At 36.4% G+C, this 72089-nt stretch overlaps 1 protein-coding gene, 1 non-coding gene and 1 pseudogene across 2 annotated transcripts; all 3 read left to right on the top strand.

The window, feature by feature from the left end:
- The first annotated feature begins 40560 nt into the window (after window positions 1-40560).
- TRNAD-GUC (transfer RNA aspartic acid (anticodon GUC)) lies at window positions 40561-40632 on the top strand. The gene has a single exon. It is a non-coding gene; the product is annotated as a tRNA-Asp (tRNA).
- A 43-nt stretch (window positions 40633-40675) lies between these two features.
- On the top strand, window positions 40676-42294 carry LOC127132694 (autophagy-related protein 18a). The gene is made up of 3 exons (XM_051061660.1): window positions 40676-41568; window positions 41775-41988; window positions 42149-42294. The coding sequence occupies exons 1-3, from the start codon at window positions 40759-40761 to the stop codon at window positions 42292-42294; spliced, it is 1170 nt and encodes a 389-aa protein (XP_050917617.1). The 5' UTR covers window positions 40676-40758.
- A 17090-nt stretch (window positions 42295-59384) lies between these two features.
- On the top strand, window positions 59385-71652 carry LOC127129762 (autophagy-related protein 18a-like; annotated as a pseudogene).
- The last annotated feature ends 437 nt before the right edge of the window (window positions 71653-72089 follow it).

Genomic DNA, 72089 nt, shown 5'->3' with positions numbered 1-72089 from the left:
TTTCCCGTTCAGGGGAACTACGTCGCCCTGATCCTCATACCAGATGAGGTACGTAGGCAGGAGACCGTGCAAGGTCTCTCCGGGCACTTTTTTCCTTTTTGTGTGTGTTTTCTTGTTAACCCTTTTGTGTGTCAGGATATGGATGTAAGCCCAGCGATTGGCTGTCCGTATCCTGATTGTGTTTGTTTGGTTCGGAAGCCGATGTAAGTCCAGCGATTGGCGTTCGGGTTCCAAGTTTGCCCGTGTTTGTGTGTGTCTTGTTTGGCGTGCGTGAGCCGAACTACGACAGCTCTGATTCTCGTTCCAGACGAGATACGTAGGCATAGGATGCGATATCCTAGCGAGACCTCTCCTCTTTTCCCCCACCTGCGTTGTCTTCGGTGTGTGTGTGTGATGTTTGTTTAGCAACCTTTTCTTTCTTTTAGAGCGTGGATCCCGTCGAGTACGACGGACGTGAGGGGTGCTAATACCTTCCCCTTGCGTAAACGACTCCCTTACCCTTTCTCTTTGGTCGCGAGACCATGCTTTTTCCAGGTTTACTCTGAGCGTTTCCTTTCCCTCTTTTGGGATAAATAACGCACGGTGGCGACTCTGTGTTGTTTTGTTTTAGCCCGCCGGTTGTTTTTAGCGGATGCGACAGTAGGTCCATTGACGATGTGATGAACTCACTTGAGTGATTGCATTTGAGACTTACCTTGTGCATAACTGTTGGATATTCCTCTATTGTCTGTTTTGGTTTTCTGAATGTAAATATTAACTGTTTAAGCTTTTGTACAGGTACATTAATTGCTAGCTAGCTCTTGCTTAGCCTTTGCTTTGGAGTGTGGTTGATACACCACTGAGGTAGCTTAGCCCTCTTTCTCCATGTAGTCTGGAAGTCGTGTCGCCTTTTTGGCAGGCATTTGGCTGAAGTCCTCCTTAAGAGGCAATGATTGTGATTGTTTACATTTGTGTCAAAGACCTCCAAGTGAGGCATGTTACTTGTTAAGTCCTCCTAAGTGAAGAGGCGATTGACAGATAGAAGGGATTTGCAATCAATCCCCTGTTAATCGTTGAGTCGTTCATTATGCTCGCACTACGTGCTGATGCTCTTGAACCTAACCCAAGATCTTTGTATAGAGTCAGTCAAGTGGAATAGGATCCCACATTCTGGATCCCCACACTTTCTTTGTCTTAAGCTCACCCAGGACAGGGTTAAGAGCATGAGGTCACATCCTCATTTCCTATTCATCAGCTTCACCCTAACTCTCAATGTTAGTGGTAAAGAGCTCAGAGATATCCTTACAGTTTTGGCTTGTTTGTCGAGGTTGATATGACCCCTCTTGACTAAAGCCTAACCATTTGTATGAGCCTCTTGTTTGTATATAGAGTGTGATGCTTGATTGTTTGTTTGCTTACTTGTGCATCTTTCATATGTTGCTTTCATGCATGATTTGTTTGTTTGAGGAGTCAGATGTAAGACCATTGATTGGCTATCTGTTTCCTGTTTCTTTTGAGGAGTTAGATGTAAGACCATTGATTGGCTATCTATTTCCTGTTTCTTTTGTGGAGTTAGATGTAAGACCATTGATTGGCTATCTGTTTCCTGTTTTGCTCTTGGAGTTGGATGTAAGACCATTGATTGGCATTCTGTTTCCAATTGTTCTCTTATGAGATCTTGCTTATTGCTTTTAACCTTGTGTTGCTTGATTCCAAAGGAACTTACTTGGATCATCTCTATGATCCTGAGAAAGCAACTCCTATTGTGGATTTATCCTTTAACCCACATCTTGCATGCTTAACCTTGATCCACATTTTCTCATCCCTAACCCAAAACCAGAAAACCTTTTGTGCAAACATTTGACTTGTTTTCAAAATTAGAAACCTAGGCCTTATGCCTTTGATTTTCAAACTTTCTTTTCATAATACTCATTGTAAATGAACTCTAATTCATACTTTGACTACCTTTGTGAATACTTCTAATTGGTTAATTCAACCCACTCAATTGCTTTTGTGGCCCTTGTCCACTTCTTAATCAAGTTTTCATGCATTAGCCATAGATCTGAATTATCTTAGTGGTTGATGTGAATCTCACCTTTGTCCTTAGTGATTGAATTGTAAGACTTCCATGCTTATTATAGGGCATAATCCCTCACTAGCATTGCATAGCCTCAAGGATCTTTGAGCATCTTGCTTTCCTCTCCCTGTGAGTGGTTTTGGATCACCAGGCATTGCTTGCATTGAATATAATTGCTTTTCTTGTTTAATCACTAACCAAAAGCACCAAAAATATGTCATGTAACATTTGTCTTGCAGTTTAAGCAGTTATCAAGTCAGGCAATTCAAGGGTTCCTTGGTACAAGAGCAGATGGTATTTTCTTGGTATGAGGACCACATGGTATTATCTTGAGCTTATATGAGCTAGAGGTTCATTTTGGAGCCAATTCCCCAAGAGGTTGAAGCTCAAATTCATCAGGCATTGCCAAGGTCATCTGAGGACCATATAATCGATTGTATAGTCAATTGAAGGCTTTGAGGTGTGGGAAATGATCTGAGACATCCCATTTATGTTCAAACAAGGCCTATTCATTATGTCAAACATCAATCTTGAAGATTTTGAAGTCAAATCAAAAGTTTCCCAAAATGGAAAGTGACCTGTAATTTCAAGTTTCCAAAAATGGCAAGTTTTTGGTCCACATTCAACTTGACTTTCCTACATCAAAGAAGTTTCAAATGAATTTTTGGTCAACGTGAAAGTTGAAGATATCTCTCTCCCATTTCCAAAAAGTCCAAGATCATGATCATCTGATGAATGGTTAAGGAGTTATGAACAAATGATTGCAAAGTGTGCATGGAACTTCAAAATGCCATAACTTTTGCTACAAAACTCCAAATTGAGTCCCTCTTTTTGCATTATGCTTCTCATGACCAATATTTTCCAAATCCATCATTGCATTGCATGAAAATCATTCACATGACCATTTGTACATTCAAGTGCATTTTAGAGGGAAAATGCATAATTCAAATTTGGTGCATCATACATACAAAATACCAATGCCATTATGATCATGAGACGATTTTAAGTGATTTTGAATCCTCACATGGCACTGTTCACGTGTGCCTTGCCATGCATAGGTGTTTTTACTAATTTTGCCATGCACCTTACATTTCATTAATCCCAATTAACCAATACAAATTTTGATTAGCAAGGTGATTAAGACATGGTATAAAAGCTTAAGCATAACAGAATTTTCACAACAATCACATTCTAGATCCAAAATTTCACTTCCCTCCAAAATTTTCTCTCAATTGAAACTTCAAAATTCTTCACATAACACATCAATTTGCTTGCATATTCTGGTTTATTGAGCATTATTGATGAAGAATCAAGGCTTGGATTGAAGGTTTTGACTAAGATTCGTGCACATCAAGCAGATGAACATGAACATGGAAACTTCCATTTGAGCTAGATCCAGTACAATTCAAGTGCCAATTTCTACATCAAGCTTCATAACAAGAGTAAAGGAGAAGATCTGGACACTTTTGAGAGCTCAAATCCACGATTTCATCATTCTGTTCTTCAAGAGGTTAAAATTCGATCATCACCTTTCTTCATTTTATTGCCATGTTTAAATAGATCCTTTGATGCTGATAATCCTAATGCTTTTAGATTTCGAAATGGATGAATATTGAGCGGGTTATGCTGAGTTGAAGTTTTGATGTGCATTATGTTTCTGTTCGATTCGCACGATTCTTTGAGATTTAGGCTTAGCAAATATTAGATTCATGTTCTACGTGTTGAGAGCTTTCGATTGATGTATAATATGCTGGATTCTAGAAAAAAATTGATGAAGGTTACTGTAGCGCCGCCGTCTCATTGAGGAAGACGGTGGAAACCACCGTCCTCCACCGCACATGAACAGTACCTAGGGCTTTCTGGTTCGCGCGCGTGATGTACACTGTAGAAGCGCCTTTCACTCACATGTCCCGGGTTCGATACCATGCGTGAACGTTTTAAAATCCATTTGATTTAATTGTACCTTAGCCAAACGCTGTGTTTCAGTGTTGAACGCTCTTGGTAACCGCACACACGCCTGTTCGATCCTTGCCTCTGTTATTTTGGATTATTCCATTTTGTTTTCTGAGCGCATACTTGGACCTCATGTACATGAGTTCGATCCCTGGCCTTAGCATTTTTTTTTCATTTTATTTCCAGCGCATTTGTAACTTGCATGTCTTGTGTTCGAACCATGATGGATGTTGTTTTCATTTTCTAGTCACATTAACATTTTTCATATGATTTCCATTATTTTCATTATTTTCATCAAATTCAAAAAATCACTAAAAATAGAAAATGATTCCAAATAAATCCAATTTTATTCCTACATGTTCATTTGAATGTCTTTTATTTTGTGATGTGAATTTCTTGATTTGTTCCTTGCTGGAATTTTGAATATGATTGGTTATTTGAACATGATGCAAATATGACATGTTGTGCTATTTGTTTTGTGAAATGCTCATTGTTAGTCCAATTGCCTTGAAATTTGACATGCTTATTCATGACACATGACATGATCTTTTGGATTTTGTTTGGAATTTTTACCATTCACCATCACTGTTTTAGACACATGGACATATGTTGCAACATTTGGTGTCACATTCTTGACCTAATACTTGTGCATTTTCATTTACATGTCATATTAGCTCTTATGGACTTAATTTTTGGCATGGTGCTTGTTCATAACATGTTTTATGCACATAAAAAATTTCATGATCATTTGATTCTTTTCTGTTTTGTTTTGATTTTTCTCATGTGAATATCCAATTGTGTGCATTTGGTTTGCCTCTACATGACTTGAATCATTTGATGTCTTTCCTTCATGAGTTGAACTTGGTCCTTTTAAGAACATATTCTTGATGGTTTAAATGTGCATTATGCAAAAGATCAATTACTGTTTTGACTATTTGACTTGCCTTTGACCCTAGTCTTTGCACTAGTGGTTTGTACTCACCAATTGTGCTTCATGTTTCAGGTTTGAGCATTTGGTTTTGAAGATTGGTGTGGCCTCATTATTTGAGATGCCATTTGCTTTGATCACTAACTCTTGTTGTGTTGTAGGTCCATTGACGATGTGATGAACTCACTTGAGTGATTGCATTTGAGACTTACCTTGTGCATAACTGTTGGATATTCCTCTGTTGTCTGTTTTGGTTTTCTGAATGTAAATATTAACTGTTTAAGCTTTTGTACAGGTACATTAATTGCTAGCTAGCTCTTGCTTAGCCTTTGCTTTGGAGTGTGGTTGATACACCACTGAGGTAGCTTAGCCCTTTTTCTCCATGTAGTCTGGAAGTCGTGTCGCCTTTTTGGCAGGCATTTGGCTGAAGTCCTCCTTAAGAGGCAATGATTGTGATTGTTTACATTTGTGTCAAAGACCTCCAAGTGAGGCATGTTACTTGTTAAGTCCTCCTAAGTGAAGAGGCGATTGACAGATAGAAGGGATTTGCAATCAATCCCCTGTTAATCGTTGAGTCGTTCATTATGCTCGTACTACGTGTTGATGCTCTTAAACCTAACCCAAGATCTTTGTATAGAGTCAGTCAAGTGGAATAGGATCCCACATTCTGGATCCCCACACTTTCTTTGTCTTAAGCTCACCCAGGACAGGGTTAAGAGCATGAGGTCACATCCTCATTTCCTATTCATCAGCTTCACCCTAACTCTCAATGTTAGTGGTAAAGAGCTCAGAGATACCCTTACAGTTTTGGCTTGTTTGTCGAGGTTGATATGACCCCTCTTGACTAAAGCCTAACCATTTGTATGAGCCTCTTGTTTGTATATAGAGTGTGATGCTTGATTGTTTGTTTGCTTACTTGTGCATCTTTCATATGTTGCTTTCATGCATGATTTGTTTGTTTGAGGAGTCAGATGTAAGACCATTGATTGGCTATCTGTTTCCTGTTTCTTTTGAGGAGTTAGATGTAAGACCATTGATTGGCTATCTATTTCCTGTTTCTTTTGTGGAGTTAGATGTAAGACCATTGATTGGCTATCTGTTTCCTGTTTTGCTCTTGGAGTTGGATGTAAGACCATTGATTGGCATTCTGTTTCCAGTTGTTCTCTTATGAGATCTTGCTTATTGCTTTTAACCTTGTGTTGCCTGATTCCAAAGGAACTTACTTGGATCATCTCTATGATCCTGAGAAAGCAACTCCTATTGTGGCTTTATCCCTTAACCCACATCTTGTATGCTTAACCTTGATCCACATTTTCTCATCCCTAACCCAAAACCAGAAAACCTTTTGTGCAAACATTTGACTTGTTTTCAAAATTAGAAACTTAGGCCTTATGCCTTTGATTTTCAAACTTTCTTTTCATAATACTCATTGTAAATGAACTCTAATTCATACTTTGACTACCTTTGTGAATACTTCTAATTGGTTAATTCAACCCACTCAATTGCTTTTGTGGCCCTTGTCCACTTCTTAATCAAGTTTTCATGCATTAGCCATAGATCTGAATTATCTTAGTGGTTGATGTGAATCTCACCTTTGTCCTTAGTGATTGAATTGTAAGACTTCCATGCTTATTATAGGGCATAATCCCTCACTAGCATGTCGAAGCTGTTCTCACATGGTGGACTTGTGGTTGCTCAGGTCGAGTTTTCTCCCTTTGATAATGAAAGACCTTAAGGCTTTTATTTAAAATCAATTCACTCATTGTTTTGAAATCTTTTACCCGAACTACGGGGTTTTGATCCTTATCTTTTATGAAAGGTACGTAGGCAATGGGTTCATCCATCCAAACACAAAAATAACTAATTTGTACATTCTTTTCTCATCTTTTCAATCATGTTTGCACAAAATACTTTCATAAACAATAACAATACAACAAGTTGTGAATAGGGCTCCCTAGGAGTACCTAGGACGCATTGGGTGCCTAACACCTTCCCTTTGCATAACCAACCCCCTTACCCAGATCTCTGACCCCCTTTTACTAGTTTTGTTTGTAAAACTTTATAGGCTTTTGTTCACTTTCTAGCCATTCCTTTGGATAAATAGAAGTGCGGTGGCGACTCGACTTTGTATGATTTACCTTGGATCTAGTTAATATTTTCAATGGTGACGAATACACCGCTACACAACCATTACGACATGCATGTATTTTGACATAGTCCAAACCCATTATACATAATATCTTATTAGTCTCATAACTACAGTTCATCAATGTGTTACCTTCGGGAGGGATTTCTTTCAACAATTCAAGCAATTCAGTGAAACTTTAATCTGTCCATCCACCTCTATCCTTAAGATTAAATAGTCTTAACACAACTGACATTCTTGTAAAACTTTTGCATCCTGGATACAATGAATTTTCCATGTCTCTTTGCAAAGTATCTACCATATTAACTTTCTTGAAAGCATCTACTCCAATATCACGAATCATATCTTTATAGTATCATTCATAAATTCATCATCTTTAACTCTATGTGACAAATATATTTTTTTCACTTCACCATGCCATACCCATTTTGTGTAATTTTGAATAATTCCATCACAATCACAATGGTTGAATATAACATCCATTGGATGGTTTTTCGTATTAAATCGCTTTTTCAAAGGACGCCAAAAATCTCATTATTTATAGGAAGGTTTTTTTCAGTGAAATCAAGAAATTGTATCAACCGATTCTCATACTCTTTACTTAATATATTAGTTTTCATCTAACTACGATCCATAATCACATAAAGCTTCTGAAAATAAAATAAAAATAGTACATATTGGTAAACAACAAGAAGAAGAACAACAACGACGACAGCAACAATACAAATGTCAAAATAATAATAATAACAATAACATTAGTAAAGGAGAACTTGTACATACAAGAAATATGATGAAACTTGTAAAGAAAACGGTTGGTTCGAGCTTCTTCCTACTTGGAGAAGAATGGTGTTCTTTCATTCGCTAGGGCTCAAAAAGTGAATGAGCTAGACTTAACATTAACTCCAAAGGAATAAAAAATTTCGAGAGTATTTATCTCGGTTTTACTAAAAATCGAGGTAACATATCCGACGTAAAATCTATAAAAAATAAACACATTTTTTGGTTCCAACAAAGTTGCGTTAACCCGACTCCTAAGATATTTTCTAATCATCTATATTGGTATAAATTTCATGTATCATCTTTCACAATTTAAATAAACCAGTGATCCATTCACTATACATCACAACATTTCAATAATGACGTTGATTTCAAAACTTGCATAAGCTTTGCATTAAAATTACCATTTTTGAATAAACAATTTTATCTGTAATTCAGCGCTTAGCATCAAGGAAGTTCCAACAATGAACAATCAATGAGGAATTAAATCATTCATATAGGACCCAAGCTGGGGCGAACCATCTAAGGACCCTATTGACCAAGGGCAAGTAGTCAAAAGACATTGTGGTCAGGGAAAATCCCTCAAAAGATCAGTCAGCCTGGGGCAAATCATTTCAAGATTCAGTCAATCTAGGGAAACCACTTCAAGGCTCGATAAATCTTAAAGAATCGGTTAATCAGGGGCATCATGCTTCGAGGTTCTAAACATTGGGGCAAGCTATCTTAGAATTATATTACGGTAAGACTACTTCCAAATGTCCTCTCAAGGAAAATTTCTTCAAAGATCCAACAGACTGGGGCAAGGTAGGCTACAAACAGGATGAGAAAGAGAAAGTGTGAATGAGAAAGTGCTAGGTAGGCTACAAGCCATCTTATAATAACAAGTTACTTATTAGTTCTGCTAGCACCAAAAATTAATTAATTAAATTTTCTTCCATCTCTTTCTTATGGTGTGAATGAGAAAATGCTAGAAACTGCATTAAAGAGAGGATAAGCTTTTGTAGCTTTTAACGAATTTCATATCCCTTATGGATGGTGTATGATTTGCAACATACATTTGATGAAATCACCTACGTTAGTATCAAGTCGGGCCACTTGTATGAGATCTTGGAAAAATCTCTAGAGCACTCATCAGAAAAGCCAGACACGCGCACAACCTAATAGCGCACCACAACGTTAACAACAAGAATTGTGGGGGCTGATGTGAATGCTAGGCCCCTAACATATACTAAGTGTCTTTGGTTCATATAGCTTGCTACACTAATGTCACTGTATGTTATGTTTTATCATTCTAGGACTGGTTCATATAACTTGCTACACTAGTTTGATGCATTACAATCTAAAATGTTAATCCAGAGAAATTTTAAAAAAATTCTTAATTTTTCTAAAATAATTTTTTATATATGTGGGGGATTGTTGTAGTTATTATTTATTTAAAAAATAATTATTATTATAAGTTAAAATATCTTGACAAATAAATTATAATCTATTTATTTATTTTAAAATTGTATTAACTAATCATAATCAAAATATTGTTTTCACTAATATTCAACAAAATTTAAGTTTCATTTATTCTGCTAATAATTCTTAATGACGATTTAAAATTCAAATGAATTACTCCCTCTGTTTTTTATTATAAGTCGTTTTTTATTTTTCACGCGTATTAAGAAATGTAAAAATTGTGGTATAAAAATAAGAAATTATGAAAAGTTTTACAAAATTGTCCTTCATTAATGGTATTGAAAAGACAAATTGATATAATTGAAAGAAGAGAGAATAATAAATATTTACGGGTATAATAGGAAACATAACATTAATGATTCATTGGTATTATAAAACGACTTATATTATGGTACAAAATATTTTTTCAAAACGACTTATAATAAAAAATGGAGGTAGTATTTTGACTAACTTATTTTGTTTTTATTGTGTATGTTATTGAATGCAGCCGTTGAAAACTTCGAAGCAATAATGAGAAATTAATTGAATGAATGTAATAAATTATTAGTTTTTATTTTATTATGTTACAATGTTAAAATTGATGATTATTATATAAGAGACCGTGGGAAAAAGTTGAGGGACACTGAAACATAAAAATAAAAAGCACGTACAGTAAAGGAGAGAAAAGAAGAAAGGGGTCAATTTACATTATACATTTTCACAAAAAAAATTATGAACCAAAAACAAAATATTAATCCTGTAAGTTTTGTATCCTCGACATGAATCTATTAAATCCTAGAGGATTAACATCTTATGCAGAAAATCTTTGAGGACAACGCGTCTCAGATTATCTAATCGGTTCTTATTTTGCAGGTCTTCATAGCGAATTCAACAACAAGTACAACTCTATGTGTTGGAATGAAAACTAGCCTAACTTTATTTCTAGCAATTATTCTATTCTCATCTAGTTTGTTTCTAAACATTCGTCTAGTTCCAATGAAGGTTTTATCATATGGATGCGAGACAAGATCTCGATTGTCATTACATTTAAATTGAAAGAGTTCTTATTGCATAACAAGTCAACGTCCCTCGTAAAGTAAGACATCAGATATAATCTTAGGTTCAATATAAGATATGAAAGTAGAATACTTACAGAACTATTAACATGTGATATTGTACTTACATTTCCTAATGATGCCTAGTACTTGCTATAATGTATGATCTTTTGCAACTATCTAGTCTAGAGGCAGCTAATGTGAGGTCTTTTATTTATCTCCCTTTTTTTCCTCCCTCTTTGTCTTTACTAATGTCCTCTTCTGTTATTTTTTGAAGAGGTCATCTTTGTCATCAATCAAGTTTTCCGTTATAACACGTAAAAAATCAGAACAAATACCATTCCCCGTATTTTGGGTTAAGGACTCATCAAAAGCAACATGAATAGATTCTTCAACATAATACCTTATATGATTGTAAGCTCTATTTGCTTTACTCGAAGATGAGTACCCTAGAAATATTCCTTCATCAGACTTAGCATCAAATTTAAGATTGTCCTTTCTGTTTTTCGCGTCGCGAAAAAAATCACCCAGGCGCGTCGCACGCCCGGAGTAACAACCGATATTTATTTGTTCCAAAGGAACAATAAAACATCGAATAAAACCCTCTGAATCTCAGGGAAATGGTCATCACAACCAGATCGAGTTCGGGAGTCGGTTATGCGAGAGCAAAGAGAAAGAAAGAGATTAAACCTAAGTTTTTATTATTGTGCTCCCCAAGATTTCAGAATCTTGTGCCTATGTATTCTCATGGTGTAATGAGAAAATCAGTTTGTAGTTCATGTAAAAAAGAATTGCTTCTTGGTTTCTTTTAAGGAGTGTGGCTTAGATCGCATTTTAGCGGTTAAACCTTTACTTGTTGTTCGCTTTTGGAGGTTGAAGTCTTTGTTTGTTTCGCATCGAAATGGATAAAGCACACACTCATTTTTGAAAAGGTTTTTAAATTTGAGCAAGGGCAAAAAATAAGAAGTTTGATGAGTTAAGTTTGATTTTATATGGAAGAAAGAAGCCTAAGCCCAATCACTTTCTTTTTCATTCCAGTTTATTATGAAAGCGATTTTGAAAATGGCTGACTTAATGTTGGATCAAGTGCTTGAAGTTGTTTATGAAAAAATGTTTAAATGAAGCAGAAAAGGTACTTTACATCATATCAAACACTCACATTGGTGAAAATGGTTTGACATGGGAAATTACTCAAAGTTGTATCGAGTGTTTATTTTTGTTCTTGGATTAAAAATTAACTAATGTAATCAAAACAAAAATAAAGGAAAATGGTAAATTAATTACACGTCATGGAAATGGGGGTATATTTTGTCGAATGAGAATATAATAAAACGATTAAAAAGCAAGTCCATTAAACAAGTAAATGCAAATACACACGAAAATGAGCTCATTGTAAGCCGAAATCAAAAGTAACTGAATCTATGTGTCTAAATGGTTTTTGAAATCTAAATTGAATTTAAAATCCGAACTCGTAACACAATAATAAACCAAACAACAACCAAATATATTATTATTATTATTACATTAGTGTTACAATTTTTATATAAACCTATAGTAATTAAAACAAAAAACTAAACACGACACATACACGTGGTATCCAAATGTGATCGCATTGCTACAAAACCGAAATAGACATAAGATAAAATAAAATATGAAAACAAAACTACAAATATATATATATATATATATATATATATATATATATATATATATATATATATATATATATATATATATATATAGATATATATGTGTGTGTGTGTGTGTGTGTATATATACACACACACACACACACATATATATATATATATATATATATATATATATATATATATATATATATATATATATATATATATATATATATATATATGTGTGCGTGTGTGTGTGTGTGTGTGCATTTTAAGGTATATCGTTGGTTTTTGAGATCGTCCTCATGCATTGGCATTAATCATGTTTGCATACGTTAGCATTACCCTTGCATCAGACTATGCATTCCATCTTATGCATTATGGTGTCACCTAGATATCAAAAACATCCAACCTTGTTTGGTACCTCAAAGTCCAGTTCTCGTCTGACAGTCACTTTTCAAATCCAGTTCTCGTTTGAAAGTTAACAAATAAAATACAGTTCCCATTTGGTAGCCAATTAACATCTCATAGTCAGCCCAGTTCCCGTCTGGCGGCAATTACTTTTCAAATCCAGTTCTCGTATGGTAGCCCTTATTAAAGTTAGTTCTTTTCTGGCAATTGTCATTTTCACCAGTTCTCGTCTAGCGACTTGGTATTTCAAAGTCAGTTCTCATTCAGCAGTTAAATCATTTCCAGTTCCCGTTTGGAAATTAATTTTCAATCCAGTTCCCGTTATTTGGTCATATTTCGAAGTTCAAAATTCATTTGGAAAACATAACCATTAACCCATTGCAAGTATTGACCATGCATATCATCACATAAATCATCAATGTGCATTAATCATGTCGCTTCACTCAAGCATATCATGCAACACATAAGCACATGGCACATCATGCATAGAGTATACATAACATCTTGATTCAGTGACCTCAAAATGAAGTCCTTCTTAGCAAAATCCAGATTCAAGAGCTATTCTTAAGAGTGGACTTAGTTCTTTTCTTCAATACAAGTTGCAAAAGTTGCTTTCAGAATTCAATTAGTAATTTTGATGTTTCTTCAAGATGAAGTTCTTTCCCCAAGTAAGCTCTATATCAATAGAATCTCTACTTGATTTCCCTAGTAGATATCTCCCAACAAAGTTTCTAGTGGAAATTTCTCCAGCAAAGTTTCATGAGCTCCCCAAGCGAGCTTCATTTCAGCAGGATTCCTTAGAAAGGTATCCCCATCAGCATTATCCTCAGCAAATCTCGGTAATATATTTGTCTAAAATAGACATCTCTTCACAAGGATATCTCAGTTTAATAATCTCCCCAGTGAGTCTGAGTGGCAAGAGTCCCTAACAAACCAGATTCTCTAATTCTTTCAGTACATCTCCAGCAAGTCTCTTGGGCGTTTATCCCTCAGAGAGCCTTTTATACACCCCAACTGATAATTTCATCCAAGGGGAGTTGAATGCAATGTTTTAGCCAAGAATGGCTGAATACATTGTTTACATATATCTGTCTTCAGGCAAGAGCAGCTGAATATGATTTCTTTAGCCAAGAGCAGCTGAATATGATCATTTCTTCCCCAAGATAGTTATCTTCAGTGAAGGACGATTGAACTTAACTTTGATGAGTACATTTATCTTCAACGAAGGGCATTTGAATACGATGTTACTAATAATCTATCTCTACTAAGAAAGTGTTTGGATATGATTACATCCCCAACAATCACATTTGGATATGACTTTACCCATCCCCTACAGAGTTGCAGAACATATTTGCATGTTTGTTGTGATCCACTGTCAGCAAGAAGCAACAGAGTGTCATCCCCAGCAATCACATTTTGATATGACTTTACCCATCCCCTACAGAGTTGCAGAACATATTTGCATGTTTGTTGTGATCCACTGTCAGCAAGAAGCAGCGGAGTGTGATCTATCAACTTTAAGAATCGAATGTCAGTTAAGAGAACTGAACAAGATTTTCTAACCCTCAGAAAAGACTATTTTCAGTCAAGAGCAACTAGATATAATCTTCTAATCTCTTGAGAAGTCCATTTTCAGTTAAGAGCAACTGAGTTTGTTTCCCCTAGAGCATTTGCATTGCATTTGACGATTAAGTAATCAAGAGTATTGTCTAATATCAGTGCGTCAATTTCATTTCATGGTTAAGGAATCAAGAGCATTTCTTAATTCATTGCATCTAATGTTTAAGTAATCAAGAGTATTGCTTGATCTCATACTTTCCATTTGATGTTTAAGAAAACAAAAGTTTTTTCTTAACCATATTTCATTTATTTCATCTGATGATTAAGAAGTCAATAGCATTTCTTAATCAGAGTACATCATTTCACTGTATCATATCACAGAGGTACATAAAGATATTTGTCAAGAGTACTGGTTTTTATCTGTGTCTTTGTAAAATTTCAATTCCCATTCATGATAGAGAATTAGAAGTAAAGAGTCCAAAGGTTGACTACTTTACATTTGTTTCCCTGTTCATATTTCATCCACAACATACCACATACATCAGAAGTCAAACTTCAGATTTGTTTAATATTTAAACTATCTTTCACCATGACGATTTGAAGATAAGAGTTCTTCATATTCTCTAGTTAAAGATGCTTAAATAGGGGAAGTTGTCATACCCCAATTTTTCCTCAAGTCATTCATTCATCAAAAGCATTTACATCAGTTTAGTAAAAGTTGACATTCGGTCGACTTTTAGTTTATTTTAAATTCTAAAATTGAGTTAATTGCATTTCATGCATTTTCATCGCCTCATGCATTGTTTTAAAGCAATTCAAGGTCATAAGAATAAATTTTTGATTTTACTGACAAACCGGTTGAACTGATTTTCAAATGTGTGTAAGCCTAACGGGTAAAAAAGTTAAAGATCAAGCTTGTTAGCGTTAATTTTATCAATCTATGTTTGCATAGTTTAACCTGACATGCTAATTTTACTTTTTTGACTTATTTTACCGTCGCATTTGATCAGCTTTAGTTTGTTCAATCAAGCATTTTTTACTTCAAAGTTTGATCAAAACCTAACTGTTTTTCGGAAGTATATTTCATGTTGATTATTTTGGTGCGTTCATTTTACTTTTGGGCATATTTGCGTCCAATTTTTATTTATTTTGAGTCCTTTTATTTTTATTTATTTGTCAAAATGTTCGTAACAATTAATTATAATTTTCTACATTTTTGTTGCGATTTAATTTGGTTTATTTATAATAGTGTAATTTTATTTGTTTTAGTTTGTTTCTAACTCATTTTTACACTAATAACACTCATCAAGGGAAATATTAGAAAACATCAATCCATGTCATATATACATTAAATATGTTGATAAAAATTAGGGAGAGAAGACCGTTTTACACATACCAACGACTCCCTCCTTCTTTGGTTAACAACGGGCAAAAGAAGAGAATTGATTCATTCAGATCCCAAACCTCTCCCTCAATCACGTGACAGAAAAGGGGGACTCATTCAATCCACTCATACCATCACACTTCATGCACCTGATACAAAAAGACTCATTAAACAAAAACCTGAAGCCAATTCCTCCCTATTTCTTGCTCTCTCTCTCTCTCTCTCTCTCTCTCTCTCTCTCTCTCTCTCTCTCTCTCTCTCTCTCTCTCTCTCTCTCTCCCTCTCTCTCTCTCTCCCTCTCTCTCACACACACACATGTTAGCCTACGTCATCACCTTCATGTTACAAAACCAATTTTCTCTTCAAGTTAAACACATCATCTTCCTCTTCTCTTTGGCTCCACCACAACACCATAAACAAATACCATATGCATCCATTAATACATTGCTTCTTTGCATCAAAACACTCTCTCATACAAACAATAAACAACCTTATGGAATTTGATGTTCACCACCACAAATAACCACAACCTTGCTTCACGAACTGCCATCATCATCCACTATGCAATTTTAGCACCTGCACCGCCTTGAACACAACCTTCAAAACCACGTACTCCCTTTGCGCACCTCCCGCCAGCTCGCTCATAACACCACCATGTAGCGTCGTCGCACCCAGCCTCATACGAATACCTCTAATGTTACAACAAAATAACAAGGCATCATAGCCTACAACTAACAACAAAATCATGCCTCCGTCGAATCCCTTTCTGGCTCAACCATCTGAGATTTGAAAGAGTCAATCACATCGTGTAGGTAACATTCTCATGTGTTCAAATGTTTTGTTGTTTACGGAGTCACATATATGTGCTTATTCGCATTATCTTTATGAATGAATGACAATTTGTTTAACTTTCGGTTTGAATCGAGCGTCCCAAAACAGTGTATATGTGTAAAAAAACAATGGTTAAAATCGAAATATATTAGTTAGGGGTGTACAAAAGGCTCGCTGGGGGATAAACGCCTAAGAGACTTGCTGGAGATATACTGAAAGAATTAGAGAATCTGGTCTGTTGGGGACTCTTGCCACTCAGACTCACTGGGGAGATTGTTAAACTGAGATATCCTTATGAAGAGACGTCCATTTTAGACAAATATATCACCAGGATTTACTGAGGATAATGCTGATAGGGATACCTTTCTAAGGAATCATGCTGAAATGAAGCTCGCTTGGGGAGCTCATGAAACTTTGCTGGAGAAATTTCCACTGAAAACTCTATTGGGAGATATCTACTAGGGAAATCAAGTTGAGATTTGATTGATACTAGAGCTTACTTGGGGAAATATCAGTCACTATGCTAGGAAAGAACTTTGTCTTGAAGAAACATCACCATTACTGATGGAATTCTGAAAGCAACTTTTGCAACTTATATTGAAGAAAAGAACTAAGTCTACTCTTGAGAATAGCTCTTGAATATGGATTTTGCTAAGAATTGCATTGGACTTCATCTTGAGGTTACTGAATCAAGATGTGATGCATGTATACTCTATGCATGATGTGCCATGTGCTTATGCGCTGCATGATATGCTTGAGTGAAGCGACATGATTAATGCACATCGATGATTTATGTGATGATATGCATGGTCAATACTTGCAATGGGTTATTGAATATGTTTTCCAAATGAATTTTGGACTTTGAAATATGACCAAATAACGGGAACTGGATTTGAAAATTAATTTCCAGACGGGAACTAGAAATGATTTAACTGCCGAACGAGAACTGACTTTGAAATACCAAGTCGCCATACGGAACTGGTGAAAATGACAATTGCCAGACAATAACTAACTTTAATAAGGGCTACCATATGAGAACTGGATTTGAAAAGTAATTGCCGCCAGACGGGAACTGGGATGACTACGAGATGTTAACTAGCTACCAGACGGGAACTATATTTGATTTATTAACTTTGAAACGAGAACTGGATTTGAAAAGTGACTGCCAGACGAGAACTAGACTTTGAGGTACCAAAAAAGGTTGGATGTTTTTTATATATAGGTGACACCATAATGAATAAGATGGAATGCATAATCCGATGCAAGTGTAATGCTAATGTATGCAAACAAGATTAATGCCAATGCCTGAGGATGATCTCAAAAACCAACGGTATACCTTAAAATGGACAGACATGTAACAATTTCTTATTTTTATTATAATAATTATTAATAATAAAAAACCAATTTTAATATGGTCCATAGTTTTGTGATTTTAATTCTGAAAAGGGTGTGATTTATTTTGGTTTTAATGTAAATTCATATGACCATTTAATTGGGTGGTAATGAGTTTTAATGGCTTTAAATTCTTGATGGTAGAATCAAGCCTATAAATAGTCTTTGGTCCCCAAAGCTTTCTCTTATCACAAAAGAAATACATCATCTATATTGAGAGAGCAAGAGCTTGGAAGAATCAAAGGTAGTGCACTCACAACACTGCAACAATGGCTAGAGGTAAAACCTCTAATTCTATTTCCGTATATTGTTTTATTGATCTTGTTGTTCTTTTGTTGTCAGGAAAATAGGATCAATATATATATTAATCTAACATTTGGTATGATCCATGACATTCATGAATGTTACCGCTGGGCTACTTTGTTAAACATGTATTTTGATTCTGTTCATATTCATATGATTTCATTTTTACTGATTATTATGCCTTATTATTTAATCTTTGAATTAAATTTGTGCATAAATTAAAATTTATTTATAATTTTATTATTTTGTTAAGAAATTGTATAAGAGATCTTATTTATTTATTTTTACTCTCTCATATAATTGAGTTACTACGTCTAGTGATCGTTATAATTTTGATTAATTTGGATTAGCCACAACATCCTTAAATTAATTGAGATTATTTTTTTTAAAGTTTTGAGATCACATAAATTATTAGACATAAAATTATAATTAATTATACGTGGTATAATAAATTTTATCATACAGGAATTTTTATTATATTTGTATGATTAATTAGGATAAAATATCAAAATATTTTCATAACTTGCCCACAAGAATTATGAATTGGTACATAATTTGATAGTTTTATCATAAAGTATTAATTTTGGATAGAAAAACAAAATTATATCATGCACATAAAGTGTGAGGTTTGAAAAATCTATGGCAATTTTTTTTTTTAAAATCTTATTACATTAAAATTTAGCCCACATGTAATTTTTATGTTGCAAGATTTATTTTATGGTATGTTTATATTGATAATACATACAATTTGGATGATATTTATGCCTCAAATTTTGACATCAATTTTGTTTATCTTTTTAGCTTCTTAACCTGCTAATTTTTCTGATATCCGATGTGATATTCCCGAGCTCAGAGGAGATAACTATAAGGCGTGGAAGGAAATAATTCTCCTCCATCTAGGATGGATGGACATAGATTATGCTATTAGGAAAGACGAACCACCTGTAAATACAGATGAGAGTACTTCAGCTGCAATCGCACTATATAAGCGGTGGGAGAGATCCAACCGGCTCATTGTGATGCTCATTAAGACTAAGGTCACGTGTGGAATACGTGGTTCTGTCGATCAGCATGAGAATGTTTGTGATTTGCTGAAAGCCATTGACGATCAGTTCGTCACTTTTGAAAAGGCTTTGGCAAGCACATTAATTATGAAATTTTCCTCCTACTGACTCACCAGTGTGAAAGGTGTGCGTGAGCACATAATGAAAATGCGTGACATTTCAACTCAACTTAAGAAACTTGAGGTTGATATGTTTGACTCCTTCCTAGTGCACTATATTCTGAACTCTCTTTCGTCTAAGTATGGGCCTTTCAAGATCTCCTTCAATACACATAAAGACAAATGGTCAATCAATGAACTAATGACCATGTGTGTTCAGGAAGAAGAAAGGCTTGTAATGGAACAGAGTGAGAGTGCATTGCTGACAAGCACTCGCGGGAAGAATAGAGCTTTCAAAACTGACAAGTCACAAGCCAATCAGAAATGGAAATTCAAAATACCACCGCAAGGTGATATCAAGAAAGAAGCAAAATGTTACTTCTGTAAAAAGGGAGGACACATGAAGAAGGAATGCCCTGGATTCAAAGAAGGGCTTGAGAAGAAAGGTAATTTATTCTCATTTATTTGTTATGAATCTAATATGACCGATGTTAATATTAACACCTAGTGGTTTGATTCTGGATCAACAATCCATATAACAAATTCCTTACAGGGTATGCAAAACCTAAGGAAGCTAGTGGGAAGTGAGCGGACTGTCCTATCAGGAAGCAAGATGGGCTCACATGTGGAAGCTATTGGAACTTGCAATTTAATTTTGAATAATGGTTTTGTTGTGAAATTAGAAAGGACCTTTTATGTACCAAGTTTCTCACGAAACTTGATTTCAGTTTCTAGACTTGTACCTTTTGGATATTCCTTTAATTTTAAAGACACCTTGTTTGAATTATTTTATAATTCGGAATGTGTTGGGAATGGTATATTGTCTGATGGTCTTTATCGTATTAATTTACAAATCGAATCCATTTATAGTTCAATGCATGTTCAAACTGGCACTAAGCGGTGTAATATTAATGAGAATTCTTCTATGTTATGGCATCGGAGATTAGGACATATCTCCATAGAGAGAATTAAAAGGTTAGTAAAATATGGGGTACTTAATACTCTAGATTTTGCTGACTTTGAAACTTGTGTTGACTGCATTAAGGGAAAGCAGACCAACATGTCTAAGAAAGGTGCCAATAGAAGTTCAAGTATATTAGAAATAATTCATACAGACATATGTTGTCCTGATTGAAGGAGAAGAGCGATCCAAAACGCAACGAAATTTAAAATTTCTCCTTTAGTGATCCTTACGAATGGGCATGATCAGTGATAGAATCATTACCTCTTGTGACGATTGTAACCTTTGATGCAGATCTATGGAGCGATCACGAACGTTGAACGATGATAATTCCTCTACTCAATCCACACGAACGGATTCCTTCAATCTCAGTGCTAGCTACTACGAATGAAGGCTTTGAGTGAGAGAGAGAGAGAGAGAGAGAGAGAGAGAGAGAGAGAGAGAGAAACGAAATTGCAACTACACTAATGCTTCTACACAAGGTTTCTATTTATAGAACCACTTGTGTGGGCTGCAAGCTAAAACACCCACTCAAGTGTATGTGGCCCATATCTTATAATATGCCAAAATCACTTAAGCGCGTGGTACCTTACCATATTTCGTATTCTACTTAAGTACACCGTACCTTACGATGTTCTACAATTCACTTAAGTGCACCGTACATTACGGTATTCCTTAGTTACTCTATCTCTCATCAATCCGTCCTTTTGTGTGTGACCCTGTAGGTTTTCGCGGCATTGACAATTATATTAAATCACATATTTAACATAATAAACAGTGAGCGGTATCTAGCAACACATCACTGCTACCCAAGACACGAAAATGTCATGTGATCTGACAAATCCTTCTGTGATAATACTTATGTGTATAATTACCCTTTTACCCTTATGTCTATATTGAACACAAGGCATAGACCGTGTCATCCTTTTCCAGTTCAATATTGGGCCCATAGACATTTATTCTGTTACGTAGGATGGGCAAATTCCATCTAGGTCACTCATGTCCCTTAGCATGCTTCGTGGAGTACCCATCAACTGTCTTTATGGTCATCCAGTTACGGACAATGTTTGATCCGCAATAAGGCACTTGACTCTACATCTAGGGTCCATAGTGGTTTCAGATCGAAGGGTGGCATATACCATTATCACCATGAGAATAACTTATGACACTTTGCATAACATTCTATATAGTATTCTCAAAGCGGGTCAATCCAGTATAAATATTACTCTTAATATTCATACCTATGTTTAAGACTTGATAACTCCTTATCCATGATCCATGAGATGTGATCATCAGTCTATATACATAATAGTCTTAATGCTTTAATATTATTCCACTTCACAATAAAGCTCGACTATGGATACTTTAAGAATAATGTCCTTGTGTTTAATGTGATCTCATGATTAAGTCACACTTGATACATTAAACGGACTATCTATTCTAGGGACTTTATTAGACAAACATAATAAAGAAAAAGCCTTTTATTATTAATAAATAATTCGATACAAGTACCAAAAGTATTGGCCTCTAGGGCTTACACCAACAATCTCCCACTAGCACTAGAGCCAATCAAGCATACCCCTAATGCCAATAGATCCAGTATGGCCATCATGCTTCTGTTGCGCAAGAGGCTTTGTCAGTGGGTCAGCAATATTGTCAAGTGTAGGTACTCTGCATATTTTCACATCTCCTCTATCTATTATCGCTAGAATGAGGTGATAACGCCTAAGTATGTGTTTAGATCGTTGGTGAGATCTAGGTTCCTTAGCTTGTGCGATAACACCATTGTTATCACAATAGAGACCAATGGGATTCACAATGCTAGGAACTATGCCAAGTTCACTAATGAACTTTTTGATACAAACAGCTTCCTTTGCTGCACTTGAGGCAACAATATACTCAACCTCAGTTGTAGAATCAACAACTGTATCTTGCTTTGAACTTTTCCAACTCACAGCGCCACCGTTTAAGCAAAACACATAACCAGATTGCGATCTAAAGTCATCCTTATCTGTCTGGAAGCTAGCATCGGTGTATCCAATTACAGCCAGCTCTTCCTGACCTCCATATATCAAGAATGAGTCCTTAGTCCTTCTCAAATACTTAAGGATATTCTTGACAGCTACCCAATGAGCATCACCAGGATCAGATTGGTACCTACTCGTTGCACTTAAAGCATACGAGACATCTGGTCGAGTATATAACATGGCATACATGATAGATCCTATTGCAGATGCATATGAAATCTTATTCATGTGATCCTTTTCTTCCTTAGTTGAAGGGGATTGCGTTTTTGATAGACACGGGCCATATTGCATAGGTATGAATCCTTTCTTGGAATCAGGCATATTAAAGCGTCTTGGCACTTTGTCTATGTACGTACTCTGACTTAGGCCAAGCAGTTTTTATGATCTATCTCTATAGATTCCGATTCCTAATATATAGGCTGCTTCACCTAGGTCCTTCATAGAAAAGCATTTCCCCAACCAAGACTTTACTTGTTACAGGGTAGGGACATCATTTCTAATGAGTAATATGTCATCTACATATAATACCAGGAAAACGATCATGCTCCCACTAAACTTCTTGTAGACACAAGGCTCATCTTCGTTCTTGATGAATCCATATTGTTTTACTGTTTCATCAAAACGAAGATTCCAGCTTCTAGAAGCTTGCTTCAATCCATAGATTGATCTTTGTAACTTACATATATTTTGGGCTTCTTCTGGTATGTCAAATCCTTCAGGTTGTGTCATGTACACATCCTCAAGAAGATTCCCATTAAGGAAAGCAGTTTTGACATCCATCTGTCATATTTCATAATCATGATATGCAGCGATAGCAAGTAAAATCCGAACAGATTTAAGCATTGCAACTAGTGAAAAGGTTTCATCATAGTCAACCCCATGAATTTGTTTATATCCTTTTGCAACCAGTCTTGCCTTATAGGTATGTACCTTACCATCCATGTTAGTTTTCTTTTTGAAGACCCACTTGTATCCTATAGGGTTAACTCCTACAGGAGGCTCTACCAAGGTCCAAACTTGGTTTGTGTACATGGAATCCATTTTAGATTTCATGGCTTCTAGCCACTTCTGAGACTCGGGACCAGTTATGGCCTCTTGGTAGGTCACAGGCTCATCTTGATCCATGAGTAATACATCACCTTGATCAGTTATGAGATATCCATATCTCTCAGGTAGGTGACGTGTCCTGCTTGACCTACGCTAGTATTGTTCTACTTGAGCAGGTTGCTCTTCCACAACTACTTGTGTTTCCTGCTCTAATTCCTCCATAGGTGTATCAATGCTTTGTGATTCTTGAATTTCTTCAAGCTCTACTTTCCTCCCACTGATTCCTTTGGAAATAAAATCCTTTTCTAGGAAAACTCCAATTCGAGCGACAAACACTTTGCCCTTAGAAGGATTGTAGAAGTAATACCCTCTTGTTTCTTTAGGATACCCCACAAATAATCATTTGTCAGATTAGGGCTCAAGCTTAGTTGAAATTTGTCGTTTCACATAAACTTCGCAACCCCAAATCTTCATGTAAGACATATGTGGTTTCTTACCACTCCATATCTCATATGGTGTCTTCTCAACCTTTTTGGATGGAACACGGTTAAGTGTGTAAGCTGTTGTCAATAGTGCATGTCCCCAAAAGGAGTTTGGAAGATCGACGTGACTCATCATGGATCGGACCATGTCTAACAGGGTTCGATTTCTTCTCTCAGATACACCATTCCATTGGGGTGTTCCAGGAGGAGTAAGTTGGGATAGGATCCCACACTCTTTCAGATGGTCATCAAACTCTAGGCTTAAATACTCACCATCTCGATCTGATCTAAGAGTTTTAATATTCTTACCTAGTTGGTTTTGTACTCCATTCTTGAATTCCTTGAACTTTTCAAAGGACTCTGATTTGTGTTTCATTAAATACACATAACCATATCTACTGAAATCATCAGTAAATGTGATGAAGTACTGAAAACCTCCTCTGGCTGGTATGTTCAGTTGTCCACATACATCAATATGTATGAGGGCCAAAAGATCATTAGCTCATTCACCTTTTCCTGTGAATGGAGACTTTGTCATCCTTCCAATTAAACAAGATCTGCATGTCTCATATGATTCATAATCAAAAGAGTCCAAGAGTCCATCTTTATGGAGTTTGGAAATACGTTTCTCATTTATGTGGCCTAATCGACAATGCCAAAGGTAAGTTGGATCTAACTCATTAGGTTTCATCCTTTTAGTATTAATGTTATAAATATGCATTTCAAGATCAAGGACATATAGTCCATTGTTCATTTGTGCAGTAGCATAGAATATATAATTCAAATAAGTTGAGCAATAATTGTTCTTTATTATAAATGAAAAACCAAACTTGTCCAAACAAGAAACGAAAATAATATTCCTGTTAATTGCAGGTACATAATAACAGTTCTCTAACTGAATTATTAAACCACTAGGTAAAGTCAATACATAAGTTCCTACGGCTAAAGCATCAACCTTTGCTCCATTGCCAACTCATAGGTCAACTTCACCTTTTGCCAAATCTCTACTCCTTTTTAGCCCCTGCACATTGGTACAAATGTGAGAACCGCATCCAGTATCTAATACCCATGATGCAGAAGTAGATAAATTAATTTCAATAACAAAAATACCTGAAGTTGAAGTCTCTACTCCATTCTTCTTATCTTCCAGGTACTTTGGGCAGTTTCTCTTCTAGTGTCCGGTCTTATCGCAATGGAAGCAGGTGCCTTCCTTTGTTATGCCTCCACTAGGCTTCAAAGCAGCAACGGTGGGTTTGGGTTTGGCAACTTCCTTGCCTTTCCCTTTATCACCCTGCTTGGTGGGTCTTTTGTTCTGTCTCTTTCCATTTCCGATCATCAGAATGGACTTCCCTTTTGACTTTAGATTCTGCTCAGCAGTTCTTAACATGGCTAGCAGTTCAGGAAGAGATTTATCCATATCATTCATATTGAAATTTAGGACAAATTGACTGAATCTATCTGGCAACGATTGCAAGATCAAATCAGTCGCAAGTTCCTTTCCGAGGGGAAAACCCAACCTCTAAAGGTTTTCCACATACCCAATCATCTTGAGCACATGGGGACCTACAGGGGCTCCCTCAGCTAACTTGCCTTGAAAAGGGGCTTTTGAAACTTCAAACCTTTCATGCCTTGCTTGCTCTTGATAGAGCATTTTCAGGTGTTCAATCATATCGAACGCTGCCATGTTCTCATGTTGCTTTTGCAACTCTGAGTTCATGGTAGCTAGCATGAGACAAGCAGTTTCATTGGCATCATCGACATGCTTCTTATAACCATCTCTTTCTGCCTTAGGTGCAGAACTAGGAGGTTCTTCTTCAGGAACAGGTTTCTCCAAGACATACCGCTTTCTATCATGTTTGAGGACAATCCTCAGATTTCAGTGCCAATCCATAAAATTTGTCCCAGACAATTTTTCCTTGTCAAGGATTGATCGCAAAATGTTGTTAGAGGTGTTTGTTGTCATGGTAATCTACATGAAAATAATGAAAATAGAAGTATCAATAACATATTTAATTAGGCATTTAATTAAATATGCTCCCACTGTTTTACTCAAAACAAATGACCCTCACCATTTGATTCGGAAAATCCCGTTGGAAGATTTTCTAGTGGGTCGAGATCCACATTTCACTTTGTTTTAAGTCCGCGTAGGCGGATTACACAAAACTAGGTTATTTAGGTAGGAACTCCTTCTAATTGTATCTAATACAACTCTCGAATATTTTAGTTGGGTGAATAACTCCTTATTCCAATCCATCACATGGATCATTTCCAACTCTTGCTTCTAAACATATATAATCTTATTATAATTTGTTTAGTTAAGTTTGACCCATTGTTTTAGCAATTGGATATTACAATTATCCCACCGCACCTTACTAATATAGAACATGCACCTCGCGTAGGCGAGACCTACATTATCTGATACTAGTCTTGATGAGTGCTAAAACTTGGAAAGCATAAACTTAATATTTAATTTGAGGGAATTTGCAATTATTCTGATCTCAGCGGCTTATTTATCATATAAATCGTCTCTCACATGCATCAACATACATTCACATGCATCAACATACATAATGAAACAGTTATGGCCCCTAGCGAAATGTTCTCCCAAGCCAATGAGAGAACCTAAGCTAACCTAATAACGATCTAAGCTTCTCCAAGCAAGATCTTCAAGGTTGTCCTCCTTTGATATTGAATTCTTCTCTTTCTTCATAACATTACATTACATAAAAGAAACTCGTTTTACATACGAGGGAGTGATATGAGAAAAGAAGTTACATTAAGAGATTAAAAGAGAGGCACGACACGCAGGTCGTATTTTAAAAACCCAAACAAAATAAAGGAAAACTAAGGCCATAACCGATCACCACAAGACAATAATAATAAACACATTATTATTATTATTATTAATTTTTAATTCTTTTAATTAATTAAAACCAAATTAAATTTTGGTAACTGATCAACTACGCAGAGTTAGCCGGGGGGTCCGCTGCCCGGTCAGCAAACGGGGGTCAAGGGGCAGCACCCCTGACCGAAAATTTTAATGAACAATTCATTTGAAATTGACGTTGTTTTTCGCATCAACAATTGATACTTTAAAGCACAACTCTTACGCAGTCACAACCCTAATCGCATAACTCTTTGACAACACAATCCTTGTGCCGTCATTAACCCTAATGCACCAATTTCAGACCGTCAAACACATCTCGATTGTTGATTCAGTATGACTGATCAATACGTCATTGCTTGACCATACAAATGTAGGATCAAGAAGCAAACGACCATTGATCGCTCAAAGGAAAACAACCAATAAGTGTTTGAATGAACGAAACATAAACAGTATATCATATATATCGTATTTTACATCAGGATTACTTATATTGTATATATAACTTGATCGATCTCAATTGCATAACCTATGGACGATCGATGTATCGTTGTTTCACCATACTAATGTCGGATTCCGAAGCATAGTCAACATCAATCATCCAAATCGTACACACATTATGCCAAATTTAATTACTCGTTTATTCTTTGATTCATTCTATCTTTTAATCGTATTAATACAGAAAATATAGAAAATAAACAACTATCAGATACATGGTTTCATAAGTGGCTCTGATACCACTGAAGGAGAAGAGCGATAAAAAACGCAGCGGAATTTAAAATTTCTCCTTTAGTGATCCTTACGAATGGGCATGATCAGTGATAGAATCGTTACCTCTTGTGGCGATTGTAACCTTTGATGCAGATCTACAAAGCTATCACGGACGTTGAACGATGATAACGCCTCTACTCATTCCACACGAACGAATTCCTTCAATCTCAGTGCTAGCTGCTACGAATGAAGGCTTTGAGTGAGAGAGAGAGAGAGAGAGAGAGAGAGAGAGAGAGAAACGGAATTGCAACTACACTAATGCTTCTACACAAGGGTTCTATTTATTGAACCACTTGTGTGGGCTGCAAGCTAAAAAGCCCACTCAAGTTTATGTGGCCCATATCTTATAATATACCAAAATCACTTAAGTGTGTGGTACCTTACTATATTTCGTATTCTACTTAAGTACATCGTACCTTACGATGTTCTACAATTCACTTAAGTGCACCGTACATTACGGTATTCCTTAGTTACTCTATCTCTCATCAATCTGTCCTTTTGTGTGTGACCCTGTAGGTTTTCGCGGCATTCGCAATTATATTAAATCACGTATTTAACATAATAAACAGTGAGCGGTATCTAGCAACACATCACTGTTACCCAAGACACGAAAATGTCATGTGACCTAACAAATCCTTCTGTGATAATACTTATGTGTACAATTAGCCTTTTGCCCTTATGTCTATATTGAACACAAGGCATAAACCGTGTCATCCTTGTCCAGTTCAATATTGGGCCCATAGACATTTATCCTATTACGCAGGATGGGCAAATTCCATCTAGGTCACTCATGTCCCTTAGCATGCTTCGTGGAGTACCCATCAACTGTCTTTATGGTCATCCAGTTACGGACAATGTTTGATCAACAATAAAGCACTCGACTCTACATCTAGGGTCCATAGTGGTTTCAGGTCGAAGGGTGGCATACACCATTATCACCATGAGAATAACTTATGACACTTTGCATAACATTCTATATAGTATTCTCATGGCGGGTCAATCCAGTATAAATATTACTCTTAATATTCATACCTATGTTTAAGACTTGATAACTCCTTATCCATGATCCATGAGATGTGATCATCAGTCTATATACATAATAGTCTTAATGCTTTAATGTTATCCCACTTCACAATAAAGCTCGACTATAGATACTTTAAGAATAGTGTCCTTATGTTTAATGTGATCTCATGATTAAGTCACACTTGATACATTAAACAGACTATCTATTCTAGGGACTTTATTAGACAAGCATAATAAACAAAAAGCCATTTATTATTAATAAATAATTTGATACAAGTACCAAAAGTATTGGCCTCTAGGGCTTACACCAACACTGATATGGATGCACATGGTCAGAAATATTTCATCACTTTCATAGATTATTACTCGCGATATATGAATATTTATTTGCTTAACAATAAATATGAAGCATTGGATGCCTTCAAAGTCTTTAAGGTTGAAGTTGAGAACCAGTGTGGAAAACAAATAAAGATAGTGAGATCAGATCGGGGTGGTGAATACTATGGTAGATACACTGAGAGTGGACAAGCACCTGGTCCATTTGCTAAGTTTCTTCAAGAACATGGGATTGTTGCCCAATACACCATGCCCGGTTCTCCAAACCAAAATGGTGTTGCAGAAAGAAGAAACCGAACATTATTGAACATGGTGCGGAGTATGCTTAGCAACTCTAATCTTCCTAAATCATTGTGGAGTGAAGCACTAAAGACGGATGTGTATATTCTAAACCGGGTTCCATCCAAGGTTGTCCCAAAGACACCATTTAAGTTATTTAAAGGATGGAAGCCGAGTTTATGACATATGCGCGTTTGGGGATGTCCGTCTGAGGTGAGGATTTATAACCCACAAGAAAAGAAACTAGATTCGAGGACCATTAGTGGGTATTTCATTAGATGTGCCGAAAGGTCTAAAGGTTATAGATTTTATTGTCCATCTCATACAACTAGGATTGTGGAGTCAAGAAATGCAAAGTTTCTTGAAAATCATTTGACTAGTGGGAGTGATCAAATCAAAAATTAAATTTTTGTGCATGATCATATAGAGTATGGACCTTCCACTTCAAGTAATAGATTGGTTACTATTTACAACATCCCTCAAGTTCAAATGGATGTTGATCAACCAATCATCGAGACTCCATGAGCTACTGATGATCCAGTAAATCAAGTTGGTCATCAAGATGATGAACAATTAGTTGAACAACATGATCCACAAGAAAATGTTGATCAAACATTAAGAAGATCTACTAGGACAAGAAAATCAGCTATTCCTAATGATTACATTGTGTATCTACAAGAATCTGACTATAATGTTGGAGCTGAGAATGATCTTGAGAGCTTTAGACAAGCCATGAGTTGCAAAGAGTTAAACTTGTGGTATGATGCCATGAATGATGAAATGAATTCCATGAAAAACAACAACGTATGGGATCTTGTAGAGTTACCTAATGGGGCAAAGACCATTGGTTATAAATGGGTTTTAAAACCAAGAAAGATTCATTAGGCAACATTGAGAGATACAAGGCCAGACTCGTTGCTAAGGGATTTACTCAGAAGGAGGGAATCGATTACACTGATACTTTTTCTCCTGTATCTAAGAAAGATTCTCTTCGTGTCATCTTGCATTAATTGCACATTTTGACCTTGAGTTGCATCAAATGGATGTGAAAACAACCTTTCTTAATGGTTATTTAGAGGAGGAGGTTTATATGAAACAACCTGAAGGTTTCTCTTCTAATAGTGGTGAGGATTTGGTTTGCAAGCTTAAGAGATCCATATATGGTTTAAAACAAGCCTCTCGTCAATGGTATCTTAAATTCCATGAAACGATATCTTCATTTGGGTTTATTGAAAACCTCATGGATCAATGTATATACCAGAAGGTCAGTGGGAGTAAAATTTGTTTTCTCATTTTGTATGTGGATGACATACTACTTGCAACCAATGATAAAGGTTTTCTACATGAGGTGAAACAATTCCTATCTAAAAACTTTGTTATGAAGGATATGGGTGAGGCATCTTATGTCATTGGCATTAATATCCACAGAGATAGACTTCGAGGAATTTTGGGTCTATCACAATAAACCTACATCAATAAAGTTTTAGAGAGATTTAGAATGAAAGATTGTTCACCAAGTGTTGCACCCATTGTCAAGGGCGATAGATTTTATTTGAATCAATGCCCTAAGAATGATTTTGAGTGGGAACAAATGAAGAACATTCCATATGCTTGTGTTGTTGGAAGTCTTATGTATGCTCAAGTATGCACAAGGCCCGGCATTGCATTTGCTGTTGGAATCTTAGGAAGATATCAGAGTAATCCAGGTATGGATCACTGGAAAGCTGCAAAGAAAGTGTTGAGATATCTTAAAGGAATAAAAGATTACATGTTAATGTATAGGCAGACGAACAATCTTGATGTGATCGGCTATTCAGACTCCGACTTTGCTGGTTGTGTTGATTCTCGCAAATCAACATCAGGATATATTTTTATGATGGCTAATGGAGCTATTTCATGGAGAAGTACTAAGCAAACCTTGGTTGCTACTTCTACTATGGAAGCTGAGTTTGTCTCCTGTTTTGAGGCTACTTCTCATGGTGTGTGGCTTAAGAGTTTTATTTCTGGGCTTAGAATCATGGATTCTATTTCTAAACCTCTGAAGATTTTTTGCGATAATTCAGCAGCTGTCTTTATGGCTAAGAACAATAAAAGTGGAAGTTGAAGCAAGCACATCGACATAAAGTATTTAGCCATTAGAGAAAGAGTTAAAGATAAAATAGTAGTTATTAATCACATTAGTACTGATTTAATGATCGCTGATCCTTTGACTAAGGGCATGCCACCAATAAAATTTAAGGATCATGTAGAGAACATGGGACTTGGGTCCTCCTTATGATTGTATACATACAGTTTATTAATAAAACTCTTATATAGTGATGTTTTCTCATTTTCATGCGCACATCAGTTTGAGAAAATATGTTACATCTGGACCAAGAGTAAACATTGGTTTATTCATTAAGTTAGTTACCACATTACAGATATATACTTGAAAATAAACATGTTGTAATACATAGATGAGACTACTCGCTTTAAGAGGGACTATCTCTATGATGCACATATTTATTTCTTGAGTAAGTTTTCCATGACTCATTTATGCCAATAATCAGTTCTATGGGTCAAGTGGGAGAATGCAACGGTTTCTTATTTTTATTATAATAATTATTAATAATAAAAAACCAATTTTAATGTGGTCCATAGTTTTGGGATTTTGGTTCTGAAAAGGGTATGATTTATTTTGGTTTTAATGTAAATTGATATGACCATTTAATTGGGTGGTAATGAGTTTTAATGGCTTTAAATTCTTGATGGTAGAATCAAGTCTATAATAGTCGTTGGTCCCCAAAGCTTTCTCTCATCACAAAAGAAATACACCATCTATATTGAGAGAGCAAGAGCTTGGAAGAATCAAAGGCAGTGCACTTACAACACTGCAACAATGGTTGAAGGTAAAACCTCTAATTCTATTTCCGCATATTGTTTTATTGATCTTGTTGTTCTTTTGTTATCAGGAACATAGGATCAATATATATGTAAATGAAACTCACTGAAAATACCAAAACAAAACAAATCCAACCCTTTCACACAACAATTACAAACACATATCAACATGAACCAAAGATAAATCACATATCTAACATATGCTTCTGTCTTCCACATAAAATCATAATTAACTCATCAAACTTCTTATTTTTCGCCTTTGCTCAACTTTGAAAACCTTTTAAAAAACGAGTGTGTGCTTTATCCATTTCGATGCGAAATAAACAAAGACTTCAGCCTCCAAAAGCAAGCAGCAAGTAAAGGTTAACCGCTCAAATGCGATCTAAGTCACACTCCTTAAAAGAAACCAACAAGCAATTATTTTTTACATGAACTACATAGCTTTGATTTTCTCATGGCACCATGAGAATACATAGGCACGGGATTCTGAAATCTTGGTGAGCACAATAATAAAAACTTAGGTTTAGTCTTTTTTTTCTCTTTTCTCTCGCATAACCGACTCTTGAACTCGATCTGGTTGTGATGACCATTTCCCTGAGATTTAGCGGGTTTTATTCAAAAAAAAATTATCCTTTGGAACAAATAAATATCGGTTGTTATTCCAGATATGCGACGCGCCTGGGTGATTTTTCGCACCGTAAAAAACGGAAAGGACAATCTTGGTAAATTTGATGCTAAGTCTGATGAAGGAATATTTCTAGGATACTCATCTTCGAGTAAAGCATATAGAGCTTACAATCATATAACGTATTCTGTTGAAGAATCTATTCATGTTGCTTTTGATGAGTCCTTAACCCAAAATACGGGGAATGGTATTTGTTCTGATTTTTTACGTGTTATAACGGAAAACTTGATTGATGACAACATTAACAAAGATGACCTCTTCAAAAAATAACAGAAGAGGACATTAGTAAAGACAAAGAGGAAGGAAAAAAAGGGAGATAAATAAAATACCTCACCTTAGCTGCCTCTAGACTAGATGCAAACGATCATACATTATAGCAAGTACTAGGCAACATTAGGAAATGTCAGTACAAGATCATATGTTAATAGTTTTTGTAAGTATACTACTTTCATATCTAAGATTGAACCTAAGACGATATTTGATGTCTTATTTGACGAGGGATGTTTACTTGTTATGCAATAAAAACTCATTCAATTTAAATGTAATGACAATCGAGATCTTGTCTCGCATCCATCTGATAAAACATTTATTGGAACTAGACGAGTCTTTAGGAACAAACTAGATGAGAATAGAATAATTGCTAGAAATAAAGTTAGGCTAGTTTTCATTCCAACACATAGAGTTGTACTTGTTGAATTCGCTACAAAGACCTTCAAAAATAAGAATCGATTAGATAATCTGAGACGCGTTGTCCTCAATTTTTTTTGCATAAGACGTTAGTCCTCTAGGATTTAATAGATTCTTGTCGAGGATACAAAACTTGCCAGATTAATATTTTGCTTTTTGATCATAAATCTTTGTGAAAATGTATAATGTAAATTGATCCCTTTTTTTCTTTTCTCTCCTTTACTGTACGTACTTTTTTTTATGTTTCATTATCCCACATTCTCTTATATAATAATCATCAATTTTAACATTGTAACATAATAAAATAAAAACTAATAATTTATTACATTCATTCAATTAATTTCTCAATAGTGCTTAGAAGTTTTCAAAGGCTGCATTCAATAACTTATACACAATAAAAACAAAATAAGTTACTCATTCAAAATAATTCATTTGAATTTTAAATCGTCATTAAGAATTATCAGCAGAATAAATGAAACTTAAATTTTGTTGAATATTAGTGAAAACAATATTTTGATGATGATTAGTTAATACAATTTTAAAATAAATAAATAAAATATAATTTATTTATCAAGATATTTTAACTTATAATAATAATTATTTTTTAAATAAATAATAACTACAACAATCCCCCACATATATAAAAAATCATTTTAGAAAAATCAAGAAATTTTTTAAAATTTCTTTGGGTTAACATTTTAGATGTAATACATCAAACTGGTGTAGCAAACTATATGAACCAGTCCTAGAATGACACTCCATCCGTTTTTTATTATAAGTCGTTTTTGACTTTTTTCACGTATTAAAAAATGTAATAATTATGGTATAAAAATGAAAAATTATGAAATCTTTTACAAAATTGTCCTTCATTAATGGTATTGGAAAGACAAATTGATGTAATTGAAAGAAGGGAGAATAATAAATATTTAAGGGTATAATATGAAACACAACAATGATTCATTGGTATTATAAAGCGACTTATATTGTGGTACAAAATATTTTCCCAAAGCGACTTATAATAAAAAACGGAGGTAGTAAAACATAACACAGAGTGACATTGGTGTAGCAAGCTATATGAGCCAAAGACACTTAGTATATGTTAGAGGTCTAACATTCACATCAACCCCCCCCCCCCCCCCCCCCACACACACACACAATTCTTGTTGTTAACGTTGTGGTGCGATATTTGGTCGTGCGCATGCTTGGCTTTTTTGATGAGTGCTCTAGAGATTTTGCCAAGATCTCATGCAAGTGGCCCGACTTGATACTCACATAGGTGATTTCATCAAATGTATGTTGCAAATCATACACCATCCATAACGGATATGAAATTCATTAAAAGCTACAAAAGTTTATCCTCTCTTTAATGCGGTTTATAGCACTTTCTCATTCATACCATAAGAAAGAGATGGAAGAAAATTTAATTAATTAATTTTTTGTGCTAGCAGAACTAACAAGTAATTTGTTATTATCCATATGAACATTCTTCATGGGATCTCCAATCACAAAGGTTGGGTTCCCATCACTTGTTAATTTCAATTAGCTTAAGTATTATTCCTCTTGATGTGTCACAAATTACTTTCCTCCCCAGGGGCTTTGTTAGAGGGTCACCTAAGTTGACTTCTGACTTCACATAATTTATCGAAATTGTTCCACCTTTTAACAAATGTTTTACTATATTATGTCTCAATTGAATATGTATATTTTTACCATTAAATGACTTATTTTTTGCCACGGCTATTTTCGATTCACAATCACAATGTAACAACACTTGTGAAGTTGGTTTTATTCCTAAAGAAATATTATATAAGAGGTTCCTTGACCACTCAGCTTCACTTCCAACCAATTCTAGATCTATGAACTCTGACTCCATAGTTGATCTAGCAATAATGGATTGTCATCACAACTGCATCTCCACCGAGTTTATACAATTACACCTCCACTGAGTGTAAACACATAACCACTAGTAGATTTTGTCTCATCTGAGTCAGATATCCAATTACCATCATAATATCTTTCTATTACATTAGGAAATCCATTATACTCAATACCACAATTCATGGTACCTCTCAAATATTTGAGAACTCTAGAAGGAGCCTCTCAATGATCCTGATTAGGGTTATGTATATATCTATTCAATCTACCTAATGCATATGCAATATCAGGTCGAGAAAAGTTCATTAAATGTAATAAGATCCCAATAACTTGAGCATATTGAGTTTGATCAATAGGATCACCTTTATTCTTTTTTAATTGAGAGTTGACATCATAAGGGGTACTTATCGACTTTGAATAATAATAACCAAACGTCCTTCGAAGTTTCTCAACATAATGTTCTTGGGATAGTATTGTACTACCATCATTGCTTATGATTTTAACTCCCAATAGTATATTTGCTTCACCCATATCTTTCATTTTGAATTTGGAAGCAAGAAATGTTTTAGTTCTAATCACAATATCAGTACAAGTACCAAAGATGAGCATGTCATCAACATACAAACATATAACCACACATTCATTATTCAAAGATTTAGTGTACACACATTTATCAACTTCAATTGATAAAAATCCATTGCTAATCAAAACTTGATTAAATTTTTCATGTCGTTGTTTTGGTGTTTGTTTTAAACCATATAATGATTTAAGAAGTTTACAAACTTTATTTTCTTGACCAGAAACTACATATCCTTCGGATTGTGACATATAAATTTTTTCTTCTAAATCTCCATTTAAAAATGTTGTTTTTACATCCATCTGATGAATAACCAATTTATAAATAGAAGCAAAAGCTATTAAAACACAAATTGATGAAATTCAGGCTATTGGAGCAAAAGTATCAAAATAACCAATATTTTGTTTTTGAGTAAAACCTTTTGCAACTAATCTGGCTTTATATTTTTCAATAGAACCATTAGGAAAAAATTCTTAAAAATCCATTTACAACCAATTGATTTTGCTCCTTTCAATAAATCAACCAAAATCCAAGTATGATTTTTTGAAATTGAATCCATTTCAATTTTAATAGCTTCTTTCCAAATTTTTGAATTAGAAGAAGAAATTGCATCATAAAATGTTTGAGGTTCATTTTCTACAAGATATGTATAAAATCACTTCTGAATGATGTTTCTTTTCTTTGTCTTTTACTTCTTCTTAAATCATCACTTGAATTTTCATTTGAAATATCTAAAGAAGGTTTATCAACAACATTTTCAACTTTAAGAGGAAAAACATTTTCCAAAAATTCAACACTTTTAGTTTCAACAATACTGTTATTAGCAAGCACATCACTTTTAAGAACAAGAAATCTATATGCAACACTATGTTCGACATAACTAATAAACAAACAATCAAATGTCTTAAATACTTCAAAGTTGGTTTATAACCTTTCCATAACTCATGGTGTTTTACCGGTAAGTCTATGTGGAATTCTATTTTGCAAAAAAAAAACGTGGTTAACAAGGCTTCACCCCAAAGGTTGCCCGGTGCATGTGAACTAACAAGCATATCATTCATCATTTCTTTTAAAGTCCTATTTTTTCTTTCAGATACACCATTTGATTGAGGAGAATAAGGGGGAGTTATTTCATGAATTATTCCTTCTTTTTCACAAAAATCATTAAAAGAAATATACTCTCCTCTTCTATCATATCTAACTCTTTTTATTTTTCTATTTTATTGATTTTCTACCTCAGCTTTGTATAAAATAAACTTATTGAACGCTTCATCTTTATGTTTTAACAAATAAACTTGAGTGAATCTTGAAAATCATCTATAAAAGTTATATAATAGTTATTTCCTCCTCTAGATATAGTTTGCTTTAAGTCTCCTAGATCAGTATGAATTAGACTAAGAAGATCAGATTCACGTTGCACAAACATACATTTTTTCTTTGTTAATGTTAATTCTAAACAAATATCACATTTACCATATTGCTTATTATTTAAAGTAATCATGTCAAGGCTTTGCATTCTATTAATATAAGAAGAATTAACATGTCTTAATCTAGCATGCCATATATCATAAGAATCAATCAAGTAAGTGGAAGAAGAAACTTTATTACTCATAACTTCATAAATGTTCAATACAAAGAGTCCCTGGTCACAATAACCTTTCCCCACGAACACATTATTCTTTGTCATTACAATCTTGTCATATTTGAATGACACTTTAACCTCACCCTTGCTCAAAAGAGCCACATAAATTAAATTAGTCCTAATATTAGGCACATGTGAGACTTCACTTAAAGCCAAGGTCTTTCCTGATGTGAGCTTTAACATAACTTTGTCTTTTCCTGAAATTGAAATGGTTCGAGAATCACCAAGATAAACTTGTTCTTATCCATTCCCCATAGTAGTGTAGGAGGTAAAAGACATCTTTATTAACACAAATGTTCCTAGTAGCTCCAGAGTCTACTACCCAATTGTTCACATCAGTCACAATATTTACTTGAGCAATGACAACAATAATAATATCATCTCCTTCATTGAGGTGCATGATGACCTGGATTGAGGTGCATGATAACCTGGATTACCACAAACATAACATTCTCCTCTTTTTTTAAAAGTGGGATTAGTAACACGAGGGATAAAATTATTAAGATTAGGTTTATGATCGGGTTTGTGATCGTACCTCTTTTTATGAAACTTATTCCGAGTATTATTTTGGACCAAATTTTCTCGAGAAACAAAACTTTTGCCTTTGCAACTTTGGTCTCCTTTCTATTAGTATCCTCGATAATGATGTGTATGATCAAATCTGCCAAAGGTAATTGTTTTTTCTTTATGTTTAAGTTGATTCTTGTAATCCTTCCATGATTCTGTCAACTTCTCAATGAGAATTCCAGCAACAAATTGCTCTGGCAGAGTAATGTTTTCAACTTTCAATTCTTCCAACAACTTATGGTAGTCGTTGATCTACATCTTGATATCTTTATCTTCAGACATTTTCCAATGGTAGTAACTTCCGATCATAAATTATTGTTTTCCAGCATCTTCAGTGGTATACTTTAGATTCATTGAATCTCATATCTCTTTTGCTTCCTTGTAAGAGCAATAAGTATCGAACAAATCATTAGAAAGTGCACTTAATATTGTGTGTCGGCATACCTAGTTTGCATGTGTCCATTGATCGATAACTTTTTGAGTTACGGACGACGCTGATTTCAGTTCTGAGAGAGCAGAAGAAACACCAGGCATGTCAAGGATGGAGCGAACACGCTCATACCATCTACGAAAATTTTGACCATTCAAAACTTCAATTTTTGACACATCAAGGAAAGGTTTAGCGAAATTGATCGTCGGCACAATGAGAGTCGATTGTTGTTGAATAGTTTCAATATCGTTGATTTGAGGCTGACGATTGGAGTCATACTGTCACGGTCTTATGCATCTTATGCATCATCCGACGTTGAAGAGGTTGAAAATTAAAAAGTTTGCAATGGTTGTCTCCCAATAACCAATGTCACGGTAGTCACAATCTTTCAAAAAGAAAAAAAAGAAGAAGAAAATCCCGCTAAGTCAAAAATAAAAAAATAATTATGAAATGACTTAGGCAAAAATTAGGGATAACAAAAGAATAAAAAAAATCTTCAGCAAAAAAAAAGTAAGAGCAAAACATTGTGACTACCAATAAAAAGGGCGACTACCACTCAAGCGAACGAAAGAAAAACTTCGTTGATTCCAAAAATCACCAAAATTTATTTCGGAAATTGAATGCACCGACTGAGTTAGCTGAACGTAGGACTAGAGAACATCAAGTAGAATGGTGTGGGCTAAAATCAAATTTTGAGTCTTATATCCTTTATTTCTCAAACCGTAAATCAGACCATGTTACAACCTTCAAAAGACCTAATTAAACCAAAGGTATTCTGAAAGGCATACTATAACAAGGTTGCATAAACCTGGCTCCTAGAGATTTTCTAAAAACATTTGTATTGATATCAAATTTCACATTGTCTTTCACACTTTAAATAATGATTTTGATCTAAAAACTTGCATGCGCGTCGCATTAAAATTACCATTTTTTAGTAAACAATTTTAATCCGCTAATCAGCACCTAACACCAAGGAGGTTGCAATAATGAGTTATAGCATATGGTCCCACCATGGGGCATTCCTCAAAGATCAGTTAACCAATGGAATTCCCTCAAAGATCAGCCAATCAGGGGGAAAATTACTTCAAGACTCGTACTGGGGTATGCCACCTCAAGAGCACAAGAAGTCAATTGCTCCAAGAGATGGTTAATCAAGGACATACGGTTTCAAGACACTGGGGAAAGTCAGGTCGAGATCGTCATATGACAAGATTGCTTAACAACTTGTGATCGGGGAAACCCATGCAAATATCCAATAGATTAGGGCAGAGATATGCTATGAAGGTGCAAGTCCTATTCATGTTTCAAGTTTCTTAGGCAAGTGCATCAACAATCGTTGAGCTTGAACCAGACGTCGTGGAATAATATCATTATAACCTTTTTCCTAGCCTCAAATCTTCCATCTCCCACCACATGAACATTTGGTGAACCATGCATAAATCATGACGCTTCGCTCTAACAAAAAGGTGTGCATATCATCATCGCATAGATCATTGTCATGCATTAATCAAGTCATTTCACTCAGATATCATCGCGTTCGTCTGACATCATCATAAAGCCTTGTAACCTAAGCAATCTTTTTCAAACTCATGATCGCACTTAACTGATCCTCACACGCTCTTGTGTTTGCACTCACTAGAGATAAATCTCACTGGTACTCTACTGTGTGTTTCCCAAACCCAGATTCACTCAATGATCGAAAGTTTTGCTAAAGCGCTGATGCCAAAGTGTTAATCAACTACATTCTTCTTTCAACCAAAATCTTCCTATTATGAAGATAAGTTTTGATACTAGTGAATAATTAGTATAAACATCATTCTCTCTTTCATTTACTCACTTTTTTAATATATGCGAAATAGTCAACTACGTCGTTCATTGTCGGACGGAGGAAATAACATAGAACAAGTTTTCATAGCATATGATCATTCTTTGAAACTCACACTATCACATTTTTCTATATTACATAATTAAACATGGTATAACACATTTCCTTATCATCATTAATGTAAATTTATGTCAAATTTTAATATAAAAAATTACGCCAAATTTCCTATTTAAAATGTACTAATAGTAAATTTATATCAAATTTTGATATAAAAATTATATTTTAAAACTACAGAATTTAATAATAAAATATAAAAAGTTATTTACAATAACATTTTTTGGGAATGGGATGCCACAATTACATGTTTTATGTGTTACAAACTTATTGATATTTGATGAAACTTTGATGATGATAATTTTTATTTCAAAATAAAAATTCCACTTGTACCACTAGTTCATGTGTCAGGGTAAAGTAAAGCTTAAGGTTGTTACTAATGACGGAAGTGTTTAAAGTAATGCTGGATTATTATAATAAATTAAATTTTTAACAACAAGCCGTTGTAGTATAGTGGTGAGTATTCCCACCTGTCACGCGGGTGACCCGGGTTTGATCCCCGGCAACGGCGAAATTTTGTTTTTTTTTTCATTATTTAAATCGTCTTCTTTGTGATAACTAACTGGACAAAAAGCTTACATTATTAATTTTTCTTCCTTAGCGGGAGAACGAAGCTTCGAATCAATTTTCCACTTCAATGGCCACTCTTCCTGCTTCTCCTTCTCCACCTTGGCCAAACCCTAACCCTAATCTCAATTCAATTCCGAACCCTAATTTCCATCCTGATCAATCTCAAACCCTTGACTTCGATTCCCTAATGTCTCCACAATCTCACCATGCTTCCACCGATTCACCGGAGTCTCCCCCCGCCACACCGCCGTCGCTTCTTCAACTCTCCTTTAACCAGGACCACGCCTGCTTCGCTGCCGCCACTGATAACGGCTTTCGCATATATAACTGCGACCCTTTCCGCGAACTTTTTCACTGGGAATTCGGTGGCGGAGGAATCGGCCATGTGGAGATGCTTTTCCGATGTAACATATTAGCACTTGTCGGCGGTGGGTCTCACCCTCAGTACCCTCCCACCAAAGTCATGATCTGGGATGATCATCAAGGTACGTGCATCGGTGAACTCTCGTTCCGTTCTCCCGTTAGCGGTGTTCGGCTTCGGCGGGATCGAATAATCGTCGTGGTGGAGCAGAAGATATTTGTATATAATTTCGCTGACTTGAAGCTGTTGCATCAGATTGAAACCATTGCGAACCCTAAGGGGCTTTGTGAAGTTTCGCACTTGACAGATTCTCTTGTTCTCGCTTGCCCTGGTTTGCATAAAGGCCAAATTCGTATTGAGCACTTTTCCCAGAAGAGGACCAAGTTTATTTCTGCTCATGATTCGAGAATAGCTTGCTTCGCTCTCACGCTTGATGGGCAGTTTATCGCCACTGCCAGCACCAAGGGTACTCTGATTCGGATTTATGATGCTGAACTCGGCACACTACTTCAGGAGGTATGTGCTATGACAAGTCAATTGTGTGATGTTTGTTGTTGATTAATCATGTTTCTTTAATTGGATTAGATACAATTAAGGTTTAATGTCTATGTTTGTTGCTTTATTAATGTTCTGTTGTTTGAAGATTTGAATTTAATATGTGGGCCATTGAGATTTGAGACATTTTGGTTTTCTTGTATAAGTTTATTGGCTGTTGATTACAGGTAAGAAGAGGTGCAAATGCTGCAGAGATATATAGTTTGGCGTTTTCTTCCACTGCTCAGTGGTTAGCAGTTTCCAGTGACAAGGGTACTGTCCATGTTTTTGGCCTTAAGGTTAATCCCAATGTCCCTGAGAATGAAAACTCCCATGGGTCGTCGAGTTCAGATGCCGCCATTGCCTCACCTAGCTCGTCTCGCTCCTTCATTAAATTTAAAGGTAAATCTTTTTGCTGTTTTAATTTTTATCAACTTGAGTATTTCTTTCTATATTGATCATGTTTTAGTTTTATGATCTATTTTTTTCTCGGTTACAAAGCGAAATAGTTGTTAATACAATTAGCTGTTCTTGTTGCTCGAATGTTACTATGCGCTTGCAGGAGTGTTGCCCAAGTATTTCAATTCAGAGTGGTCAGTTGCTCGGTTTCACTTACACGAGGGCACTCAGTACACTGTTGCATTTGGTGTCGAAAAGAATACAGTCATAATTCTTGGCATGGATGGAAGGTATGATACGAGGAAGTGACAAATAATATATCTTGTCTAAGTTTTATACTGGTTCGCTTATAACACAAAGCTACTCCAGTCCACCCGGCCAAGGTGATTTCGCCTTCAACAAGGACTTAATCCACTAATCTTGAAAGATTGATTACAAACAACGTCTAAGAGAAAGATCTCTTAGTCCTCTCAAGTATACAGACTGCACAGAGTCACTTGAGGAAATACAACAAAGATAGAAAACTTATGTAATCTAGAGTGCTTCTAAGATAAACAAATATTACAACAGTAAGAACAAAAAGTGTTTCACGTTTCAAGCAAAAGCTTTGTGAAGATTGAGAGAATAAAACGTTTTTATGTGTGTTGATGTTTCAGTATGTTCTTTTTGTGTTGTTGTACTTATGTCTCTCAATGTTGATTTGCAGTCCTTTATATATAGGATTGAAGTAGTCGTAAAAACTGATGGTCAATAATTTGAATTAATTCCATAACTTATATAGCTTCTTGCCAAGACAACTTTCTCTCCTTGAATGACTACTTTCCAAATATAGTTCCTTTTCATTTGAATTTGGAGTTAACGTCTCTTTCTGTATTAGGAATTCCATTTCCAAACCTTTATTTGAAGTTAACGTTACTCTTCCTTTATTTGGAAATCCATGATCAGAGTCTTCGTGTTTCTGGAGATCTTGGAATCTTGCTATCTAACTTCTGATGTTGATCTCTTTTGAGTTCTGATGGTTTCTTCAGATAGCGCTGAGAACTTCTGGAGTTTGACATACCGTTGTTCAGAGTCAGAACTTCTAGAGCGTACTTCTTGTTCAGATGCTTCTGATATTTTGCTGTTTTGCTCAGAGTTAGACTTTCTTGAACGTGTTTCTACTTCAGATGCTTCTGGTCTTCTGATAATTTGTATCTGATATGATTCTGTATCTGATGATTTCTTCCTTCTTTCCTTAGAACCCTGCACACTTAGAAACTTTTCGTTAGGGTGCCATTTTTGGTTTCATCCTTTGTTATCATCAAAATCATGGAATCTGTTGTAGAACAATTTTTGTTCTTACAATCTCCCCCTTTTTGATGATGACAAAACAAACTTAATTAGCAGATGAAACATAAACAATATCAGATCAGATAGACAAGAACTCCCCCTGAGATAGGCTAGAGAGTTCAGAAGTTCTTACCAGAGCTTCCAAGCAATGAGGTTTCTTGATACCTTCTGCAATTTCTTAAGTTTAGTGTTAGATAAATTTAGTTTTAAGAAAAAATATGTTGCAGAGTGCTTAAGGTATTTAGACAGTATTTTCATCAGAGCTATTAATGACTTCTCCCCCTTTTTGTCAGAATCAAAAAGACATAGCAAAAAAAATAATAATTCAAGAGAAAAACATTGTATTCAGATAAAAAACAACAGAGGCAAAAGGAACAAGTAAACATCAGAAACAAAGAAAGCAAACCAACAAAATCCTAAGTGCCTAAGGGTTGGGAGACGGAGGCATTCTCTGAAGCAATTGAGTCAGCATGTTCTGAATGTTGTCGTTGACAGTGTCTTGTTTATCCATTCTGGCACGGAGTTCCTTCTGATCTTTCTTCAGTTCTTCTAGTGTCTGGAGAACCATAGGAACGACAGAAGAGGACTCCCCCTGAGTCAGAGCCTGCTGTGCTTCAGCAGCGGCCTTTGCTTCAGCTTCAGCAGCAGCCTGTGCTTCAGCTTCAGCAGCAGCCTGTGCTTCAGCTTCGGCAGCAGCAGCAGCATCGGCCAGAGCTTTAGCTTCAGCTTCCTTTGCCCTTTCTTCCTCTAGCCTTCTGGCTTCTTCTTCAGCTTCTCTTGCTAGTCTCTCTTCCTCCAGCCTTCTGGCTTCAGCTTCTCTTGCAAGTCTTTCCTGGAGTCTTGCCTCAGCATCTCTGATGTAGCCATTTCTGACTTGCTCAGAGATGTTCTTCAGCTTAAAAGCCTCAGAGGTCATCCAGCCAATGACTCTGTTCCAGTGTGTCCTTACAGAGTCAGGATCATCACTGACTTCAGAGTTAATGGTCAGAGACTTGACCTTTTGTACTGAAGTCCCTGCGACCAGCATTATGGCTTCCTCAAGGGTAGGTACGGAAAGGTTAGGTTCAGAGGTTTGAGGTGAAGAGGTTGGAGGGCTGAGACTTAATGTTAGAGGTTCAGGTTCAGCTTCAGGTTCAGGTTCAGCGGAGGTGTTTGGAGGGGTGATATCAGAGGTGTGGAGGTCAGAGGGTTGAGTTTCAGAAGGTTGGTCTTCAGAAGGAATGTTGGTTGTTTGTTCTGGGGGAGGTGAAGTTGCTTCAGATTGTGTTGGTTGTTGTGAAGCAAGGTTTTGAGCCTGAATTTGGGCTAAGGTTGGAGAGTTAAGGTCAGAGTATTCTGGGTCAGAGGAGAGGTCAAGGTATGGAGGTGATTCTGGGGCTGAAGATGATGAAGAGGAAGTGGTAGTGTGAGCAAGATTAAAATTGGGTAGAGGTTGTGAGGTTCTGGTTGTAGAAGGTGGGGTTTCAGAGGATGTGTATATAGGTGGTGTTGGGAGAGGATTAGAAGAAGCCATAAGTTGTTCAGAGGGAATAGAGGGAGCAGACTTACCAGTAGATATTTGCAGAGGTGCTGGAGATCTTATTTCAGAGGTTTCTCCTATCCTTGCTCTCTTTGCCTTTGAAGACTTATTCTTAGAGGGACCTCTTTTGAATCTGACAAAGTCTTCTTCTGAATCTAGACAATCGTCCAATCTGAAGTCAGATATGTCGACTCCTTCATCCTTCAGACGCTGCAGATAGTGGAGGATTGCATCTACGGGTTCATTCTTGAAGAACCTTGCAAGACCATGGGGCAGCTTCCTCTGATCTTTCAAGGCATCCCGGGAGGTGTCCATAGTGGGTCTGACTTGAATCTTTTTCAGAATTCCCATGCTTTTCAGATTTCTGGCGTTCAGAGGCTTTCCAGTATCTATCGCCAGATCTTCCATCAGTCTGTTCTTCTCCAGATGATCTACCAGCCCATTTTCTATGAAGACATCAGACAAAAGCCTTCCCAGAGGGATGTAGGCTCTGGGTTTCATGTGGTTTCTGGTCTCCCTTACAGAGTCTCTGAGATATCTGAAGAGAAGTGCAGGAAGGCAGAGCTTCACACCCTTGTGAATGCAATACAGAATGCACTTCTGATCTGTATTGATGTAGTCAGAGGAGTTTGATGCTGGGCGATGATGAATGGTTCCCAGAATGATCTTGAGCCATACTCTGAGGTTCTGATGAAGTTCTTTGTTCTTTGAAGGATTTCCTTCAGTGTTGAGTTTGAAGATGGTTGGATTGATTTCTTCAGCAATGCGCCTTGACCTAGGGTTGATGTTGTAAATCCTTTTTCCTCCATCTTTCTCCATGTTCAGTAAAGAAGCAATTGACTTTTCAGTAATCACTATCTTTACCCTCAAAACATAGGAGACGATGAAATGGTCATCAGCGTCAGCAAATCTCCAGAATTCTTTGATGAGATTTGGGTAAACAGGGCCATACAGCCTTTGGAAGTAATTTTCCCACCATTGTAGACGGAGTTCTTCAGTAAGATCTACTCCATTTCTCTTCATGTTGTCGAAGTCCACTAGAGTTTCACACAACACTTCCAGTCCCTCAAAGGGAGTTGCTAGGTTTATGTGGGGTTCACGATCAAGAACATGGGGTTCCTTGTACACTGGAGTAATGGAGACTCCTGTAACAGTTGGAGTTGGAATGCTTGAACTTTGGGCAGTGGTGTTGGATTCCATTTGCTGAGAAAAGTTGAAAACTTGTTGTTGTTGAGCATCCATAGTTGATGAAGATGAAGGTGAAGATGAAGAGTTTGTAGAAATGCTTCAGAGAGGGTTTGAGAGTGAGTGAGAGTGATAAGTGTGTGAAATGTGAGAAAAGTGTTTAAATACCCTAAACGAAAACACATGCAAAACGACACACTATTCAGCGTTAGCACAAAGCACAAGTTAGCACGCTTGGGGGAAAAATGATTAAGGCTCATTAATGAATGTCTAATCCCAACAGTATGCACACTGCTCGAGGAGATCTCAAACGTCTGACCTTTGATTTTCTTCTGGACAGCTGTCTAGAAGTTCTAGGGTTAGATGCTAAGTGCTCCACGTGTTTTGATGTATCTGATCTTTAGGAATACCAAAGGATTGGTTCCTGGAGATTTCTAACTCAGATATCTTCTTAACTGGTAGAAGTATCAGAGTCAGAGGCAGAAACACATTTGTTTATGTCAGAGTCTCATTTTACATCTTCAGAGCCACACTTCATTCAGGGCAATTTTGAATGTTCAGATTTTCTAAGATAAAAAGAAATCTATCTTCAGCTAGAGGCTTAGTAAAGATATCTGCCCATTGATGATCTGTATCAATGAACTTCAATGTTACTATCCCTTTCTGAACATAGTCTCTGATAAAATGATGTTTTATTTCAATGTGTTTAGCTCTGGAATGTAGAATGGGATTCTTACTTAGACAAATGGCAGCAGTATTATCACAGAAGATAGGAATGTTACTCTCGAAGATTTGCAGATCTTCTAACTGATGCTTCATCCAGAGCATCTGAGTTGTGCACAGTGATGCTGAGATATATTCTGCTTCTGCAGTTGATAGAGCGATAGTTGACTGTCTTTTGCTAGCCCAGGATATCAGATTGTTTCCCAGAAGCTGGCAATTTCCAGATGTGCTTTTTCGTTCTAGTCTATCTCCTGCATAATCTGCATCACAATAACCCGAAAGTCTATACTCTGATGTTTTCTTATACATCAGGCCCAGGTTAGGAGTTCCTTTCAGATACTTGAGAATTCTCTTAACTGCTGTTAAATGAGATTCTCTAGGATCTGATTGGAATCTGGCACAGAGACAGACACTAAAGAGAATATCAGGACGAGTAGCAGTCAGATAGAGAAGAGAGCCTATCATACCTCGATAGAGCTTCTGACAAACCTTTGCGCTTACTTCTTCCTTCTCAAGAATGCATGTCGGATGCATGGGAGTTTTTGCAGAGTTGCAGTCAGCCATGTCAAATTTCTTCAGAACATCTTTAATATATTTGCTTTGATGAACATATGTAACTTCTGAAGTTTGGTTAATTTGAATTCCCAGAAAGAACTTTAGTTCTTGCATTAAGCTCATTTTAAATTCTGCCTGCATTAACTCAGAGAATTCTTGACAAACAGAGGCGTTAACTGAACCAAAAATAATATCATCAACGTATATCTGGCATATCATGAGATCATTGTTAAGGTTCTTACAGAAGAGTGTGGAGTCAACTTTCCCTCTGATAAAATTGTGTTCCAGAAGAAAATTGCTTAAACGTTCATACCAAGCTCTGGGAGCTTGTTTAAGTCCATATAAAGATTTTTTAAGTTTAAAAACATGTTCTGGAAAATTTGGATTTTCAAAACCTGGAGGTTGGTTGACATACACTTCTTCTGATATATAACCATTAAGGAATGCACTCTTGACATCCATTTGATATAATTTAATAGAATGGTTAATAGCAAAAGATACAAGAAGACGAATAGATTCTAACCTTGCGACTGGAGCAAAGGTTTCATTATAGTCAATACCTTCTTGTTGACTATAACCCTGAGCTACCAGTCGAGCTTTGTTTCTGACGACTTCTCCTTTCTCATTTAGCTTGTTTCTGAATACCCATCTGGTTCCAATAACGTGAGTGCCTCTGGGCTTTGGAACAAGATCCCAGACATCATTCTTTGTGAATTGATCTAATTCTTCTTGCATGGCTGAAACCCAGTCGTTATCTTGAAGTGCTTCATCACAGGACGTAGGCTCAATCAGAGACACTAGTCCCAGAGGAGTATCTTCAGAGGTCCTGAAGGTAGATCTGGTTCTGACAGGTTCGTCCTTGTTTCCCAGAATCAAATCTTCAGATACGTTGATACGACTTTTAACTTTCTTTGGGATTTCTGGGGATTTAATTTCTTCAGAGTTCTGAGTGACAGTTGCTTCTGGAGTTTTATCAGATCCTGCAAGAGTGATTTCTAAATCTGCAAAATTTTCAACTAGCTTTGACTTTTCAGGGTCAAGCTTATCATCAAATCTGACATGAATTGATTCTTCCACCATTTTGGTTTCTGTGTTGTATACTCTGTAGCCTTTAGAGCGTTCTGAGTATCCTAACATAATACCTTTCTGTGCTTTGGAATCGAACTTGTTCAGATGTTCTTTAGTGTTTAAGATAAAGCAAGAACATCCAAAAGGATGAAAATATGAAATGTTTGGTTTTCTTCCTTTACACAGTTCATAGGGAGTCTTTTCCAGAATAGGTCTTATAGAGATTCTATTCTGAATGTAACACGCTGTATTTACAGCTTCTGCCCAAAAGTGCTTTGCCACATTAGTTTCATTGATCATGGTTCTGGCCATCTCTTGGAGTGTCCTATTCTTCCTCTCTACAACTCCGTTTTGTTGTGGAGTTCTAGGGCAGGAGAAATCATGGGATATTCCATTAGAGTCAAATAATTCCTCAAAATCTTTGTTTTCAAATTCTCCACCATGATCACTTCTGACTCTAATAATTTTAGAGTCAAATTCTTTTTGCACTTTGGAGCAGAAACTAGTGAATACAGAGTGAGACTCACTCTTGTGCTTTAGGAATTTCACCCATGTCCAGCGACTGTAATCATCAACAATGACTAGTCCATACTTCTTTCCATTGACTGATGCTGTTTTCCAAGGACCAAACAAGTCAATGTGGAGAAGTTCCAGAGGCTTAGAGGTAGAAACAACATTTTTCTTTTTAAAGGATGTTTTTGAAAATTTTCCTTTCTGACATGCTTCACACAGAGCATCTGAAGAAAACTTCAGTTTAGGTAGGCCTCTGACTAACTCGAGTTTATTTAGCTGAGAAAGTTTCCTCATGCTAATGTGGCCCAAGCGTCTATGCCACACCCATTGCTCTTCGTGAACAGTCATCAGACATTTAACATTTTGTTCTTTTAAATCAGAAAGATTGATTTTATAAATGTTGTTTTTCCTCTTGCCTGTGAATAGGACTGAACCATTGTTTTGATTTATGGATTTACATGTTTTTTGATTAAAGATTACATCATAACCGTTATCACTTAATTGACTTATGGATAACAAGTTATGCATTAATCCTTCTACGTAAAGGACATCAGATATAGAGGGAAGAGTACCATTACCAATAGTTCCGGAGCCTCTGATCCTTCCTTTCTGATCTCCTCCGAAACCTACAAATCCAGCGTCTTTAAGTTCCAGACTTTGGAACATAGACTTTCTTCCCGTCATGTGTCGCGAGCATCCAGAGTCCAGGTACCATGACTGGTGTCTGAACTTTGCTGCATAGGATATCTGCAACATAAACAATCTTATCTTTCGGTACCGAGAATCTCTTGGGTCCTTTCTGATTAGTCTTCCCATAGTTTCTTATAACTTTGGGTTTTCTAGCATTTTCAAATTTTTGTTCTTGTGTGTGTGTATAGTGATATGAAAATGGAGATTTAAGTTGGTCACTAGAAGAAGTTTTAACTTCCTTAGGATCATACCCAATTCCCTTTTTATTGTTCTGACTGACTCCATAAATCATGGATGCCATAATACTCCTACCTATTCCATTTTCCAGAAATTCTTGAAAGGCTTCTTCATATTCACAAATTATTTTATTTGAAGTTTGTGGTGCTTGAGACAACGTTTCTTCTAATTTTAAGCTTTTTCTTTTTGCTCCATCTCTTTCTAATGTTAAAAATCTGATTGTATCTTCTCGCGCTAGAATTGTCATCTCAAGCTTGCCACATTCTTCAAATTTTGCTTTAAGACAGCCTTTTATGTTTTTAAGCTTTTGTTTTAATTTCTGATATGAGCTAAGAGTTTCTGACAAGCATGATTCTAGATCAGATCGAGAGAGTTCAGAAAATACCTCTTCAGATTCTTCATCTGAGCTGCTCCTGGATGTGGTAGCCATAAGTGCCACATTGGCCTGTTCATCAGAGTCAGATTCTGATGACCCAGATTCACTATCATCCCAGGTAGCCATTAATCCTTTCTTTGTCCTGAAGGTATTTTTCTTGAAACTTTCTTTTCTAGAATTGTCTTTCTTTAGCTTGGGGCATTCATTCCTGTAGTGACCTGTTTCTTTACATTCATAACAAGTAATATCTTTGTTAGTTTTACCTTTTGAGGTTGATTCTGATCGATCCCCTCTGGGTCTTGGTCTTCTGAAGTTGTTGTTCCTCTTTTTCCAGAGTTGTTTAACTCTTCTGGTCAGGAGGGACAATTCTTCTTCATCATCAGAATCTTCTGGTTCAGAGTCATCAGTATCTTCAGTTTCTGCCTGGAGAGCTTTGGTTCTGTCAGGTTTGCGTCTTTCAGATCTGGACTTTAATGCTACGGACTTGTTCCTTTTCTGAGGCTCATCTTCCTCTAGTTCTATCTCATGGCTTCTGAGGGAACTGACAAGTTCTTCAAGACTGATATTGTTCAGATCCTTTGACAGCTTCAGAGCAGTAACCATGGGTCTCCATTTCTTTGGCAGACTTCTGACTATCTTTTTGACGTGGTCTGCAGTTGTGTATCCTTTGTCTAGAACCTTGAGACCTGCAATCAGAGTTTGGAATCTAGAGAACATTGCCTCTATGGCTTCATTATCTTCCATTTTGAAAGCTTCATATTTCTGGATAAGCGCCAGAGCCTTTGTCTCTTTGACCTGAGAGTTTCCTTCATGAGTCATCCTCAGAGAGTCAAGTATGTCTTTGGCTGTTTCTCTGTTGGTGATCTTTTCATACTCGTTGTAAGATATAGCATTGAGGAGTATGGTTCTGTCCTTGTGATGGTTTTTGAAAACTCGCTTCTGATCATCTGACATCTTACTTCTGGGAACTTCAGCTCCATCCTCTGTGACAGGAGGTTTGTATCCATCTGTGACAATGTCCCAGAGATCAGCGTCATAGCCTAGAAAGAAACTTTCAATTCTATCTTTCCAGTAATCGAATTTCTCTCCATCAAAGACAGGAGGCTTAGCATTGTAACTATCCTTTTCATTTGTGTGGGCCATAGTTTTTCTCGTTCTGGATCTCTCTACACTGTTAAGTGTTTGATTAGAAAATCAATAACAGAGCCGGAGCTCTGATACCAATTGAAGGTGAGAAAAACAAGAAAGGGGGGGTTTGAATTTTTTGGAAAATAAGCGCTTTTTCAAAATGAAAATCACACAAGGATTTTATACTGGTTCGCTTATAACACAAAGCTACTCCAGTCCACCCGGCCAAGGTGATTTCGCCTTCAACAAGGACTTAATCCACTAATCTTGAAAGATTGATTACAAACAGCGTCTAAGAGAAAGATCTCTTAGTCCTCTCAAGTATACAGACTGCACAGAGTCACTTGAGGAAATACAACAAAGATAGAAAACTTATGTAATCTAGAGTGCTTCTAAGATAAGCAAATATTACAATAGTAAGAACAAAAAGTGTTTCACGTTTCAAGCAAAAGCTTTGTGAAGATTGAGAGAATAAAACGTTTTTATGTGTGTTGATGTTTCAGTATGTTCTTTTTGTGTTGTTGTACTTATGTCTCTCAATGTTGATTTGCAGTCCTTTATATATAGGATTGAAGTAGTCGTAAAAACTGATGGTCAATAATTTGAATAACTTATATAGCTTCTTGCCAAGACAACTTTCTCTCCTTGAATGACTACTTTCCAAATATAGTTCCTTTTCATTTGAATTTGGAGTTAACGTCTCTTTCTGTATTAGGAATTCCATTTCCAAACCTTTATTTGAAGTTAACGTTACTCTTCCTTTATTTGGAAATCCATGATCAGAGTCTTCGTGTTTCTGGAGATCTTGGAATCTTGCTATCTAACTTCTGATGTTGATCTCTTTTGAGTTCTGATGGTTTCTTCAGATAGCGCTGAGAACTTCTGGAGTTTGACATACCGTTGTTCAGAGTCAGAACTTCTAGAGCGTACTTCTTGTTCAGATGCTTCTGATATTTTGCTATTTTGCTCAGAGTTAGACTTTCTTGAACGTGTTTCTACTTCAGATGCTTCTGGTCTTCTGATAATTTGTATCTGATATGATTCTGTATCTGATGATTTCTTCCTTCTTTCCTTAGAACCCTGCACACTTAGAAACTTTTCGTTAGGGTGCCATTTTTGGTTTCATCCTTTGTTATCATCAAAATCATGGAATCTGTTGTAGAACAATTTTTGTTCTTACATCATGATGGTTCTAAGCGATACAAAGCTCGACTAGTTGTCAAAGGATTTTAGCAAAAAGAAGGAGTTGGTTACACTGAAATCTTTGCTCCAGTTGTGAAACTCAATACTATCAGATCAGTTTTAAGCATTGTGGCCAGCAAAGAGCTCTACCTTGAGCAATTGGACGTGAAGACTGCATTTCTTCACGGAGACTTAGATGAGGAGATCTACATGCACCAACCTGAAGGTTTCTTAGAGGAAGGTAAACAGAATAAGGTGTGCAGATTAAAGAAGAGCTTGTATGGCCTGAAACAAGCTCCAAGACAGTGGTATATGAAGTTTGAAAGCTTTATGCACAAGGAAGGTTTCCAGAAGTGCAATGCCGATCACCGTTGTTTCTTCAAGAGATATAAGTCCAATTACATCATTTTGCTACTCTATGTCGATGATATGTTAGTAGCAGGTCCATATATGGATGAAATCAGAAACTTGAAGATGTAGTTATCAAGGAGTTTGACATGAAGGATTTGGGTCCAACAAAGAAGATTCTTGGAATGCAAATCATGAGAGATAAGCAAAGAGGAATTTCGCAGTTATCTCAGGCAGAGTACATCAATCGTATTTTGCAAAGGTTTAACATGGGCAATGCCAAACCGGTTAGCACACCTTTGGCAAGTCATTTTCGCCTATCCAAGGACCAGTCTCCTCAGACGGAGGAAGAAATAGAATTCATGGATAAGATTCCATATGCTTCAGCCATAGAAAGTTTGATGTATGCAATGATATGTACTAGGCCAGACATTGGTCATGCAGTGGGAGTTGTAAGCAGGTTTATGGCAAATCCAGGAAAAACTCATTGGGAAGCAGTCAAGTGGATTTTGCGGTATCTACGAGGCACTAAAAAGAAATGTCTATACTTTGGCAATGGAGAAATAAAAGTACAAGGATACGTTGATGCAGACTTTGCCGGTGAAGTTGATCACCAAGAAGTACGACTGGCTATATATTTACTGTTGGTACTGGAGCAGTTAGTTGGATATCGCGAATACAAAAGATTGTTGCTTTATCCACTACTGAGACTGAGTATGTAGCAGTCACAGAAGCTAGTAAGGAATTAATATGGCTTCAAGGATTGTTAACAGAGTTGGGTTTCATGCAGGAGAAGAGTGTTTTGTATAGTGACAGTCAAAGTGCAATACATCTAGCAAAGAATTTTGCATTTCATTCAAGAACAAAACACATTGGTCTTCGTTATCACTTCATTAGATCTCTTCTTGAGGATGAGGTACTAACATTGAGCAAGATACAAGGAAGTGAGAATTCAACTGACATGTTAACAAAGGCGGTGACAATTGATAAACTGAAGTTGTACTCTTCTTCAGTTGGCCTGCTAGAATAATAAATTGATAAACGTTGTTGTTTGACCAAGGTGTGAAGATTGATTAAAATCACTCTTCAAGTGGGAGATTGTTGGTCAAAATAAAAGAGAGATAAAGAGAGTATGAAGGAGAAACAAGAAAAATAATAGTAAAAAGAAACAATAATGGTTATGAGAACTTTGAGGAGATGTTAAATAATAATCATTCATCTTTCTTGTTTTATTGGCTATAAAAGCCTTCTATCTTTCATTTGTAATCATCAGAACATAATTTCAATAAATTCTTTTAGAGTAATTGAGTTGTGCAATTTTCATGTGAGGAGAGATTAATGAATTTATATATTTTATTTTCATTAAGTTTGTGTGCTTCCGCGTTAATTTGTTCTTCCACAAATCTGATAATATGGGGAAATTTTGCGTAGTTTCCTAACATAGTTACTATCATGTCTCATTTCTTTGTTTTGTTTTCTAAATGCTAGTGTTTTTCTTTCGTTTTTTAGTTATTTCATGATTAAGTATTAATATATTATTATATTAGTTTTATCTAGTTTAATATACATTTATTACATTTCAAATTTGGCTGATACATTAATTTTATCTAGTTTAATTTTATAATAAACCACACATGACACTAGTTTATTCTGACTTATTCTTTCCACTTCCATGGGTTTCTATATTACTATATCACACCCTACCAATTAATTATATAACTTTTTTTTCTATCGTCATAATTTAATTAGATATTTGAATAATTAATTAATTAATTAACCATTTCTATATTAATTAGTTTTTTTTCTTCATAAAATGACTAACTAATTAATTTTCTTTGCAAACTGATTAATTTGATCTAATGCAAATTTGGATATTACGATAATTTGAAATTGGGGTTTATCTTCGACCTTAATTTTCTTCCCTTGATTTCATGTTTGAAATTACTTCTTGAAATGTTTGCTTGATTCTTCTCAATATAGCATGACCTATAATTTCTTTCATGTTCTCTCAGTTTCTTTATTCAACTAATTGATTAATATCATTTTATTAATTAAATTGAATTAGAAAGACTTTAGGACTTATGTTATACATGTTCTCTTAGGTCAAATAAAAATTCTATTCATTTAAAATCCTAGAAAATAGGATAACCAATGCATGAGATACATTAGGCTTTATTCTCCATTTTGGTATCATATCCCATTCTTTCAATCATATTTGTCTTTTTATCCCTTTAAGACTAAAACTCTTTTTGTATAAAACTTGACCCAACGTCAAGTATAAACTAAAACACTTAACAAAACTACGATGCGAATTATGTCACGAGCCTACGATGCAATGGCGACTCTGTTGTATTTCGAGCGTGCGATGCGCTCAAGTATTTTTTGTGATGCGACATCTGACGACTCTGTTGGGGATTACCTAAGCAAGTCAAACCTAGTTTTGTTTGTTTTTACATGTTCTTATGTTTATCTTTATTACTTTACTTACTTTAGTTATTACATCTTTATTGTTTTTATATATTCATTATATTTTGAATATCTGTTATATTCTCTATTGTAGATTAGGTTTAATGATGCTACTTGAGAGAAAAGTTATACACCCGAGCTTGGGCAGACACACATGATAGTAAGTGGTAGATTCATGTCGACCTCCTTGATGTTATGTCCCAATTATGGTCAACACGAAATGTCACGTATAAAGTAGATCCTTTTTGAAACATCACTGTTTACGAGTCATTTGTTTCAAATATCGGTATCTCAAACTGGGTACATGACTCTAGGGATCTTTTTAGGAATCTCTTTCTTGGAAGAATAATACTTACTTATGACGGGATTGGGTTTGTTTTGTAGTGAACCTTATCCATAGATTACCTGATTTTCTCCCCAGCTCTATACCCGATTTCCAACGTACAACAAACCTTTAAAGTTATATTATTGCATACCATTATTGCATCATCATATACATACTGAACTTTTGAACCTAAATTATTGCATCATCCAACCTTTAAACCATTTAAACAAAAAATACTGCTTATCTATTTGCATTCCATCCACATGAAAAAGCCATATGCATCGTTTCCAGGGAATCCTAAATTTCCAGTCATTGTTGAACGTTCAAAAAATATAAAACCATACAGAAGAGATACATATCAGTTCATAAATATATAAATTCTTTTTTCTTTTTCCCATACTAGTTTCTTCTTCTGTCTCTACTTCCATACTCTACAATTGACGATAATTCCTGGATTCCTTGAAAAACTAAAAATATATTTATACATTCATGGAAAAGGTTAAGCATGAGAATGCAATGTGTAAGGAAAGCTTGGATCACGCCCAAGGCAAGGTTGACATGATCTTAGAACTATTCATAGGCAATATGACAACGGACTTCTCAGATCAAGTTATGATTGGTGAACGAACTAAAGGCGGGTAAAATCCAGAATACAACTACAAACAGCCTGTCCGATTATTCGCAAGAGCAATATCTTCTATCGAATTAGAAGCCCACTCAAGGCAACCAGAAACATGAGCAAAAGCAAAACAACCAAGGGAACAACGATCAAGAAAGCATATGTCCCCTCTTTCATCCAATTCCAATATCTTATACGCATCAACTTCATATTTTAATTCATGTTAGGGAAATTGTGCCCAAGGAGATCAAACTTGTCAGGTCTCACTACCATCTTAAGCATAATCCTAATATCACGTGCAAATGCCATGCAGGATACATGGGAACTTTACAAAAGTTTTCTACAATTTCAAGATCAAAGTTCAAGAGCTCCATCATCAGAAGTTGTCATGCTTTACGGATAAGCTTTGCCAGATCATCCTCAAGAATGATCATCCTTAGGCCATCTTTAGCTTTTTCATTTTTATTTTCTTTTTGTAAAGTATTGGTTGCTTTTAACATTGTTACTCCCAATGGTGATATTAATGAAATGGGCATGCATTTTTTAGTTAATCCATTCGTATTCACTCCAGGCTTAATTCAATATTTTCTTTTTTCATAAAAAACTGAAAACGATATCAATACTTCTCCACTTCACTTAAGCAAGGATAAAATGGAGAATGATGAAGAACAAATACCCAAAATCGCTAACAGTATACTTTTGAATAAAACTTTTCTAACAATGTAAGATATTGTTTCACCTCCCACACACCGGAGATATAAGGAAGATAATCCCTTGTCAACCCCCTTGAGCCTAGAAGTTGGTGTTTCTTTCTGTACTATTAAACCTTTAATCTTAACCAGGGGCAGGGTAGTCGTTAATTAATTCGGTTGTGCTTCAAATTCCAAAAAAGAATGTCCCATCAGGGGATCAATCACATCTTATGCATCATCTGACGTTGAAGAGGTTGAAAATTAAAATGTTTGCAATGGCCGTCTCCCAATAACCCATGTCACGGTAGTCACAATCTTTCAAAAAAAAAGAAGAAAAGCCTGCTAAGTCAAAAACAAAAAAATAATGATGAAATGACTTAGGCAAAAATTAGGGATAACAAAAGAATAAAAAAAAATTCAACAAAAAAAAAGCAAGAGCAAAACATTGTGACTACCAACAAAAAGGGTGACTACCACTCAAGCGAACGAAAGAAAAACCTTGTTGATTCCAAAAATCACCAAAATTTATTTCGGAAATTTAATGCACCGGCTGAGTTAGTTGAACGTAGGACTAAAGAACATCAAGTAGAATGGTGTGGGCTAAAATCAAATTTTGAGCCTTATATCCTTTATTTCTTTAACTGTAACTAGGCAATATTACAACCTTCAAAAGACCTAATTAAAGCAAAGGTATTCTGAAGGCATACTACAACAAGGTTGCGTAAACCTGACTCCTAGAGATTTTCTAAAAACATTTGTATTGATATCAAATTTCACATCGTCTTTCACACTTTAAATAATGATTTTGATCTAAAAACTTGCATGAGCGTCACATTAAAATTACCATTTTTTAGTAAACAATTTTAATCCGCTAATCAGCACCTAACACCAAGGAGGTTGCAATAATGAGTTATAGCATATGATCCCACTAGAGGCATTCCTCCAAGATCAGTTAACCAATGGAATTCCCTTAGATCAGTTAATCAGGGGGAAAATTACTTCAAGACTCGTACTAGGGTAGGCCACCTCAAGATCACAAGAAGTCAATCGCTCCAAGAGACGGTTAATCAAGGCCATACAGTTTGAAGAACCTGGGGAAAGTCAGGTCGAGATCGTCCTATGACAAGACTACTTAACAACTTGTGATCGGGGTAACCCGTGCAAATATCCAATAGACTAGGGCAGAGATATTCTATGAAGGTACAAGTCCTCTTCATGTTTCAAGTTGCTTAGGCAAGTGCATTAACAATCGTTGAGCCTGAAGCAGACATCGTGGAATAATATCATTATAACCTTTTTCCCAACCTCAAATCTTCCATCTCCCACCACATGAACATTTGGTGAACCATGCATAAATCATGACGCTTCGCTCTAACAAAAAGGTGTGCATATCATCATCGCATAGATCATTGAAATGCATTAATCAAGTCATTTCACTCAGATATCATCGCGTTCGTCTGGTATCATCATAAAGCCTTGTAACCTAAGCAATCTTTTCCAAACCCATGGTCGCACTTAACTGATCCTCACACGCTCTTGTGTTTGCACTCACTAGAGATAAATCTCACTGGTACTCTAATGTGTGTTTCCTAAACCCAGATTCACTCAATGATCGAAAGTTTTGCTAAAGCGCTGATGCCAAAATGTTAATCAACTACATTCTTCTTTCAACCAATATCTTCCTATTATGAAGATAAGTTTTGATACTAGTGAATAATTAGTATAAACATCATTCTCTCTTTCATTTACTCACTTTTCTTAATATATGCGAAATAGTCAACTACGTCGTTCATTGTCGGACGGAGGGAATAACATAGAACAAGTTTTCATAGCATATGATCATTCTTTGAAACTCACACTATCACATTTTTCTATATTGCATAATTAAACATGGTATAACATATTTCCTTATCATCATTAATGTAAATTTATGTCAAATTTTAATATAAAAAATTACGCCAAATTTCCTATTTAAAATGGACTAACAGTAAATTTATATCAAATTTTGATATAAAAAATATATTTTAAAACTACAGAATTTAATAATAAAATATAAAAAGTTATTTACAATAAACATTTTTTGGGAATGGGATGCCACACTTATATGTTTTATGTGTTACAAACTTATTGATATTTGATGAAACTTTGATGATAATTTTTATTTCAAATAAAAAATCCACTTGTACCACTAGTTCATGCGTCAGGGTAGAGTAAAGCTTAAGGTTGTTACTAATGATGGAAGTGTTTAAAGTAACACTGCATTATAATAATAAATTAAGTTCTTAACACCAAGTCGTTGTAGTATAGTGGTGAGTATTCTCGCCTGTCACGCGGGTGACCCGGGTTCAATCCCCGGCAACGGTGAAATTTTGTTTTTTTTTTCATTATTTAAATCGTCTTCTTTGTGATAACTAACCGGACAAAAAAGCTTACATTATTAATTTTTCTTCCTTAGCAGGAGAACGAAGCTTCGAATCAATTTTCCACTTCAATGGCCACTCTTCCTGCTTCTCCTTCTCCACCTTGGCCAAACCCTAACCCTAATCTCAATTCAATTCCGAACCCTAATTTCCACCCTGATCAATCTCAAACCCTTGACTTCGATTCCCTAATGTCTCCACAATCTCACCATGCTTCCACCGATTCACCGGAGTCTCCCCCCGCCACACCGCCGTCGCTTCTTCAACTCTCCTTTAACCAGGACCACGCCTGCTTCGCTGCCGCCACTGATAACGGCTTTCGCATATATAACTGCGACCCTTTCCGCGAACTTTTTCGCCGGGAATTCGGTGGCGGAGGAATCGGCCATGTGGAGATGCTTTTCCGATGTAACATATTAGCACTTGTCGGCGGTGGGTCTCACCCTCAGTACCCTCCCACCAAAGTCATGATCTGGGATGATCATCAAGGTACGTGCATCGGTGAACTCTCGTTCCGTTCTCCCGTTAGCGGTGTTCGGCTTCGGCGGGATCGAATAATCGTCGTGGTGGAGCAGAAGATATTCGTATATAATTTCGCTGACTTGAAGCTGTTGCATCAGATTGAAACCATTGCGAACCCTAAGGGGCTTTGTGAAGTTTCGCACTTGACAGATTCTCTTGTTCTCGCTTGCCCTGGTTTGCATAAAGGCCAAATTCGTATTGAGCACTTTTCCCAGAAGAGGACCAAGTTTATTTCTGCTCATGATTCGAGAATAGCTTGCTTCGGTCTCACGCTTGATGGGCAGTTTATCGCCACTGCCAGCACCAAGGGTACTCTGATTCGGATTTATGATGCTGAACTCGGCACACTACTTCAGGAGGTATGTGCTATGACAAGTCAATTGTGTGATGTTTGTTGTTGATTAATCATGTTTCTTTAATTGGATTAGATACAATTAAGGTTTAATGTCTATGTTTGTTGCTTTATTAATGTTCTGTTGTTTGAAGATTTGAATTTAATATGTGGGCCATTGAGATTTGAGACATTTTGGTTTTCTTGTATAAGTTTATTGGCTGTTGATTACAGGTAAGAAGAGGTGCAAATGCTGCAGAGATGTATAGTTTGGCGTTTTCTTCCACTGCTTAGTGGTTAGCAGTTTCCAGTGACAAGGGTAATGTCCATGTTTTTGGCCTTAAGGTTAATCCCAATGTCCATGAGAATGAAAACTCCCATGGGTCGTCGAGTTCAGATGCCGCCATTGCCTCACCTAGCTCGTCCCGCTCCTTCATTAAATTTAAAGGTAAATCTTTTTGCTATTTTAATTTTTATCAACTTGAGTATTTCTTTCTATATTGATCATGTTTTAGTTTTATGATCTATTTTTTTCTCGGTTACAAAGCGAAATAGTTGTTAATACAATTAGCTGTTCTTGTTGCTCGAATGTTACTATGCGCTTGCAAGAGTGTTGCCCAAGTATTTCAATTCAGAGTGGTCAGTTGCTCGGTTTCACTTACACGAGGGCACTCAGTACACTGTTGCATTTGGTGTCGAAAAGAATACAGTCATAATTCTTGGCATGGATGGAAGGTATGATACGAGGAAGTGACAAATAATATATCTTGTCTAAGTTTTATACTGGTTCGCTTATAACACAAAGCTACTCCAGTCCACCCGGCCAAGGTGATTTCGCCTTCAACAAGGATTTAATCCACTAATCTTGAAAGATTGATTACAAACAACGTCTAAGAGAAAGATCTCTTAGTCCTCTCAAGTATACATACTGCACAGAGTCACTTGAGGAAATACAACAAAGATAGAAAACTTATGTAATCTAGAGTGCTTCTAAGATAAACAAATATTACAACAGTAAGAACAAAAAGTGTTTCACGTTTCAAGCAAAAGCTTTGTGAAGATTGAGAGAATAAAACGTTTTTATGTGTGTTGATGTTTCAGTATGTTCTTTTTGTGTTGTTGTACTTATGTCTCTCAATGTTGATTTGCAGTCCTTTATATATAGGATTGAAGTAGTCGTAAAAACTGATGGTCAATAATTTGAATTAATGCCATAACTTATATAGCTTCTTGCCAAGACAACTTTCTCTCCTTGAATGACTACTTTCCAAATATAGTTCCTTTTCATTTGAATTTGGAGTTAACGTCTCTTTCTGTATTAGGAATTCCATTTCCAAACCTTTATTTGAAGTTAACGTTACTCTTCCTTTATTTGGAAATCCATGATCAGAGTCTTCGTGTTTCTGGAGATCTTGGAATCTTGCTATCTAACTTCTGATGTTGATCTCTTTTGAGTTCTGATGGTTTCTTCAGATAGCGCTGAGAACTTCTGGAGTTTGACATACCATTGTTCAGAGTCAGAACTTCTAGAGCGTACTTCTTGTTCAGATGCTTCTGATATTTTGTTGTTTTGCTCAGAGTTAGACTTTCTTGAACGTGTTTCTACTTCAGATGCTTCTGGTCTTCTGATAATTTGTATCTGATATGATTCTGTATCTGATGATTTCTTCCTTCTTTCCTTAGAACCCTGCACACTTAGAAACTTTTCGTTAGGGTGCCATTTTTGGTTTCATCCTTTGTTATCATCAAAATCATGGAATCTGTTGTAGAACAATTTTTGTTCTTACAATCTCCCCCTTTTTGATGATGACAAAACAAACTTAATTAGCAGATGAAACATAAACAATATCAGATCAGATAGACAAGAGCTCCCCCTGAGATAGGCTAGGGAGTTCAGAAGTTCTTACCAGAGCTTCCAAGCAATGAGGTTTCTTGATACCTTCTGCAATTTCTTAAGTTTAGTGTTAGATAAATTTAGTTTTAAGAAAAAATATGTTGCAGAGTGCTTAAGGTATTTAGACAGTATTTTCATCAGAGCTATTAATGACTTCTCCCCCTTTTTGTCAGAATCAAAAAGACATAGCAAAAAAAATAATAATTCAAGAGAAAAACATTGTATTCAGATAAAAAACAACAAAGGCAAAAGGAACAAGTAAACATCAGAAACAAAGAAAGCAAAGCAACAAAATCCTAAGTGCCTAAGGGTTGAGAGGCGGAGGCATTCTCTGAAGCAATTGAGCCAGCATGTTCTGAATGTTGTCGTTGACAGTGTCTTGTTTATCCATTCTGGCACGGAGTTCCTTCTGATCTTTCTTCAGTTCTTCCAGTGTCTGGAGAACCATAGGAACGACAGAAGAGGACTCCCCCTGAGTCAGAGCCTGCTGTGCTTCAGCAGCGGCCTTTGCTTCAGCTTCAGCAGCAGCCTGTGCTTCAGCTTCAGCAGCAGCCTGTGCTTCAGCTTCGGCAGCAGCAGCAGCATCGGCCAGAACTTTAGCTTCAGCTTCCTTTGCCCTTTCTTCCTCTAGCCTTCTGGCTTCTTCTTCAGCTTCTCTTGCTAGTCTCTCTTCCTCCAGCCTTCTGGCTTCAGCTTCTCTTGCAAGTCTTTCCTGGAGTCTTGCCTCAGCATCTCTGATGTAGCCATTTCTGACTTGCTCAGAGATGTTCTTCAGCTTAAAAGCCTCAGAGGTCATCCAGCCAATGACTCTGTTCCAGTGTGTCCTTACAGAGTCAGGATCATCACTGACTTCAGAGTTAATGGTCAGAGACTTGACCTTTTGTACTGAAGCCCCTGCGACCAGCATTATGGCTTCCTCAAGGGTAGGTACGGAAAGGTTAGGTTCAGAGGTTTGAGGTGAAGAGGTTGGAGGGCTGAGACTTAATGTTAGAGGTTCAGGTTCAGCTTCAGGTTCAGGTTCAGCGGAGGTGTTTGGAGGGGTGATATCAGAGGTGTGGAGGTCAGAGGGTTGAGTTTCAGAAGGTTGGTCTTCAGAAGGAATGTTGGTTGTTTGTTCTGGGGGAGGTGAAGTTGCTTCAGATTGTGTTGGTTGTTGTGAAGCAAGGTTTTGAGCCTGAATTTGGGCTAAGGTTGGAGAGTTAGGGTCAGAGTATTCTGGGTCAGAGGAGAGGTCAAGGTATGGAGGTGATTCTGGGGCTGAAGATGATGAAGAGGAAGTGGTAGTGTGAGCAAGATTAAAATTGGGTAGAGGTTGTGAGGTTCTGGTTGTAGAAGGTGGGGTTTCAGAGGATGTGTATATAGGTGGTGTTGGGAGAGGATTAGAAGAAGCCATAAGTTGTTCAGAGGGAATAGAGGGAGCAGACTTACCAGTAGATATTTGCAGAGGTGCTGGAGATCTTATTTCAGAGGTTTCTCATATCCTTGCTCTCTTTGCCTTTGAAGACTTATTCTTAGAGGGACCTCTTTTGAATCTGACAAAGTCTTCTTCTGAATCTAGACAATCGTCCAATCTGAAGTCAGATATGTCGACTCCTTCATCCTTCAGACGCTGCAGATAGTGGAGGATTGCATCTACGGGTTCATTCTTGAAGAACCTTGCAAGACCATGGGGCAACTTCCTCTGATCTTTCAAGGCATCCCAGGAGGTGTCCATAGTGGGTCTGACTTGAATCTTCTTCAGAATTCCCATGCTTTTCAGATTTCTGGCGTTCAGAGGCTTTCCAGTATCTATCGCCAGATCTTCCATCAGTCTGTTCTTCTCCAGATGATCTACCAGCCCATTTTCTATGAAGACATCAGACAAAAGCCTTCCCAGAGGGATGTAGGCTCTGGGTTTCATGTGGTTTCTGGTCTCCCTTACAGAGTCTCTGAGATATCTGAAGAGAAGTGCAGGAAGGCAGAGCTTCACACCCTTGTGAATGCAATACAGAATGCACTTCTGATATGTATTGATGTAGTCAGAGGAGTTTGATGCTGGGCGATGATGAATGGTTCCCAGAATGATCTTGAGCCATACTCTGAGGTTCTGATGAAGTTCTTTGTTCTTTGAAGGATTTCCTTCAGTGTTGAGTTTGAAGATGGTTGGATTGATTTCTTCAGCAATGCGCCTTGACCTAGGGTTGATGTTGTAAATCCTTTTTCCTCCATCTTTCTCCATGTTCAGTAAAGAAGCAATTGACTTTTCAGTAATCACTATCTTTACCCCCAAAACATAGGAGACGATGAAATGGTCATCAGCGTCAGCAAATCTCCAGAATTCTTTGATGAGATTTGGGTAAACAGGGCCATACAGCCTTTGGAAGTAATTTTTCCACCCTTGTAGACGGAGTTCTTCAGTAAGATCTACTCCATTTCTCTTCATGTTGTCGAAGTCCACTAGAGTTTCACACAACACTTCCAGTCCCTCAAAGGGAGTTGCTAGGTTTATGTGGGGTTCACGATCAAGAACATGGGGTTCCTTGTACACTGGAGTAATGGAGACTCCTGTAACAGTTGGAGTTGGAATGCTTGAACTTTGGGCAGTGGTGTTGGATTCCATTTGCTGAGAAAAGTTGAAAACTTGTTGTTGTTGAGCATCCATAGTTGATGAAGATGAAGGTGAAGATGAAGAGTTTGTAGAAATGCTTCAGAGAGGGTTTGAGAGTGAGTGAGAGTGATAAGTGTGTGAAATGTGAGAAAAGTGTTTAAATACCCTAAACGAAAACACATGCAAAACGACACACTATTCAGCGTTAGCACAAAGCACAAGTTAGCACGCTTGGGGGAAAAATGATTAAGGCTCATTAATGAATGTCTAATCCCAACAGTATGCACACTGCTCGAGGAGATCTCAAACGTCTGACCTTTGATTTTCTTCTGGACAGCTGTCTAGAAGTTCTAGGGTTAGATGCTAAGTGCTCCACGTGTTTTGATGTATCTGATCTTTAGGAATACCAAAGGATTGGTTCCTGGAGATTTCTAACTCAGATATCTTCTTAACTGGTAGAAGTATCAGAGTCAGAGGCAGAAACACATTTGTTTATGTCAGAGTCTCATTTTACATCTTCATAGCCACACTTCATTCAGGGCAATTTTGAATGTTCAGATTTTCTAAGATAAAAAGAAATCTATCTTCAGCTAGAGGCTTAGTAAAGATATCTGCCCATTGATGATCTGTATCAATGAACTTCAATGTTACTATCCCTTTCTGAACATAGTCTCTGATAAAATGATGTTTTATTTCAATGTGTTTAGCTCTGGAATGTAGAATGGGATTCTTACTTAGACAAATGGCAGCAGTATTATCACAGAAGATAGGAATGTTACTCTCGAAGATTTGCAGATCTTCTAACTGATGCTTCATCCAGAGCATCTGAGTTGTGCACAGTGATGCTGAGATATATTCTGCTTTTGCAGTTGATAGAGCGATAGTTGACTGTCTTTTGCTAGCCCAGGATATCAGATTGTTTCCCAGAAGCTGGCAATTTCCAGATGTGCTTTTTCGTTCTAGTCTATCTCCTGCATAATCTGCATCACAATAACCCGAAAGTCTATACTCTGATGTTTTCTTATACATCAGGCCCAGGTTAGGAGTTCCTTTCAGATACTTGAGAATTCTCTTAACTGCTGTTAAATGAGATTCTCTAGGATCTGATTGGAATCTGGCACAGAGACAGACACTAAAGAGAATATCAGGACGAGTAGCAGTCAGATAGAGAAGAGAGCCTATCATACCTCGATAGAGCTTCTGACAAACCTTTGCGCTTACTTCTTCCTTCTCAAGAATGCATGTCGGATGCATGGGAGTTTTTGCAGAGTTGCAGTCAGCCATGTCAAATTTCTTCAGAACATCTTTAATATATTTGCTTTGATGAACATATGTAACTTCTGAAGTTTGGTTAATTTGAATTCCCAGAAAGAACTTTAGTTCTTGCATTAAGCTCATTTTAAATTCTGCCTGCATTAACTCAGAGAATTCTTGACAAACAGAGGCGTTAACTGAACCAAAAATAATATCATCAACGTATATCTGGCATATCATGAGATCATTGTTAAGGTTCTTACAGAAGAGTGTGGAGTCAACTTTCCCTCTGATAAAATTGTGTTCCAGAAGAAAATTGCTTAAACGTTCATACCAAGCTCTGGGAGCTTGTTTAAGTCCATATAAAGATTTTTTAAGTTTAAAAACATGTTCTGGAAAATTTGGATTTTCAAAACCTGGAGGTTGGTTGACATACACTTCTTCTGATATATAACCATTAAGGAATGCACTCTTGACATCCATTTGATATAATTTAATAGAATGGTTAATAGCAAAAGATACAAGAAGACGAATAGATTCTAACCTTGCGACTGGAGCAAAGGTTTCATTATAGTCAATACCTTCTTGTTTACTATAACCCTGAGCTACCAGTCGAGCTTTGTTTCTGACGACTTCTCCTTTCTCATTTAGCTTGTTTCTGAATACCCATCTGGTTCCAATAACGTGAGTGCCTCTGGGCTTTGGAACAAGATCCCAGACATCATTCTTTGTGAATTGATCTAATTCTTCTTGCATGGTTGAAACCCAGTCGTTATCTTGAAGTGCTTCATCACAGGATGTAGGCTCAATCAGAGACACTAGTCCCAGAGGAGTATCTTCAGAGGTCCTGAAGGTAGATCTGGTTCTGACAGGTTCGTCCTTGTTTCCCAGAATCAAATCTTCAGATACGTTGATACGACTTTTAACTTTCTTTGGGATTTCTGGGGATTTAATTTCTTCAGAGTTCTGAGTGACAGTTGCTTCTAGAGTTTTATCAGATCCTACAAGAGTGATTTCTAAATCTGCAAAATTTTCAACTAGCTTTGACTTTTCAGGGTCAAGCTTATCATCAAATCTGACATGAATTGATTCTTCCACCATTTTGGTTTCTGTGTTGTATACTCTGTAGCCTTTAGAGAGTTCTGAGTATCCTAACATAATACCTTTCTGTGCTTTGGAATCGAACTTGTTCAGATGTTCTTTAGTGTTTAAGATAAAGCAAGAACATCCAAAAGGATGAAAATATGAAATGTTTGGTTTTCTTCCTTTACACAGTTCATAGGGAGTCTTTTCCAGAATAGGTCTTATAGAGATTCTATTCTGAATGTAACACGCTGTATTTACAGCTTCTGCCCAAAAGTGCTTTGCCACATTAGTTTCATTGATCATGGTTCTGGCCATCTCTTGGAGTGTCCTATTCTTCCTCTCTACAACTCCGTTTTGTTGTGGAGTTCTAGGGCAGGAGAAATCATGGGATATTCCATTAGAGTCAAATAATTCCTCAAAATCTTTGTTTTCAAATTCTCCACCATGATCACTTCTGACTCTAATAATATTAGAGTCAAATTCTTTTTGCACTTTGGAGCAGAAACTAGTGAATACAGAGTGAGACTCACTCTTGTGCTTTAGGAATTTCACCCATGTCCAGCGACTGTAATCATCAACAATGACTAGTCCATACTTCTTTCCATTGACTGATGCTGTTTTCACAGGACCAAACAAGTCAATGTGGAGAAGTTCCAGAGGCTTAGAGGTAGAAACAACATTTTTCTTTTTAAAGGATGTTTTTGAAAATTTTCCTTTCTGACATGCTTCACACAAAGCATCTGAAGAAAACTTCAGTTTAGGTAGGCCTCTGACTAACTCGAGTTTATTTAGCTGAGAAAGTTTCCTCATGCTAATGTGGCCCAAGCGTCTATGCCACACCCATTGCTCTTCGTGAACAGTCATCAGACATTTAACATTTTGTTCTTTTAAATCAGAAAGATTGATTTTATAAATGTTGTTTTTCCTCTTGCCTGTGAATAGGACTGAACCATTGTTTTGATTTATGGCTTTACATGTTTTTTGATTAAAGATTACATCATAACCGTTATCACTTAATTGACTTATGGATAACAAGTTATGCATTAATCCTTCTACGTAAAGGACATCAGATATAGAGGGAAGAGTACCATTACCAATAGTTCCGGAGCCTCTGATCCTTCCTTTCTGATCTCCTCCGAAACCTACAAATCCAGCGTCTTTAAGTTCCAGACTTTGGAACATAGACTTTCTTCCCGTCATCTGTCGCGAGCATCCAGAGTCCAGGTACCATGACTGGTGTCTGAACTTTGCTGCATAGGATATCTGCAACATAAACAATCTTATCTTTCGGTACCCAGAATCTCTTGGGTCCTTTCTGATTAGTCTTCCCATAGTTTCTTATAACTTTGGGTTTTCTAGCATTTTCAAATTTTTGTTCTTGTGTGTGTGTATAGTGATATGAAAATGGAGATTTAAGTTGGTCACTAGAAGAAGTTTTAACTTCCTTAGGATCATACCCAATTCCCTTTTTATTGTTCTGACTGACTCCATAAATCATGGATGCCATAATACTCCTACCTATTCCATTTTTCAGAAATTCTTGAAAGGCTTCTTCATATTCACAAATTATTTTATTTGAAGTTTGTGGTGCTTGAGACAACGTTTCTTCTAATTTTAAGCTTTTTCTTTTTGCTCCATCTCTTTCTAATGTTAAAAATCTGATTGTATCTTCTCGCGCTAGAATTGTCATCTCAAGCTTGCCACATTCTTCAAATTTTGCTTTAAGACAGCCTTTTATGTTTTTAAGCTTTTGTTTTAATTTCTGATATGAGCTAAGAGTTTCTGACAAGCATGATTCTAGATCAGATCGAGAGAGTTCAGAAAATACCTCTTCAGATTCTTCATCTGAGTTGCTCCTGGATGTGGTAGCCATAAGTGCCACATTGGCCTGTTCATCAGAGTCAGGTTCTGATGACCCAGATTCACTATCATCCCAGGTAGCCATTAATCCTTTCTTTGTCCTGAAGGTATTTTTCTTGAAACTTTCTTTTCTAGAATTGTCTTTCTTTAGCTTGGGGCATTCATTCCTGTAGTGACCTGTTTCTTTACATTCATAACAAGTAATATCTTTGTTAGTTTTACCTTTTGAGGTTGATTCTGATTGATCCCCTCTGGGTCTTGGTCTTCTGAAGTTGTTGTTCCTCTTTTTCCAGAGTTGTTTAACTCTTCTGGTCAGGAGGGACAATTCTTCTTCATCATCAGAATCTTCTGGTTCAGAGTCATCAGTATCTTCAGTTTCTGCCTGGAGAGCTTTGGTTCTGTCAGGTTTGCGTCTTTCAGATCTGGACTTTAATGCTACGGACTTGTTCCTTTTCTGAGGCTCATCTTCCTCTAGTTCTATCTCATGGCTTCTGAGGGAACTGACAAGTTCTTCAAGACTGATATTGTTCAGATCCTTTGACAGCTTCAGAGCAGTAACCATGGGTCTCCATTTCTTTGGCAGACTTCTGACTATCTTTTTGACGTGGTCTGCAGTTGTGTATCCTTTGTCTAGAACCTTGAGACCTGCAATCAGAGTTTGGAATCTAGAGAACATTGCCTCTATGGCTTCATTATCTTCCATTTTGAAAGCTTCATATTTCTGGATAAGCGCCAGAGCCTTTGTCTCTTTGACCTGAGAGTTTCCTTCATGAGTCATCCTCAGAGAGTCAAGTATGTCTTTGGCTGTTTCTCTGTTGGTGATCTTTTCATACTCGTTGTAAGATATAGCATTGAGGAGTATGGTTCTGTCCTTGTGATGGTTTTTGAAAACTCGCTTCTGATCATCTGACATCTTACTTCTGGGAACTTCAGCTCCATCCTCTGTGACAGGAGGTTTGTATCCATCTGTGACAATGTCCCAGAGATCAGCGTCATAGCCTAGAAAGAAACTTTCAATTCTATCTTTCCAGTAATCGAATTTCTCTCCATCAAAGACAGGAGGCTTAGCATTGTAACTATCCTTTTCATTTGTGTGGGCCATAGTTTTTCTCGTTCTGGATCTCTCTACACTGTTAAGTGTTTGATTAGAAAATCAATAACAGAGCCGGAGCTCTGATACCAATTGAAGGTGAGAAAAACAAGAAAGGGGGGGTTTGAATTTTTTGGAAAATAAGCGCTTTTTCAAAATGAAAATCACACAAGGATTTTATACTGGTTCGCTTATAACACAAAGCTACTCCAGTCCACCCGGCCAAGGTGATTTCGCCTTCAACAAGGACTTAATCCACTAATCTTGAAAGATTGATTACAAACAGCGTCTAAGAGAAAGATCTCTTAGTCCTCTCAAGTATACAGACTGCACAGAGTCACTTGAGGAAATACAACAAATATAGAAAACTTATGTAATCTAGAGTGCTTCTAAGATAAGCAAATATTACAATAGTAAGAACAAAAAGTGTTTCACGTTTCAAGCAAAAGCTTTGTGAAGATTGAGAGAATAAAACGTTTTTATGTGTGTTGATGTTTCAGTATGTTCTTTTTGTGTTGTTGTACTTATGTCTCTCAATGTTGATTTGCAGTCCTTTATATATAGGATTGAAGTAGTCGTAAAAACTGATGGTCAATAATTTGAATTAATGCCATAACTTATATAGCTTCTTGCCAAGACAACTTTCTCTCCTTGAATGACTACTTTCCAAATATAGTTCCTTTTCATTTGAATTTGGAGTTAACGTCTCTTTCTGTATTAGGAATTCCATTTCCAAACCTTTATTTGAAGTTAACGTTACTCTTCCTTTATTTGGAAATCCATGATTAGAGTCTTCGTGTTTCTGGAGATCTTGGAATCTTGCTATCTAACTTCTGATGTTGATCTCTTTTGAGTTCTGATGGTTTCTTCAGATAGCGCTGAGAACTTCTGGAGTTTGACATACCGTTGTTCAGAGTCAGAACTTCTAGAGCGTACTTCTTGTTCAGATGCTTCTGATATTTTGCTGTTTTGCTCAGAGTTAGACTTTCTTGAACGTGTTTCTACTTCAGATGCTTCTGGTCTTCTGATAATTTGTATCTGATATGATTCTGTATCTGATGATTTCTTCCTTCTTTCCTTAGAACCCTGCACACTTAGAAACTTTTCGTTAGGGTGCCATTTTTGGTTTCATCCTTTGTTATCATCAAAATCATGGAATCTGTTGTAGAACAATTTTTGTTCTTACATCATGATGGTTCTAAGCGATACAAAGCTCGACTAGTTGTCAAAGGATTTTAGCAAAAAGAAGGAGTTGGTTACACTGAAATCTTTGCTCCAGTTGTGAAACTCAATACTATCAGATCAGTTTTAAGCATTGTGGCCAGCAAAGAGCTCTACCTTGAGCAATTGGACGTGAAGACTGCATTTCTTCACGGAGACTTAGATGAGGAGATCTACATGCACCAACCTGAAGGTTTCTTAGAGGAAGGTAAACAGAATAAGGTGTGCAGATTAAAGAAGAGCTTGTATGGCCTGAAACAAGCTCCAAGACAGTGGTATATGAAGTTTGAAAGCTTTATGCACAAGGAAGGTTTCCAGAAGTGTAATGCCGATCACTGTTGTTTCTTCAAGAGATATAAGTCCAATTACATCATTTTGCTACTCTATGTCGATGATATGTTAGTAGCAGGTCCATATATGGATGAAATCAGAAACTTGAAGATGTAGTTATCAAGGAGTTTGACATGAAGGATTTGGGTCCAACAAAGAAGATTCTTGGAATGCAAATCATGAGAGATAAGCAAAGAGGAATTTCGCAGTTATCTCAGGCAGAGTACATCAATCGTATTTTGCAAAGGTTTAACATGGGCAATGCCAAACCGGTTAGCACACCTTTGGCAAGTCATTTTCGCCTATCCAAGGACCAGTCTCCTCAGACGGAGGAAGAAATAGAATTCATGGATAAGATTCCATATGCTTCAGCCATAGAAAGTTTGATGTATGCAATGATATGTACTAGGCCAGACATTGGTCATGCAGTGAGAGTTGTAAGCAGGTTTATGGCAAATCCAGGAAAAACTCATTGGGAAGCAGTCAAGTGGATTTTGCGGTATCTACGAGGCACTAAAAAGAAATGTCTATACTTTGGCAAAGGAGAAATAAAA

Source organism: Lathyrus oleraceus, chromosome 3 (assembly GCF_024323335.1).
Source record: "Lathyrus oleraceus cultivar Zhongwan6 chromosome 3, CAAS_Psat_ZW6_1.0, whole genome shotgun sequence".
In the NCBI taxonomy this organism is placed as follows: Eukaryota; Viridiplantae; Streptophyta; class Magnoliopsida; order Fabales; family Fabaceae; genus Lathyrus; species Lathyrus oleraceus.
The sequence above is the reverse complement of the archived record's forward strand: the minus strand, read 5'-3'. Positions and strand labels throughout refer to the sequence as shown.

Coding starts and splice junctions, on each gene's coding strand:
- LOC127132694 (XM_051061660.1), top strand. CDS start 40,759: ATGGCCACTCTTCCTGCTTCTCCTTCTCCACCTTGGCCAAACCCTAAC. Junction 41,569..41,774: donor TCGGCACACTACTTCAGGAG/GTATGTGCTATG, acceptor TGTTGATTACAG/GTAAGAAGAGGTGCAAATGC. Junction 41,989..42,148: donor CTCCTTCATTAAATTTAAAG/GTAAATCTTTTT, acceptor ATGCGCTTGCAG/GAGTGTTGCCCAAGTATTTC.